Source organism: Salvelinus fontinalis, chromosome 6, assembly GCF_029448725.1.
Source record: "Salvelinus fontinalis isolate EN_2023a chromosome 6, ASM2944872v1, whole genome shotgun sequence".
Classification (NCBI taxonomy): domain Eukaryota; kingdom Metazoa; phylum Chordata; class Actinopteri; order Salmoniformes; family Salmonidae; genus Salvelinus; species Salvelinus fontinalis.
The window spans coordinates 45,796,401-45,854,568 of record NC_074670.1 but is presented as its reverse complement, the minus strand read 5'-3'; the positions used below and the strand labels follow the sequence as shown (position 1 = coordinate 45,854,568).

The 58,168-nt window shown below is 42.6% G+C and overlaps 1 protein-coding gene across 1 annotated transcript; it reads left to right on the top strand.

Annotated features, from left to right (window-relative positions):
• The first annotated feature begins 15,537 nt into the window (after positions 1-15,537).
• Positions 15,538-56,986, top strand: LOC129857903 (glutamine--fructose-6-phosphate aminotransferase [isomerizing] 2-like). The gene is made up of 18 exons (XM_055926589.1): positions 15,538-15,709; positions 17,586-17,693; positions 25,218-25,328; positions 25,768-25,893; positions 27,791-27,849; positions 32,772-32,906; positions 34,752-34,813; positions 43,062-43,141; positions 45,375-45,492; positions 45,644-45,807; positions 46,206-46,301; positions 50,156-50,253; positions 50,352-50,472; positions 50,697-50,969; positions 51,190-51,317; positions 51,562-51,729; positions 53,590-53,751; positions 54,003-56,986. The coding sequence occupies exons 1-18, from the start codon at positions 15,703-15,705 to the stop codon at positions 54,045-54,047; spliced, it is 2,061 nt and encodes a 686-aa protein (XP_055782564.1). The 5' UTR covers positions 15,538-15,702; the 3' UTR covers positions 54,048-56,986.
• Positions 56,987-58,168: the final 1,182 nt, after the last annotated feature.

The window sequence follows — 58,168 nt, the reverse complement described above, 5'->3', positions numbered from 1 at the left end:
ACAAGTGTGCCGTGAAAAGGCCCAACCCCATTTCCAAGGCTGCCCGATTCACCGAAATATCCCTGGTGAACCCAGGCATTTCACGCAAATACATCCATGATTTCTTTCTCAAAGCAGGTGGCGGTTCGTGTGCAAAGTATATGGTTACTGTAGGTGATAGTAATTTCTGAATGTTGCAATGCTAAGTGTCTCTGTCTCTGTCTCTCTCTCTCTCCCTCTCCATCTCTTTTTTATCAAGCATCCATGTTGTTATCATTCCGCTAGGGACCTGTTTTCAGCGTATTAATTCTCCAGTCAATAACCGGTGAAGTGTGCATGTTTTCCTGTGTTCCCATTTAATTAGCTAGTAAATAAATAATTAAACCAATTTGTGTAGTACTGAATCATAAGTAAGGCTTGGGTTTTTGCAGATGCAAGGAGGTTACAACTGTTCAGAATGATGATATGATACGAGGTTACGATTAATAAGTTGGCTGTTTATAGATGTGATAGGTAAAGAACTTTTACAGTTTTCTTCAGGAGATAGTAACTCTTTAAAGAACTGCTCTCGTAGTGCCCCAGATCCCAATGAGTTAATTGTTACATAATTAATTTAATCGGGTAACAATTAAACATAGTTTGTTAATTAGATACATAAGTCTTCAAATTAATGTTAAAGTCAAGTCACGACAATTACATTTATTTCAATATGATTGAAATAGCTATATGAGGCGGTGTCAGAGAAAGGCCCAGAGGAATGCCTTAAAATTGTCAAAGACTCCAGCCATCCAAGTTGTAGACTGTTCTAACTGCTACCTTATGGCAAGCGATACCGGAGTGCCACGTCTGGGTCCAAAAGGTTACTTAAAAGCTTCTACCCCCAAGGGTTGAAAAAGCATTCCAGGTGAAGGTGGTTGAGAGAATGCCAAGAGTGTGCAAAGCTGTCATCAAGGCAAAGGATTGCTACTTTGAAGAATCTCAAATAGAAAATATATTTATTCACAGTGGCCTATGTGTTTTTCCAACTTGAGACCCTAGGGAGGATGAATGATCTGTCAAACTACAGCAACCGTGTACTTGTTTGAGACTAAAACACACAGACACAGACACAACAACTCGGAAAAAAAGTGGTCAGATGAAGCAGATGCTAAACTACAGGATTGTTTTTCTAGCACAGACTGGAATATGTTCAGGGATTCTTCTGATGGCATTGGGGAGTACACCACATCAGTCACTGGCTTCATCAATAAGTGCATCGATGATGTCACCCCCACAGTGACTGTACGTACATACCCCAACCAGAAGCCATGGATTACCGGCAATATCCACACTGAGCTAAAGGGTAGAGCTGCCGCTTTCAAGGACAGCACTCTAACCCGGAAGCCAAAAACAAATCCCGCTATGCCCTCCGACAAACCATCAAACAGGCAAAGTGTCAATACAGGACTAAGATTGAGTCGTACTACACCGGCTCTAACGTTCGTCGGACGTGGCAGGGCTTGCAAACTATTATAAACTACAAAGGGAAGCACAGCTGCGAGCTGCCCAGTGACACGAGCCTACCAGACAAGCTAAATTACTTCTATGCTCGCTTCGAGGCAAGTAACACTGAAACATGCATGAGAGCATCAGCTGTTCCGGACAACTGTGTGATCATGCTTTTCGTAGACAATGTGAGTAAGACCTTTAAACAGGTCAACATTCACAAGGCCGCAGGGCCAGACGGATTACCAGGATGTGTACTCCGAGCATGCGCTGACCAACTGGCAAGTGTCTTCACTGACATGTCCAACCTCTCCCTGTCTGAGTCTGTAATACCAACATGTTTCAAGCAGACCACCATAGTCCCTGTGCCCAAGAACACTAAGGTAACCTACCTAAATGACTACCAACCCATAGCACTCACCTCTGTAGCCATGAAGTGCAATGAAAGGCTGTCATGGCTCACATCAACACCATTATCCCAGAAACCCTAGACTCAATCGAATTTGCATTCCGCCCCAATAGATCCACAGATGATGCAATCTCTATTGCACTCCACACTGCCCTTTCACACCTAGACAAAAGGAACACCTATGTGAGAATGCTATTCATTGATTACACCTCCCTCTGCAACTGGATCCTGGACTACCTGACGGGCCGCCTCCAGGTGGTAAGGGTAGTTTACAACAAATCCGCCACGCTGATCCTCAACACGGGGGCCCCTCATGGGTGCCTGCTCAGTCCCCTCCTGTACTTCCTGTTCACTCATCACTGCATGGCCAGGCACGACTCCAACACGATCCTTAAGTTTACCGATGACACAACAGTGGTAGGCCTGATCACCGAAAATGATGAGACAACCTATAGGGAGGGGATCAGAGACCTAGCCGTGTGGTGCCAGGACAACAACCTCTCCCTCAATGTGATCAAGACAAAGGAGATGATTGTGGACTACAGGAAAAGGAGGACCGAGCACGCCCCCATTCTCATAGACGATGCTGTAGTTGAGCAGGTTGAGAGTTTCAAGATCCTTGGTGTCCACATCATCAACACACTAACATGGTCCAAACACACCAAGACAGTCATGTAGAGGGCACGACAAAACCTATTCCCCCGCAGGAGACTGAAAAGATTTTGCATGGGTCCTCAGATTCTCAAAAGGTTCTACAGCTACACCATCAAGAGCATCCTGACTGGTTGCATCACTGCCTGGTATGGCAACTGCTCGACCTCCGACCGCAAGCCATCCAGGACCTCTATAGCAGCCGGTGTCAGAGGAAGGCCCTAAAAACTGTCAAAGACTCCAGCCACCCTAGTCATAGATTTTTCTCTCTGCTACCGCATGGCAAGCGGTACCGAGCACCAAGTCTAGGTCCAAGAGGCTTCTAAACAGCTTCTACCCCCAAGCCATAAGACTCCTGAACATCTCATCAAATGGCTACCCAGAATATTTGCATTGCCCCCCCCCCCCCTTTTTATTCTGTTGCTCCTCTCTGTTCATTATCTATGCACAGTCACTTTAATAACTCTACCTACATGTACATATTACCTCAATTACCTCGACTAAACGGTGCCCCCGCACACTGACTCTGTACCGGTACCCCCTGTAAATTGCCTCGCTAATATTATTTTACTGCTGCTCTTTAATAATTATTTGTTACTTTTATTTCATTTTTTTGTAGGTATTTTTCTTAAAATTGCATTGTTGCTTAAGGGCTTGTAAGTATGCATTTCAATGTAAGGTCTACACTTGTTGTATTCGGCGCATGTGACAAATACAATTTGATTTGAACAACTGCAATTGGACAAAAGAACAAATAGGGCTGAGCTTGCTTTATGCAGGGTGCATTGTCTAGTATGCACCTGTAATTCAAAAGTTATTCACACAGTGTATGTCATCAATATGTTGATAGGTTAATTTCAGTCAATAATTTATGATGAAAATAGGTAGCCTAGCCAGGCAGGTTATTTGAGACACACCTCGTATGTCAGTGGCGGACCGCTGGCTTGGTCCTCTGAGCTTTTCCTTTCATCCACAACACCCTCTTGCAGGTACTACCTTCTTCATCTTCTTTTCGTCTCTCTCTCTCTCTGGCACTAAGAAGGTATCCTTTATCAACAGTATAATTTGTTGGCATTGAGAAATTATACAAAATGGCGATGGCCCCTGGTAAAGGATGCAGTCGACATGGGCTATAATCTATAGTGTAAGTGATGCCTTCCGGGTATGGCTCCTCGTGTTTAACTCTCTCTGTCACTCAAATAATGTTGTCTGATACTACTTTTGAACATCATATGCTCATATATAGTTATCTCATATTCTTTCACCAAAGAACGCAGTTCTCCAAGCTTTAAAAAAAAAAAAGTTCTCATTTGCAACTGCGACCTGGCCAAGATAAAGCAAAGCAGTGTGACACAGACAACAACACAGAGTTACACATGGAGTAAACAACAACCAGGCCAATACCACACTAAACAAGTCAATGACACAGTAGAAAAAAGAAAGTCTATATACAGTGTGTGCAAAAGGCATGAGGAGGTAGGCAATAAATAGGCAATAAATGTTGCTTTCTGAAACTCTCCCGAAAGGCAGGTTTTCATTTTGAGCTCTGACCCCTACAGATAGATACTGTTGTTGAGTGCTGACTGTGAAAAAAAGTAGGCTATAGATTCTCAATTCACACCCTCATTCAGAATAAATGTATAATTGGTAACAATATAAAGATATTGTAGCACATTTGATTACTATACTAATGAATGAATGAATTACATTTTATTTTCGTGTCAAATCGCAAGTTGGCAACCCGCCCCTTACGGGATTAATTGACACATAAACAAACATTACAATAATTCACTGTGATAATTCAGTGATAATTCTTCTTCCGGTGTTCTCTGCAGTGCACATCTCATAAAGAGTGAAAAATATATACAAAACCAACAACAAAATAAAAAATCTATACATAATAGTAAATAAGGATATCCACAATAATTATATCCCTAGAGCAGTAAAAAATATACATACATACAGTCGTGGCCAAACGTTTTGAGAATGACACAAATATTAATTTACACAAAGTCTGCTGCTTCAGTGTCTTTAGATATTTTTGTCAGATGTTACTATGGAATACTGAAGTATAATTACAAGCATTTCATAAGTGTCAAAGGCTTTTATTGACTATTACATGAAGTTGATGCAAATATTTGCAGTGTTGATCCTTCTTTTTCAAGACCTCTGCAATCCGCCCTAGCATGCTGTCAATTAACTTCTGGGCCACATCTTGACTCTTGCATAATCAATAATTGGAGTTTTTCAGAATTTGTGGGGTTTTGTTTGTCCACCCGCCACTTGAGGATTGACCACAAGTTCTCAATGGGATTAAGATCTAGGGAGTTTCCTGGCCATGGACCCAAAATATCGATGTTTTGTTCCCCGAGCCACTTAGTCATCACTTTGCCTCATGGCAAGGTGCTCCATTATGCTGGAAAAGGCATTGCTCGTCACCAAACTGTTCCTGGATGGTTGGAAGAAGTTGCTCTCGGAGGATGTGTTGGTACCATTCTTTATTCATGGCTGTGTTCTTAGGCAAAATTGTGAGTGAGCCCACTCCCTTGGCTGAGAAGCAACCCCACACATGAATGGTCTCAGGATGCTTTACTGTTGGCATGACACATGGAAGCGCTGACCTTGTCTTCTCCAGACAGGCTTTTTTCCGGATGGCCCAAACAATCGGAAAGGGGATTCATCAGAGAAAATGACTTTACCACAGTCCTCAGCATTCCAATCCCTGTACCTTTTGCAGAATATCAGTCTGTCCCTGATGTTTTTCCTGGAGAGAAGTGGCTTCTTTGCTGCCCTTCTTGACACCAGGCCATCCTCCAAAAGTCTTCGCCTCACTGTGCGTGCATATGCACTCACACCTGCCTGCTGCCATTCCTGAGCAAGCTCTGTACTGGTGGTGCCTTGATCGAAAGAATGAATCAACTTTAGGCGGCGGTCCTGGTGCTTGCTGGACTTTCTTGGGCGCCCTGAAGTCTTCTTCACATCAATTGAACCACTCTCCTTGAAGTTCTTGATGATCCGATAAATGGTTGATTTAGGTGCAATCTTACTGGCAGCAATATCCTTGCCTGTGAAGCCCTTTTTGTGCGAAGCAATGATGACGGCACATTATTTCCTTGCAGGTAACCATGATTGACAGAGGAAGAACAATGATTCCAAGCACCACCTTTCTTTTGAAGCTTCCAGTCTGTTATTTGAACTCAATCAGCATGACAGAGTGATCTTCAGGATTGTCCTCGTCAACACTCACACCTGTGTTAACGAGAGAATCACTGACATGATGTCAGCTGGTCCTTTTGTGGCAGGGCTGAAATGCAGTGGAAATGTTTTGGGGGGATTCAGTTCATTTGCATGGCAAAGAGGGACTTTGCAATTAATTGCAATTCATCTGATCACTCTTCATAACATTCTGGAGTATATGCAAATTGCCATCATACAAATTGAGGCAGCAGATTTGTGAAAATTAATATTTGTGTCATTCTCAAAACTTTTGGCCACAACTGTACATACATGTACAGACAAATAAATACAGAAATATGTAACAGAAGGCATTTGAACCCAGTCTGGCACAAAGAGAAGATTCAAGAAGGAGACAGGCCTACACACAATCTATATACATACGTGCCATTTGCTATATAGAAGCTAAATATTTGTATAATTTAATTATAGGTATATTTTATTTTATTCCAGGCTTTATCGAAATATTCCATAAACGGAAATACGCAATGGACAGAAAAACATTTCAGTTTCTCCTCATCGCTAGTAGTTCTTACATAAGAAAATGTTATGTGGGGGGTTCATACAGTTTAATCCAATAAAAGTACTTTCTGTAGTACCTCATTCATTATGCTGCATTTCAATCACTTTAATTAGACTATTCCATGGCTAAAAGGCCTATCATGCAAACATTTCAGGCAAACAAACACTTCTTACTCATTAAGTTTGTACAAATACAAAACTTTCAATCAATCATTCACTGGTGTTTCATCACTATCATTTCCATTCCGACATTACATGTATCCATCTCAGTGCCATTCTATACCATCTAAGTACAGTTGTAAGTCATTGTACATACTGTACCATTTGTAGGTCATGTGGACTTAATCAACAACAATTCTGACAATTCCCAAACCAGCTCTTCCCAAACCAGCTCTCCGGACTTCCGAAGACAAGGTTGCATGCACACGCCCATATAGTGTTCTTGTCTTCCTCCACAACCATCGCTCTGAGACCCAGGGCTGTTGCCTTGTGGATTTGGTCGTCCGTCCACCACAGTCTTTAGCGGGGACACGACTGTCAGAATTTGAGGCTGTTTTCCTAGCTTCTTAGAACTAGCTAGCTAACAGATATATTAGGTTTTTCTCCAAAGCCCATTGGCAAGACCGCCAATACCCTCACACAAAGGCTTGAAAAGCTTCAAGTTGCTACTATTTTAATTTTATCCCTAAGTTGGTCGTTACTATGTGGCAGTGTTGTTGCTTTATCTCCTTTTCAGAGTTTTTCTCCCCACAGTTTTAGGCAGCTAACCTAACTTTAGCTTGGTTCGATGAGGAAGCGAGTGGGGCGTTGCGCATGCAAATAGCATGCATATAACAACGAATCAAAAAGTCGCTCAAAGTCGCTCAGAATTTACAAGCCGGAGTTTCCAGACCAGTGAGTCACAGCTTGTTGTGTAGTCATGTGGGTCGCGCATCATCCAGGCTAATTATACCCTTCCACCTATCTGTTTCATGTTTCAGGTAGCCCGCAAAAGTCAGCATGGATAGAATGCAAGAATTGACAGATTTTGCCTAAATTCTAATCATTATCATGTGCCAACGTATGGCCACGGTCCATGCCATGGTGAGACTTGCACTCCTGTAGATCTGAAATAATTGGATGGTAAAATTTGCATCCAGCCAACCAGAAAAGCGAGGTGAAGCAATTCAGGCATTCTTTAAATTCAAGACAATCCTTGTACTGCAATTAAACATTATTTTTATTTTATAATTTTTTACCCCTTTTTCTTCCCAATTCATGGTACCCAATTGGTAGTTACAGCCTTGTCCGATCGCTGCAAATCCCGTACGGACTCGGTAGAGGCGAAGGTCGAGAGCCGTGCGTCCTCCGAAACACAACCCAGCCAAGCCGCACTGCTTCTTGACACACTGCTCCCTTAACCTTGAAGCCAGCCGCACCAATGTGTTGGAAAAAACACAGTACGCCTGGCGACCGTGTCAGCATGCATTGTGCCCGGCCTGCCACAGGAGTCGCTAGTGCACGATGGGACAAGAACATCTCTGCCGGCTAAACTCTCCCCTAACCAGGACGACGCTGGGCCAATTGAGCACCGCCCCATGGGTCTCCCGGTCGCAGCCGGCTGCGACAGAGCCTGGACTAGAACCAGGATCTCTATGAAACACTTTCATAGTTAAAAAATATATTTAGTAAGCAGAAGGAATTTAGAATTAAATGTGGAGTGGTGCTTTATAGTTATGTGATAACATCTCGTGGCCTGCGTAAATTATTCAGCAATCATTATTTATTGTAAAAAACAGTGTTTCCATTCTCATTTGTCACAATAAAGTTCGACAAAAGAAAAATCCACCAATGTCGAACGGATAAAAACATTGTCAATCTTTAGAAAATGTATCCTATTCAGTGGCTTGCGAAAGTATTCACCCCCCTTGGAATTTTTCCTATTTTGTTGCCTTAAAACATGGAATTAAAATGTATTTTTGGGGGGTTTGTATCATTTAATTTACACAATTTATTTTTGTGAAACGAACAAGAAATAAGACAAAAAAACGGAAAACTTGAGCGTGCATAACTATTCACCCCCCCCCCCCCCCCCCCCCTTTGACTAGGCCATTCCAATATATTTAAATGTTTCCCCTTAAACCACTCAAGTGTTGCTTTAGCAGTATACTTAGGGTCATTGTCCTGCTGGAAGGTGAACCTCCGTCCCAGTCTCAAATCTCTGGAAGACTGAAACAGGTTTCCCTCAAAAATGTCCCTGTATTTGGCGCCATCCATCGTTCCTTCAATTCTGACCAGTTTCCCAGTCCCTGCCGATTAAAAACATCCCCACAGCATGATGCTGCCTCCACCATGCTTCACTGTAGGGATGGTGTTCTCGGGGTGATGAGAGGTGTTGGGTTTGCGCCAGACATAGGGTTTTCCTTGATGGCCAAAAAGCACAGTTTTAGTCTCATCTGACCAGAGTACCTTCTTCCATATGTTTGGGGAGTCTCCCACATGCCTTTTGGCGAACACCAAACGTGTTTGCTTAACTTTTCTGGACACTCTTCTGTAAAGTCCAGCTCTGTGGAGTGTACGGCATAAAGTGGTCCTATGGACAGATACTCCAATTTCCGCTGTGGAGCTTTGCATCTCCTTCAGGGTTATCTTTGGTCTCTTTGTTGCCTCTCTCATTAACGCCCTCAATGCCTGGTCCGTGAGTTTTGGTGGGCGGCCCTCTCTTGGCAGGTTTGTTGTGGTGCCGTATTCTTCCCATTTTTCAATAATGGATTTAATGGTGCTCCGTGGGATGTTCAAAGTTTCTGATATTTTTTTTATAACCCAAACCTGATCTGTACTTCTCTACAACTTTGTCCCTGACCTGTTTGGAGTGATCCTTCGTCTTTATAGTGCCGCTTGCTTGGTGGTGCCCATTGCTTAGTGGTGTTTCAGAACAGGTGTATATATACTGAGATCATGTGACAGATCATGTGACACTTAGATTGCACACAGGTAGACTTTTTTAAACTAATTATGTATCTTCTGAAGGTAATTGGTTGCACCAGATCTTATTTAGGGTCTTCATAGCAAAGGGGGTGAATACATATGCACGCACCGCTTTTCCGTTTTTTATTTGATTTTTTTCCCCGTTTTTTATTTTTTTCATTTCACTTCACCAATTTGGACTATTTTGTGTATGTCCAATACATGAAATCCAAATAAAAATCAATTTTAATTACAGGTTGTAATGCAACAAAATAGGAAAAACGCCAAGGTGGGTGAATATTTTTCCAAAGCACTGTAGATGCCGTTTCCATTACACATGACGCAATGTTTTTTTTTGTTTTATGTATTCTACTTTTCTAAGTCTCAACAATAAGTTGAGAACATGACTGAGTTCCTAGGGGGGGGGGGGGTCAGGGGCCCTCTAGCGGCCGAGGGCCCTAAGCTACTGATTTTGTCACTTATGCCTGGAGCCGGCCCTGGTTTTATGGAAAGTCTTTAAAAATGACTGTTTCGCATCGCTAACTTGCTACACAAAGTGGTAGACTCATGAATTACCATGCAGTTACGTCTTCAGAAAGTTGAAAGAAATACAAATCGCTGATGCATTCACTAACATTCTTTACATGTAGGCTTTGGATTGAACTAATCTGCGCTCACTTTCTTCACAAGGTCATTCGGAAACAACTGCACAGTGAAGCCTATCAATACAATGATTTATTTCCCTGGTCACACTGGTGCTCCCAAAATAAAATATCAGGTCCCACAGCAAAATATCTAGGAGCATATGTGACCAAAATTGTCACACTTTAGAGCCTTGGTCAGACTGCCCTGCCTGGACCTCTGATTATGTGGTCTGTCTTTAGGGGAGGAGTGCAGTTGAGTAGCTCTCCCACTGAGAAGCAGAGTCCACCAGGCCAGGTCCTCCAGCCCCCAGCCTACAGGCCTAACACGAAGCAGATGGTGAGGAGAGATCTCCAGCAGTAAAGGACGGGCTGAGGCCTCTGCTGGAGGTACAACAAGAACTAGAACCTCATTTGGAAGTGGAATCATAACATAGGCACAATGGACCTGGAGCTATTGAAGTGTAGAGCTGTAGAAGTGGAGTTAAGATATGTCACTATCTATGGGACCTATGAGATAAGAGAGAGAGAGTTAGAAGAGGATGAGAGGAAAAGAACGATGGAAGAGTGAGGAACAAATTATGGTCAGAAAGACAAACCTACTTTGTCGAGGCGAGTTGAGTTTTGATTATAACTGACAATCTCATCCTGATTAATAATTTGTTCATCCATATTTACAATGCTAACATAGAGTTATCAATGTTTGAGGAACTACAAAATAGGTTCAGAGTTCAAGTTAATGGCTCATCCATGCACACACAAACAAACAAACAAACAAACACACACACACAGACAGACACACACCATCCCTAATATAAAAGCGAAATATGTTCTCGACAAAAGGCTTCAAAATTAAGATGAGGAAGAATGTTTAAGCGAACCCTCCCAGTCTCATATGGTTGAGTGCACAACAGACACCCATTATTTCATATCACCATAGCGATTAGGAAACCTTTGATCTTTGTGGTGAATGTGATAGGATGATGAGGTAACAAGCTCTCACAGTCTCAATGCAGAATTTGACGTTCATCCACGTTCTCCAAAGGTAACATTTCGAAGTTGCTCCAAATGTCAAATTTCTAAGTGATTCTGTTGCTCCTGCTGCTCTGTATCGTCCCATTTCTCCAACATCACATTTCAAAGTTAAGGGTTAAGTTTAGGCACTCATTCCGAATAGTTAAGGTAAGGGTTAAGGTTTACGTTTAGGCACTCAGTCCAAATGGTTAAAGTTTGGGATAGTGTTAAAACCCAAAATAAAAAAACTGTGTCCACGAATGGAATTGAACACACAACCTCCAGAGTCATAGGATTACTTTAGAGCCCTGCCATGGACCTCTGATTCTGTGGTCTGTCTTTAGAGGAGGGTTGCAGTTGAGAGGCTCTCCCACTGAGAAGCAGAGTCCATCAGGTCTGGTCCTCCAGCCCCCAGCCTCCAGGCCTAACATGAAGCAGATGGTGAGGGGAGATCCCCAGCAGTAAAGGACGGGCTGAGGCCTCTGCTGGAGGTACAACAAGAACTAGAACCTAATTTGGAAGTGGAATCATAACATAGGAACAATGGACCTGCACATTGATATGCATAAAATGTTTGTGTGAATTTCCGGCAGACTAGACGCTGTGCTGCGTATTGCTGCCTTTCGCAAGGTCAATTGCAAATTTGTCACAAAAAAAAGTGAAAATGAGAAGGTCATTTTTTAGATTGCACAACCATCTATAACCCTGCACCTTAAACACTATCCCCCAAAATCCACCACCCTATCCCACAACTTTGTCCCTAAACAATCCTACACCATGCCGTCTGCCAACTTGCGTCTTCATCTTCCAACAACGATAACCCCTCTAAACTGGAGTGGGAGGGACCAGAGTCCAAATGCCCATTTGGGCACACTTATTGGCTGACAGGAAGGACCTTTTGTTACAGTCTCTCTCATTCTTACACTCTCTGCCCACTTTCTCTGTCTCTCTTTGTCTCTCTAAATCAGCGGTCCTCAAACTTTTCTGAGTCGAGATCACTTTCTGAGTCAAAAGACGGGCTCTGGCAGTGCACCTCCTTACACAAAGGCGGAGGTAGCGGTCCTGCTGCTGGGTTGTTGCCCTCCTACGGCCTCCTCCACGTCTCCTGATGTACTGGCCTGTCTCCTGGTAGCGCCTCCATGCTCTGGACACTACGCTGACAGACACAGCAAACCTTTTTGCCACAACTCGCATTGATGTGCCATCCTGGATGAGCTGCACTACCTGAGCCACTTGTGTGGGTTGTAGACTCCGTCTCATGCTACCACTAGAGTGAGAGCACCGCCAGCATTCAAAAGTGACCAAAACATCAGCCAGGAAGCATAGGAACTGAGAAGTGGTCTGTGGTCACCACCTGCAGAATCACTCCTTTTTTGGGGGTGTCTTGCTAATTGCCTATAATTTCCACCTTTTGTCTATTCCATTTGCACAACAGCATGTGAAATTTATTGTCAATCAGTGTTGCTTCCTAAGTGGACAGTGTGATTTCACAGAAGTGTGATTGACTTGGAGTTACATTGTGTTGTTTAAGTGTTCCCTTTATTTTTTTGAGCAGTGTATATTACAACCTATGTGTTGTGATAATTACGTTGTTTGCTCTATAACCTTTTAGTTCATATCCCTTGAAACCGTGATATATAGACCGAAGGCAGAAACTCTAAGAAGACAGAGTAGCAGAAATACATTTAACCACACTTTTGTATCATCACATAACCGGAGAGCAACAGCTGCCTCCACTAACCCAGCAACATTTCAACTTCAACGTTTCAACATCATCTAATCACCTATGCTTAGTCTAGTACAGTGACAACTAAAGTCCAATCAACGTAAACTAAATATGATGTGGCTGTCCATGGTACTGATTTGTGTGTGTGTGTGTGTGTGTGTGTGTGTGTGTGTGTGTGTGTGTGTGTGTGTGTGTGTGTGTGTGTGTGTGTGTGTGTGTGTGTGTGTGTGTGTGTGTGTGTGTGTGTGTGTGTGTGTGTGTGTGTGTGTGTGTGAGCGTGCATGCATGCGTGCGTGCAAGTAGAAAAAACCTGTTGACTCACCCTACTTGTAGAGACACGCCAATGCTATCTTCCTCTTTCATGTTAAATGGCCTAAATGGTCTATGGCTGTCATATCTCCATCCATGGCTAATTTAGGACAGGGCTGATTTTAGCTAGCTATCTAGCCACCGGAGGACAACAACAACGAGATGCAACAATTCAAGTTTTTTTGTTGTCAATAATGACGTTTGTGATGTGATTGTTCGGAAGTCAAATCCAAACTGTCTTCCCTTGACACTTTTTTGGGGTGCGTCAGGACTCAGCTCACTCAGTTTAGCACAATGCTAATTGGCTATTATTATTATGCTCGCTGGCTTCCCTTGCATTCACTGCTACAGGCGACAACAATGTCATACTCTTTCTGACCATCAGATAGATACACTACACATGCTGAGACAGAGGGGGCTGTTCGTTCGCTCAGATACTTTCTCCGGTGAGATACATTCAGCCTCTTGGAAATTTATGAAACACATACAGACAAAAGATAAATTATTTTGTATCTTTTTTTTCTTGGTCAATTTTTTGGGGGAATCCATGAATACATGCCACTGCCAAAAAAAGGACTCCGTCTTCAAGCTGATGGCAAAACTCAAGTCAGACTGCATTATTTCTGCCCCATGCAAAATTCATGTTGTTACTCCTATGACCAGTGCTGGTTGCAGTGTGAGTGGAGAAGTGCATTTCGTGGCTTATAAAAGTGTTGAATAAAAAGGTGTTGACAGTAATGAATAAAATTTAAATATGAACTCACTCGTAAAAACAGCAGCTCTTTGCTGTATTCGTTGACAGTCTCTCTTTAGTCATGGTTTTAGATGTTTTGAAATTACAGTATTGTCTTACTTTGCTGTGCGCTCAAGGAAGCTGCAGTTAGACAAGGGGATCTGAGGCTGTGTCTATTCTTGAGAGTTCATGCAGCTTTAGTATTCTGATCATAGAGTTGTAATCATGGAATTCAGAGCGCACCATCCATCTACACCTACATTTAAATGTGTCTACCATGTCCACAGTGTTTCCCGGAATCCCATTTCCCACATTATATTCAAATGCCAGTATGCATTCCACAAACGATGTAATAGGCAAAATATGATAATAACACAACAACAACTGATGGCAGTAGCTAACTACTGTAGCTAACTAGCCAGCTAACCTCTGTAGCTAGCCAGCAAGCTAGCAATCAACGCTAGAGGAATTGCAAACGGGTTAGCAGAACTCCAACCAAACAACTTATTCTTCTCCTAAATATTGCTAGCGGGCTAGCATTTTATGAGGCCAGTAAACACTTCCTCCAACATTATAATGAAAAGGTGCCTGTCAGTCCCAAAAACACACGTTTTCTGGAGACTTGTGGGAGGAGTGCTGATGACGTCGCACACTGTATGCGCTTTCGGTAGCCTGATTGCGTCCAGACTGAGGAACAATCCGCACATAATGCACCCCTGACCACAGCCTGAAGTGGTCTGCCAGGTCTGAACACAATTAGACCACAAAGCGACTTTTGTGCGTTTCAATGCAATCTTCATAGTCTGATAGCAGAAGTCACAGGTAGGTGTCAAGTGTAGACACAACCTTGAAGATCAACCAGTCGATCACAATCGACCATTTGGTGACCATCGATGGTTTTGTGAGCATCAACTGTTTGGTGATCCACTATCATAGAATTAAGGTGGGTCTTGCCTAGGCAAACTCTACAAAGTTATATGCTGGCCATGTCAAGATTGTAAACTTACAGGAAATGGACGACATCAGTGCCCCATTGACAGTAATTTACAGTAATTGGACGATTTCAGTGCCCCATTGATACGGACTGAACTCTACTACAAACACGAGTCGCTAAGGTTCATGCGATGAGGTAACCTAGTCTGCAAACTTCAAGATTTGTGTCTGCCCTCACCCAACATAACATTTCCTCTTGGTCTAATGGTCTAAGATGTGGGTTTCTCCAGTGGGAGACTCGGGCTCATATCCTACGTGTTACATATAAACTCCATTGGCTAGGCAGATTGGCATGCTTGGGCTAGTTGCTCATGCTATCTGTATCTCTGTGTACAAGTGGTTCAGTAAACTATGCTCGCATGGTGAGTGATCTGACCTGAGACCCGAGCCTTTAGCTCCATGGACTAACATGGTCTTGAGGTGTATTGACAACCCAGGTTTGACTCCCAGGTGGTCATCCAGACTGCTAGGGTTGCCAAGTAAAACAGGCAGTTGAGCTAAACCAGTCTATATGCAAGGTCATTGAATAATGATAATGCTGCTGATGAAGATGAGGGTGATAAGGATGTTTAAAGACTTTCCATATCAAATTCATTTCACAGTTCATCACAAGTTACATTTCCTGATTCTTCATAACCATCACTGATGATGGAAAATATGCTTCCTGGAAACATGCCTTTGGCTCTTTTTGATAATTATTATTAGTTCCATACAATGCACATTAATGTCCTAATTATGGGGATGGAAGTCTCTGGAATATGTAAGGACAGGTTAACAGTAAAACTAGAGTTCAAGGAAGTAGTTTCACATCAACAATAGACTATAAAGTTGGTGTAGGTTAAAGACAGTGAAGGCGTGGTTTCTTTAGTTGCCTTGGAGACGGGGGTGGGGCCGCCGCTCGCGGAAACTGCCTTTAAATATGTCGTTGGAGTGCGAGGATTTACACAGTCTCATTTGGATTTTACACTGAACTAGGCTACATAGTATAGTACCAGGGAAAACAACCAGGTACCGACCGTCGCCCTGAACACTATCCAGTTAGGACAAGACAATCAGAACCATGTGTGGTAAGAACGGATAGCCTAAATTACATCTAATCTAGATAATCGGGAGACAAATTACGCATTACGCATAACAAGCAATAGCCTACAATAGGCTCGTCTAGTAGAGACTATTGGAATAGTACAATAGTATTAGCTATGTTGTTATTGTAATTTAAAACCAGTCCGTTGGGAGCCGTACCAAGGCAAACAGTTTTTGTGTGTGTGTGTCTCTGACACTGTATCAATGAGGTGCCATCCTTGTAGGCAATTTACATGTCAGCGTAGGCCAGTTACTAAAGTATAAACCTAGATTATATATAAATATAACTTGTATTACTTCTAGTAATAACAAAATAGGTGATCAGTGTTCTGCAGCGGTCCATATCTTGGTTGGACGACAATCCTTCCGCTTTAGACAATTAACATGCCAGTCTCATGGCATGTTCTGAGCTGCTACGTGTCAATGTAGCTCCTTGGGGTATTAATGACAGGTCTGGCAACATTGTAGGCTATGACAGGTCGGGCAACATTGTACTATGATCAGATTATGATGATAGGCTACATCAATAGGATACCATCAGCCCTGTAACGTCATTCTCAAATATTCAATTTAACGAAACTTAGGCTATGCTTAAAGATATGTACTCTCATCCGAGTCGTTGGACTCTAGGCCTATGCACTATGCACATTTATGTTGCTTAAATATGATTTTGCATTATCAAAAAATATATGATTGTATGCTATTTAAATGCTTTAGGGTTTTAATAGTAACTATTTGCCCCGAAGTGAAGCAATCCAAGCAAAGTTTTACAGCCAACTGTAAATGTAAGTCGGCCAGTTTCTTCCTGGCATCTCCGACTGTAAATCTAGGTCTGTTAGTTTCCTCCCGGGATCTCCCCCGGGCCCCGGCCTAAAGTTAGCCTACCTGGTCGAGGCGAACACTGCGCGCAATGTGCTCCTCTCAATGGCCACCTGTGTTGCTCTGAATCCAAACGCCCTCCAGCGTCGTGCACACACTGGTACCTTTAATTGCAGACGTCACGACCATTTGAGGCGCTCTCCAGAGCATTATGTGTCATTAGCTTTTGATCAGAAACCTATGTAGGCTACACTGTAATGGATATTGAATTAACTCGTCGGTAAGGTTGCTCATTGAGACAGGTCCTTTATATCCCAGTCAGACAGACCCAACTGTTCTGTAAACAACAGCGGGAGATGCTGGTAGGAAATCAAAACAAAAAGACAGTGACTTTGTCAGCTGCTACAGAGTCAGTGTTCACAGAATGTCCTTCATACAATACAACAGTGAATAATCAGTGTGTCCTTTGACTGGCATCAATCGCTATCATTTGATGTGAGAATAATTAATTACAAGTGTATTGACCATCAACCCACACGTTGAGTGCCACAAAAACTTAAATATGCTAAACATTGTGTCGATCACACTGAATCTATTTTCATCATTACACTCATGCATCGTCAACACTGATGATTAATTGCACCACTATGAGTCTCCCATGAAGTGGCTTTTTTATTTCCAAAGCTGTGATTATATGATTCCATTATTTCTCTAGTCCTCCATGTTCACAACACATTAGGGTTAGGGTTAGGATCATATTCCCAAAAACAGAAATAGAGAATTATGAACAAAAGCTGTTGGGATACTGACTGCAGTACAGTACTTGCCTCTTCAACTGTTTTCTATACCATAGTCTAGTACTGGATGGATAGTCTACATTACAACTACAGACTGCCCAAGTCTTTCAGTGAAAGTACTCATAAAACAGCTTAAGTTGACTGTAAAGATAGACCGAAAGAGAGGGTGAAATAAGTAAATAGTCTTTTTCTCGTTCTTTCTCCCCTCCCTCCCTTTTCCCCCTTTTTTTTGACCTCATTGCAGGGATCTTTGCCTACCTCAATTACTGTGTGCCTCGCACCAGAAAGGAAATATTTGAGACATTGGTGAAGGGACTGCAGAGGTTGGAGTACAGAGGCTACGATTCAGCAGGTAAGGCCCTGGTATCACCCTGAACACACACACACACAACAGGTCCTTCACACTAAAGCCCACAGAGCACCACTCCCGCAACTGCATCTCACTATGTTTTACCCTGTCTTACTTTGGTACTGCACAGGCAGTATACGGCTTCAAGCACAGTTATGACAAACATTAGTAAAACCACTGTCATTACACTGTAAAACCCCCAAAACTAGTTATTCCTTCACTATGTGCTTCAGGGCGGTTAAGCAGTGAGAATATTGATACAGAGACCCTGTGTGGTGGTACTGAAGGTATGATATCTAATCACTTACAGTTGAGTGCTGCCGGTTACTGTCAGTTATCATGCCGATGAGTGCATTGCCCTGCTGTGTTGACATGCAGGGTACTGTTGAAGCAGGTGTACACGTGTTATCACATGGTCCATTTGAAACTGGGAGTGGACATGTCATCTAGCTGGCGTACCAGTGGGTAAAGGGTAGCTCTAATACCTTATTACTTCCACCCATCTGATCCATTGGGTAGTAGGATATCGGCTATAGTTACAGTGGTTCCTCCTTTAAAAGTTGCGAGCTTACACCGCGGGTCTCAGAGGTACCCAGCGTCATGGCTTCATTGCGCCGGACCAGCGCAAGGGGGAGTTAGAGCACTCATTATGCATTTGGGTCCCAAGGTTTTTATATGACCAATCATATTGCGTGGTTCCAATGACGAATTTGACACGAGCCACCTGTCTCTGATGACTTTCTTCAGCTGACAAAACATTACGGTGGAAGCCAATATAAGTAATTATAACGTCATAACGAGTTAAGTAAAACATGTACAATTGAGAGGAATATGTTAGTGAATGTAGAGACAAACGATTGTGCATATTCTTTTGTCATAAAGTTAATTTACGAAAATCGCTATTTAGCAAGTTTTTTTTCAGTCATATCCCATACCAGGTGTATCAAACTCCATTCTTTGAATGATGCTGTGTCTGCATGTGTGTATTACAATTATACACTTCAACAGTGTTTACCACTCCTGGGGTTAGGAGTGGTAAACTAGTGGTCAGTTAGGATCACCACTTTATTTTAAGAATGTGAAATGTCAGAATAATAGTAGAGAAAATGATTTATCTCAGCTTTTATTTCTTTCATCACATTCCCAGTGGGTCAGAAGTTTACATACACTCAATTAGTATTTGGTAGTATTGCCTTTAAATTGTTTAACTTGGGTCAAAAGTTTTGGGTAGCCTTCCACAAGCTTCCCACAATAAGTTGGGTGAATTTTGGCCCATTCCTCCTGACAGAGCTGGTGTAACCGAGTCAGGTTTGTAAGCCTCCTTGCTCGCACACTCTTTTTCAGTTCTGCCCACACATTTTCTATAGGATTGAGTTCAGGGTTTGTGATAGCCACTCAATACCTTGACTTTGTTGTCCTTAAGCCATTTTGCTACAACTTTGGAAGTATGCTTGGGGTCATTGTCCATTTGGAAAACCCATTTGCGACCAAGCTTTAACTTCCTGACTGATGTCTTGAGATGTTGCTTCAATATATCCACATAATTTCCTCCCTCATGATGCCATCTATTTTGTGAAGTGCACCAGTCCCTCCTGCAGCAAAGCACCCCCACAACATGATGCTGCCACCCCTGTGCTTCAAGGTTGGGATGGTGGTCTTTGGCTTGCAAGCCTCCCCCTTTTTCCTCCAAACATAATGATGGTCAAACAGTTCTATTTTTGTTTCATCAGACCAGAGGACATTTCTCCAAAATTACGATATTTGTTCCCAAATGCAGTTGCCAACCGTAGTCTAGCTTTTTTATGGCGGATTTGGAGCAGTGGCTTCTTCCTTGCTGAGCGGCCTTTCAGGTTATGTCGATGTAGGACTCGTTTTACTGTGGATATAGATATTTTGTATCCTCCAGCATCTTCACAAGGTCCTTTGCTGTTGTTCTGGTATTGATTTGCACTTTTTGCACTGAAATACATTAATCTCTAGGAGACAGAACGCGTCTCCTTCCTGAGCGGTATGACGGCTGCATGGCACCATGGTGTTTATACTTCCGTACTATTGTTTGTACAGATGAATGTGGTACCTTCATGCATTTGGAAATTGCTCCCAAGGATGAACCAGACTTGTGGAGGTCCACAATTTTTTTCTGAGGTCTTGGCTGATTTCTTTTGATTTTCCCATGATGTCAAGCAAAGAGGCACTGAGTTTGAAGGTAGGCCTTGAAATACATCCACAGGTGCACCTCCAATTGACCCAAATGATGTCAATTAGCCTATCAGAAGCTTCTAAAGCCAAGACATAATTTTCTGGAATTTTCCAGGCTGTTTAAAGGCACAGTCAACTTAGTGTATGTAAACTTCTGACCCAATGGAATTGTGATACAGTGAATTATAAGTGAAATAATCTGACTGTAAACAATTGTTGGAAAATGACCTGGGTCATGCAAAAAGTAACTGACTTGCCAAAACTATAGTTTGTTAACAAGAAATTTGTGGAGTGGTTGAAAAACAAGTTTTAAGTCTGTGTATATATACAGTTGTGTATTTCAGTTTTTTATTTTGAATAATTTCCAAAAATGTCTAAAAAGCTGTTTTTGCTTTTTCATTCTGGGGTATTGTGTGTCGATTGATGAGAGGGAAAAAAAGCAATTTAATCCATTTTAGAATAAGACCACTAAAGTGGTCTGAATACTTTCAGAATGAACTGTATACAGTTGAAGTCAGAAGTTTACATACACTTAGGTTGGAGTCATTAAAGCACGCACTTTTCTTCAACTGTCTTCTGAATGTAATTAGAGTGATGTTGATGTCGTGCAGTGATGCCAGCAGATTACAGATTGCCTCTGCCGATTGCTCATCATCTTCATGAATATAAGCAAGTTTCACCAGAAATAAATCATTTGAAATAACACATGGGCTTTGTTTACAAATTGGTGATAATGTCTCACCGCATGTTCAAGAATTGGCTTTTTCTCGCTCACTCTAGGTTATATGAAAACGAAATCTCCAAAATATTGTTACTTTTTAAACAAAGTGTATAAGTATATAAAAGCCCCTTAGATAAATATATAAAAGCCCCTTAGATATTCTCAGATATTCTCACAGATCCTAACGGAAAATTTAGAGTCCTCCAATCCTCTAAATGTAATTATTGGTGGAGAGTCACGTCATTGCAAAAAATATGTTTTGATATACTGTAGGCCTGCCATAGGCAAAATTAGTCTCACTAGTGTTGAGTAATGTGTTGTTAAAAATGGTGTAGGTCTTATTTATTTAGAGAGCATATTGAAGTTAGAAGCAAAAGCCTACAACTATTTTAGCATCGTTTCTCGCTACTCTGAGGCAAGCATGTGGACTGGTCTTGATAAATCAATTATATTATTATAATTCACTGAATCTCCGTTTGAGTATTGGTTAGACAAGATTTAGAAAATTAGGGTGTTGAAATGTTATGATCTTAGTGTAACCTTTATTTAACTAGGCAAGTCAGTTAAGAACAAATTCTTATTTACAATGACAGCCTACTCCTTCCTCCCGTTGTACAGCGCCATATTTTCCATTCCATCCTAACGGAAACCCTGAGGGTTTCATTTTTCTCTGAATAGAAACACCATAATATTAATCAAATTAATTAAGCCAAATTTCTTAAAATCAATCCATATACTATGTTATTACAAAAAGGGTTTAGATTCTCTGGTAATGCTAATACGGAAGACTATCAAATGCTTCTCAAAGATGCCCTCTGGTGGTCAAACTAGCAATAACTTGCACTAACAGAAAAAGTGGCTGACAAATAAACTCAGCAAAAAAAGAAACGTCCTCTCACTGCGTTTATTTTCAGCAAACTTAACATGTGTAAATATTTGTATGAACATAACAAGATTCAACAACTGAGACATAAACTGAACAAGTTCCACAGACATGTGACTAACAAAAATGGAATAATGTGTCCCTGAACAAAGGGGGCAGCCAAAATTAAAAGTAACAGTCATTATCTGGTGTGGCCACCAGCTGCATTAAGTACTGCAGTGCATCTCCTCCTCATGGACTGCACCAGATTTGCCAGTTCTTGCTGTGAGATGTTACCCCACTCTTCCACCAAGGCACCTGCAAGTTCCCAGACATTTATGGGGGGAATGACCCTAGCCCTCACCCTCCGATCCAACAGGTCCCAGACGTGCTCAATGGGATTGAGATCCGGGCTCTTCGCTGGCCATGGCAGAACACTGACATTCTTTTCTTGCAGTAAATCACACACAAAACGAGCAGTATGGCTGGTGGCATTGTCATGCTGGAGGGTCATGTCAGGATGAGCCTGCAGGAAGGGTACCACATGAGGGAGGAGGAGGTCTTCCCTGTAACGCACAGCGTTGAGATTGCCTGCAATGACAACAAACTCTGTCCGATGATGCTGTGACACACTGCCCCAGACCATGACGGACCATCCACCTTCAAATTGATCCTCGCTCCAGAGTACAGGCCTCGGTTTAACGCTCATTCCTTCGACGATAAACGTGAATCCGACCATCACCCCTGGTCAGACAAAACCGTGACTCGTCAGTGAAGAGCACTTTTTGCCAGTCCTGTCTGGTCCAGCGACGGTGGGTTTGTGCCCATAGGCGACGTTGTTGCCGGTGATGTTTGGTGAGGATCTGCCTTAGAACAGGCCTACAAGCCCTCAGTCCAGCCTCTCTCAGCCTATTGCAGACAGTCTGAGCACTGACGAAGGGATTGTACGTTCCTGGTGTAACTTGGGCAGTTGCTGTTGCCATCCTGTACCTGCCCATACTGTGATGTTCGGATGTACCGATCCTGTGCAGGTGTTGTTTCACATGGTCTGCCACTGCGAGGATGATCAGCTGTCCATACCGTCTCCCTGTAGTGCTGTCTTAGGCATCTCACAGTACAGACATTGCAATTTATTGCCCTGGCCACATCTGCAGTCCTCATGCCTCCTTGCAGCATAACTAAGGCATGTTTCCGCAGATGAGGACGGACCGTGGGCATCTTTCTTTTGGTGTTTTTCAGAGTCAGTAGAAAGGCCTCTTTAGTGTCCTAAGTTTTCAGAACTGTGACCTTAATTGCCTACCGTCTATAAGCTGTTAGTGTCTTAACGACTGTGCCACAGGTGTATGTTCATGAATTATTTATGGTTCATTGAACAAGCATGGGAAACAGTGTTTAAACCCTTTACAATGAAGATCTGTGAAGTTATTTGGATTTTTATTAAATATCTTTGAAAGACAGGGTCCTGAAAAAGGGAAGTTTTTTGTTGTTGCTGAGTTTAGATAACGTGCCACAGAATGCTGCAGCAGCCCGCAAGGTGTGCCACAGTATGACACAACTTTTAAAGCAGGAACCACTGTAGGGGTTGATTTTGGAACAGGGCATCGGTTCAGATGTTCAGATAAATGAGATGAGGTGAACCCAGAAAGCAAAGAATGCAGTGGTAGATAGTGGCGGTTCTAGACCGTTTCAACTGGGGGGGCCAAGCTGGGGCTAGTTGTACTGTTAGAGGGGCCAGTTACATTAGACGCTATTGTTGTCATATCGTTTTCATCACTGCATTGCAGGCATAGCAGGCAAAAGACCATGTTCATAATCATTAGTGTTCCGCGTTGCCACTGTCTAATAACGGATGTAAAAAAAAGAACGATAGCAAAAATGAGTTATGTAAAAAATTATTTAATACTCCACATTTAGGGGGGCCACAAGGGGGTCCAAAATTTTTGTCACAGGGGCACTGGCCCCCCCTGCCCCCCCTCCCCCCAGAACCGCTCCTGGTGGTAGAGAGTCCTGAACATGTGAGGAGAGAATCTGTTGCCCCTATTCCTGTTCTGAGCCTCACCATACACCAATGATATCTGCCTCACTGATATTTACTATTGCTTTGGCACATGTTTAACATGATTTTTAAATGACTACCGCATCTCTGTACCCCACACAAACAATTTTCTGTAAGGTCCCTAAGTCGAGCATAGAATTTCAAGCACAGATCCAACCACAAAGATCAGGGAGGTTTTCTTATGTTAATGGAACCTATTGGTAGAAGGGTAACAAAAAAAAGCTGACATTTAATATCCTTTGAGCATTGTGCAGTTATACATTTTACACTGTGGATGGTGTATCAATACACCCAGTCATGACAAAGGTACAGGTGCCCTTCCTGAATCAGTTGCCGGCGAGGAAGGAAACCGCACAGGGATTTGAGCACGAGGCCAATGGGGATTTTAAAACAGTTACAGAGTTTAAAGGCTGTGATACGAGATAACTGAGGATGGTTCAACAACATTGTAGCTCCTCCACAATACTAGCATAAATTACAGAATGAAAAGAAGGAAGCCTCGACATATAAAAATAAGGTACTAAAGGAATATTTGGCAAAGAAAGTCACTTTCTGAATACAAAGCTTTATGTTTGGTGCAAATCCAACACAACACATCACTGAGTACCAGTCTTCATATCTTCATAGTTTGTCATCTGCAAGGACTAGGGACTTTTCTTTAGGATAAAAAGAAACGGAATAGAGCTAAGCACAGGCAAAATCCTAGAGGATAACCTGGTTCTGTCTGCTTTCCAACACTGGGAGACAAATTCACCTTTCAGCAGGACAATAACCTAAAACACAAGGTCATATATACACTGGAGTTGCTTACCAGTACGACATTGAATGTTCCTCGTTACAGTTGTCCTAGTTACTACAGTTTTGACTTAAATCGGCTTGGAAAATGTATGGCAAAACTTGTAAATGGCTGTCTAGCAATGCTCAACAACCAACTTGACAGAGCTTGACATTTTTTTAAAGAATGGGCAAATATTGTACAGTCCAGGTGTGCAAAGCTCTTAGAGACTTACCGAGAAAGACTCACAACTGTAATCGCTGCCAAAGGTGATTCTAACATGTGTTGACTCAGGGGATTGATTACTTATCTAATCAAGATACATTACTGTTTTTTTCCCATTAATAAAAAATAAAAATAAATGTAGATTGTTGACACACACACACACACACACACACACACACACACACACACACACACACACACACACACGACCTACGTGAGCTGGTTGATATTCACAAGAGATTCCACAGTAATCAGCTCTTTCCTCAGAAAGGTCCATTATTAAGGTTTTGTATTATTTCAGGCAGTAGTTTTGAAAGTAGTGCTAACGAGCCACAACAGGTCCCCGGAAATTGGTGTACTATGACATCCATTTTGTATGATATGTGACATCCTGCAAAAAAAAAAAATATATATATATATATATATTTGTACAATATGTTATGAATTTGTTGTTCTTCAGATCTTGTTCAATCTTTTTAATTGAGTGTTTCATATGAAGTAGGATGGATTTGGAGTCTTTCAAACAAGTTCTCAAATTGGACATTAATACTGCCTCAGTTGATGTTGAACTGACTCATTGACTAGCCTTGCAGCCTGCCAGCCAGCAAGTTTAGCCTTCATTGACCATGATTGGTTTAGGGTTGGTATTGCTATACATTTGCCTCAGTAGTTTTTCTCCCTGGTCTCAGGCATCGCTGTGGATGGTGACAAAAACACGACGACAGATGGCGTCAACAACAACAACATCGTTCTCATTAAGAAGAAAGGCAAAGTCAAGGCCCTGGATGAAGAGCTCTACAGTAGGTCTTATGGATACATTTCTCTCGTTCCCTCCATCACATTCCTCTCCTCCAGCGTCAGATATATGATTCCAAAGACTCCTATGGCCTGTACCTCTTTCTTCTTGGTAACTCCTTTTTTTTCTGCCTCAAGACCCTTCTAGTGCACTTCTCTCCCTCTTCTATCTCTCCTCAAGCTTTCTCTTTCTGCTCTGTCCTAACCAAATACCTCTTTAATGAAAGAGGGTACAGTGTAGGGTTATGGTACGGGTGTAAGGGTTATGGTAAGACATTGAGCTCGGTTGAATTACCAGAGTAATGTAGTCAGTCCTCTGTCAACTTTACCCTATCACTGTAGGCATTATTGAATGAGGTTAAGAGGTATCATGGCACTGTTCAATAATTGATAGAATACCTTTGTTCGTATTGTTGATCAGTGCTTGATGTGTTTTGTGATCAGAGAAAGACTGCATGGATCTGGAGGTGGAGTTGGACACACACTTTGGCATGGCTCACACACGCTGGGCTACACACGGAGAACCCAGCGCCCTCAACAGCCATCCCCAACGCTCCGACAAGAACAATGGTAACACACTCACCTGTGTACACACTCACTCACACACACACACACACACTCACCTGTGTACACACACACACACACACACACACACAGTTCATACCTACACACAACATACAGTGCAGACATACACACCAACCAACTGCTCTGTCATGGCTTTGACAAAGTTCTCTGGAATGGCGGTGTCAGTCAGTGAGGTGAGTTAATTTTGTTCTGGTTACTGATTGGCCAGAGATATCAATGTGTAAAACACACCTAACATTCTGTGATCAGCCCTTGCCTCCCCGCAGCTCTCTCTTATAGGGAGAGTTCCAGGGGAGTGTGGGAGGCCTCAGTGAAAGGAGTATTTACACACGTCCAAACGTAGAACATGCGATGGACAGAGAGAATCAGCCTTTCACAGAGGCCAGACAGACAGACAGACCCGGGTCTTGTTCAGTTGACTTTAAACATAGCCATGTCCTTCCTCAGGCACACCTTTTCATATGTGTTCTTTGTGCTAAAGATAACTATGTTCAGAGTCATTTTCACATGCATAAATTCCTAGTTCTGACCGCCACATGCAAAGGTGTGTGCATGTCTCAGCACTCAGGATACACTCCTTAACTATGCAGTCAGGCAGGACTTACAGGAATTGCTGTTATGATACACTACATGACCAAAGGTATGTGGACACCTGCTCGTCGAACATCTCATTCCAAAATCATGGGCATTAATATGGAGTTGGTCCCCCATTTGCTTCTATAACAGCTTCCACTCTTCTGGGAAGGCTTTCCACTAGATGTTGGTACATTGCTGCGGGGACTTGCTTCCATTCAGCCACGAGAGCATTAGTGATGTCAGGCGCTGATGTTGGGCGATTTGGCCTGGCTCGCAGTCGGCGTTCCAATTCATCCCAAAGGTGTCCGATGGGGTTGAGGTCAGGGCTCTGTGCAGGCCAGTCAAGTCCTTCCTCGCCGATCTCGTCAAACCATTTGTGTACGTACCTCTCTTTGTGCACAGGAGCATTGTCATGCTGAAACAGGAAAGGGTCTTCCCCAAACTGTTGCCACAAAGTTGGAACCACAGAATCATCTAGAATGTCATTGTATGCTGTAGCGTTAATATTTCCCTTTACTGGAACTAAGGGGCCTAGCCCGAACCATGAAAAACATGCCCAGACCATTATTCCTCCTCCACCAAACTTTACGGTTGACACTATGCATTTGGGCAGGTAGGGTACTCCTAGGATCCGCCAAACCCGGATTCATCTGTTGGACTGCCAGATGGTGAGGCATGATTCATCACTCCAGAGAAGGCATTTCCACTGCTGCAGAGTCCAATGGCGGCGAGCTTTACACCACTCCAGCCGACGCCTGGCATTGTGCATGGTGATCTTAGGCTTGTGTGCGTGCGGCTGCTCGGCCATGAAAACCCATTTCATGAAGCTCCCGACTAACAGTTCTTGTGCTGGCGTTGCTTCCAGAGGCAGTTTGGAACTCGGTAGTGAGTGTTTCAACCGAGGACAGGCTTCAGCTGGGCTGTTGTTGCTCTTAAACATTTTGCTTTTAAACATTTCCACTTCACAATATCAGCACTTACAGTTGACCGGGGGCAGCACTAGCAGGGCAGAAATTTGACTAACTGACTTGTTGTAAAGGTGGCATCCTATGACGGTCCCACGTTGAAAGTCACTGAGCTCTTCAGTAAGGCCATTCTACTGCCAATGTTTCTATGGAGATTGCATGGCTGTGTGCTCGGTTTTATACACCTATCAGCAATGGGTGTGGCTGAAATCGCTGATTCCACTCATTTGAAGGGGTGTCCACATGCTTTTGCCCATGTAGTGTATGTTAAGAGGTTCCTAACCGATTTCTCACTGTCTCTATTTCCTGACTGATTTCTTGCTGTCTCTATTTTCCCTCAGAGTTTGTTGTCGTCCACAATGGCATCATTACCAACTACAAAGAGTTAAAGAAGTACCTGGTAAGAACAAGTCCTACTCTACCCCTCCACTCCGCTGTCTGTATTTCTATAGTTCTACTCTATTTCAGTATAAATTACTCCACCGTAAAGTTCATCTTATTTTGGGTCACACCCTTGGTAATGGACCGAGATATGATCAGAAGGGTTATAGGATTTCAAGTCCTCTGTCATCCATTGCCTTTGACGATCTTAGTCCTGGGTCCTTTGTTTTGGACTTTTGGACCGATGACTCTTGCACTGTTCTACACAAATGCAAGTGAATTGAAATGGCATTGACAAAGTAGCAATGGGCAATGTTTGCTTAGGCCAACGTGGAAACCATACAGCGTATCTTTTATCTTCTGAGTCAGCTTGCCTTTTGTCCGTCTTGTTTTGTTAGTCCAGTTTTGCTGGTTCTGCCCAGCTAGCACATATTGAATAATGTTCTGAGAACCATATGTTTCTTAGAGCTTGGTGAGAGTGTGGTTGTCCTATGGTTATTTTGCATACAACCTTCCCACAACTTTCTGGGAATGGTGCATGACAGTTGCTTGGCTTTGGAACATTCTATTTTCTTGGTATTTCATTACTTTAATAGAAGATTCTCTAAAAGTTCAAACATTGTTTGCATTTAATTTCAACTTTGGTAATGTTTTAGGAATGTTCTCCAACTGGTTTGACATTAGGAATGATCTCAACTATTTCAGAGAATGTTAAGAAACAACATTATTCTGTGGGAATTTCAGTACTTCAGCATAATGTTTCCTACACATTTCCTCATGTGCTATTTAAAATCATGTTCACAAATTGTCCGAGAACGTTAAGAAACAACGTTTAAAGCAAGATGGCGCCGACAGACATGGCAGCTCTGCTTCTAGCTCCTAAGCAAATTTGCATTATTTTGTTTTTTTGTGTGTTATTTCTAACACTATTAGCCCAGAACGTTTTTTAGTGTTACTGCATTCAGCCATAAATAACTTTTGGATATCAGAGCAGCGTTAACTCACCAGCACTATGACCAGGAATACGACTTTCCCGAATTGGATCCTTTGTTCGCACCCCCCAAGGCAATTGAACTTATCCCAGAGGCTGCTTCAAGATGCTGCCGGCGAAGAAAAGGTATTCGGAGTGGATTTCTAGTCCGACTCAGGAGGCGGGCACACCATCCACCGCTTCCGAGTATATTACTCGCTAATGTTCAGTCTCTGGACAATAAAGTAGACGAGCTCAAGGCGAGGATCTCCTTCCAGAGAGAAATCGGGGGCTGTAACATACTCTGTTTCACGGAATCATGGCTCTCTCCGGATATACTGTCCCCATCCATACAGCCAGTTGGGTTCCCAGTACATCGCACAGACAGGAATAAAGAACTCTCCGTGAAGAAGAAGGGCAGTGGGGTTGGTTTCATGGTTAACCACTCATGGTGTGATTGTGATAACGTACAGAAACTCAAGTCCTTTTGTTCACCTAACCTAGAATACCTCACAATCAAATGCCGACCATATTACCTCCCAAGAGAATTCTCTTCAGATATAGTCACAGTCGTGTATATTCCCCCTCAAGCCAATACCACGACGGCCCTCAAGGAACTACCCCAGCCTTTATGCAAACTAGAAACAACATATCCTGAGGCCGCATTTATTGTAGCTGGGGATTTTAACAAAGCAAATTTGAGGAAAATGCTACCGAAGTTTGATCAACACAGTGATGACTGTAGTACTCGTGCAGGGAAAACACTCGACTACTGCTATTCTCTCTTCCGTGATACCTATAAGGCCCTCCCCCTCCCCCCTTTGGCAAATCAGATCACGACTGCGTTTTGCTCCTCCCTTTCTACAGGCAGAAACTCAAACAGGAAGTAACCATGCTAAGGTCTATTAAACGCTGGTCTGACCAATCGGAATCCATGCTTCAAGATTGTTTTTGATCATGCGGACTGGGATATGTTCCAGGTAGTCTCGCATAATAGCATTGATGTATACACGGACACGGTGGCTGAGTTCATCAGGAAGTGTATAGGGGATTTTGTTCCCAAGGTGAATACTAAAACCTACCCAAACCAGAAACCATGGATAGATGGCAGCATTCGTGCTAAGCTGAAATCGCGAACCACCGCATTTAACCATGGAAAGGTGACTGGAAATATGGTTGAATACAAACAGTGAAAACGTCAGTACAGAGACAAAGTGGAGTCCCAGGCAGGGTCTACAGAGAATCACGGATTACAAAGCGAAAACCAGCATTGTCGCGGACACCTACGTCTTGCACCCAGACAAGCTGAACACCTTCTTCGCCCGCTTTGAGGATAACACAGTGCCATCGACACGGCCCGCTCCCAAGGACTGTGGGCTCTTCTTCTCTGTGGCTGATGTGAGTAAGACATTTAAACGTGTTAACACTCACAAGGCTGCCGGCCCAGACGGCATCCCTAGCCGCGTCCACAGAATATGCGCAGACCAGCTGGCTGGTATGTTTACGGACATATTCAATCTCTCCCTATCCCACTCTGCTGTCCCCACATGCTTCAAGATGGCCACCATTGTTCCTGTACCCAAGAAAGCAATGGTAACTGAACTAAATGACTATCGCCCCGTAGCACTCACTTCTGTCATCATGAAGTGCTTTGAGACGCTCGTTAAGGATCATATCACCTCTCCCTTACCTGACACTCTAGACCCATTTAAATTTGCTTACCGCCCCAATAGATCCACAGACGATGCAATCGCCATTGCACTGCACACTGCCCTAACCCACCTGGACAAGAGGAATACCTACAGTTGAACTCAGAAGTTTACATACACCTTAGCCAAATACTTTTAAACTCAGTTGTTCACAATTCCTGACATTTAATCCTAGTAAAAATTGGATCCTAGTAAAAACTGTCTTAGGGCAGTTAGGGTCACCACTGTATTTTAAGAATGTGAAATGTCAGATTTATAGTTGAGAGAAGTATTTATTTCAGCTGTTATTTCTTTCATCACATTCCCAGTGGGTCAGAAGTTTACATACACTCAATTAGTATTTGGTAGCATTGCCTATAAATTGTTTCACTTGGGTCAAACGTTTTGGGTAGCCTTCGACAAGCTTCCCACAATAATTTGGGTGAATTTTGGCCCATTCCTCCTGACAGAGCCGGTGTAACTGAGTCAGGTTTGTAGGCCTCCTTGCTCGCACACACTTTTTCAGTTCTGCCCACATATTTTCTATAGGATTGAGGTCAGGGCTTTGTGATGGCCACTCCAATACCTATACCTTTGTTGTCCTTAAGCCACTTTGTTTCTGGCATTTTGAGCCTGTAATCGAACCCACAAATGCTGATGCTCCAGATACTCAACTAGTCTAAAGAAGGCCAGTTTTATTGCTTCTTTAATCAGAACAACAGTTCAGCTGTGCTAACATAATTGCAAAAGGGTTTTCTAATAATCAATTAGCCTTTTAAAATGATAAACTAGGATAAGCTAACATTTTGTGCCATTGGAACACAGGAGTGATGGTTGCTGATAATGGGCCTCTGTATGCCTATGCAGATATCCCATAAAAAAATCTGCCGTTTCCAGCTACAATAGTCATTTACAACATTAACAATGTCTTCACTGTATTTCTGATCAATTCGATGTTATTTTACTGGACAATAAAATAGCTTTTCTTTCAAAAACAAGGACATTTCTAAGTGACCCAAAACTTTTGAATGGTAGTGTATATACTGTATTCTATTCTACTGTATTTTAGTCAATGCTATTCTGACATTGCTCATCCTAATATTTATATATTTCTTCATTCCATTTTTTTACTTTTAGATTTGTGTGTATTGTTGTGAATTGTTAGATATTACTGCACTGTTGGAGCTAGGAACACAAGCTTTTAACTACACCTGCAATAACATCTGCTAAATGTGTGTATGTGACCAATACAATTTGATTTGATTTGATTTCTGTGTGAATTTCAGTTCTTTCACAGAACATTTCACACAAGTTCCCGTGTGGTTCTATTTCATGTCATATTTGACTATATTTACTATAAAAATGGTGTGACTTTAGCGATGTTCTTAGAACGTTCAGATAACGTATGGTTCTCTTTTGGCAATATTCTGGGAATGTAAAATAAAAAGAAGGAAATTGTACACATTAACATCAATAAACTCTGCATTATTTTCTCAGAACATTAAGAAGACTTTCCATAAAAACCACAAGAAAAATGTTGTAACATTCAGAGAACGTTTTAAAAATGTTATTTAAAAACATATACATTTGGTTCTCAGCATCAAACAAAATCTCTCTATCCTCAATCATCTTACGTGTGTTTAGGTGTGTCGGCGCACCAACTATTTGGTCACATCTGATCTTAATGAGTTCTTGTTTCCTTTGAAAAGGGATCTTTTTGAGTAGACAAAAATAAACAGCTTCCTATGCGTAAAAGAACATGGCATGCTATCTCCATCCTGGTGGTGCAGTGGACTTCCATGGGTAGAGAACAGAAGATCATAGGTTTGAATCTTACTGATGCCGTGCCACAATAAAAAATAAATGTGTTCACATGATTAATGCCTAAGGAAATGAATGTATCCTATCTGTGCTTGGTACAAAAAGTTTACTCCAAATAAGCTAGCAGTGTTAGTAAAAGACTTAAGTTTTTCAAAACCTTACAAATAACCTATAATTTCCATTCTCAAAGCATTAATAAATCCTCCCAGGAAAACTTTGAAAGGAACCAGAGTAAAATGTTCTCAGAACCTGCCTGCAACTTAAAAATAAACTTTCCCAGAGCCGGCAAAATGTTCACTTCTGTTCTTAGAACGTTTAAAAAACGTTCTGTTTTACTGGTCAGGAAACTTATGGCTTCGATCCCACAACCAATGTGAAACCAAAAACATTAGTTCGCACAACTTCCAAGGAACCAAATGTGCTAAGCTTGTGACATTTATTCTGATCCCCACCCTCTTTCAGAACTCCAAGGGCTATGAGTTTGAGTCAGAGACGGATACAGAGGTCATCCCTAAACTGATCAAATACATTTACGACAACCGAGAGAGAGAAGACCTGTCCTTCTCTACCCTGGTGGAGAGGGTCATTCAACAGCTGGTGAGTACCGGGACACCTCAATCAGTCAATACAATTTCTTTATAAAGCCCTTTTTACATCAGCAGATGTCACAAAGTGATTATTCAGAAACCAAGCCTAAAACTCCAAACAGCAAGCAATGCAGGTCAGGATTCCATTGCCACATGCAAAACAGCAAAAACTGGATCAGCAGGACGACCAGGTGGACTAGGGACGGGGAGAGCGGGAGTCATCAGGCCAGGTAGTCCTGAGGCATTGTCCTAGGGCTCAGGTTCTCCGGGAGTAGAGAGATAGAGAGAGAGATACGAGAATTAGAGGGAGCATACTTAAGTTCACAAAGGACACCAGATAAGACACGAGAAATACACCAGATAGGACAGTCTGACCCTAGCCCCCCGGCACATAGACTATTGCAGCATAGATACTGGAAGCTGAGATGGGGGGGTATGGGCTCACTGCGGCCCCGCCCAATGATACCACTGGACAGGGCCAACCAGGCAGGATATAACCCCACCCACTTTGCCAACACCTACTGTTGTACTATGTTATTACTATAGTACTACTGCTGCTACTACTACTTGATTTTAGTTATTTAGCAGAAACTCTTATCCAGAGCGACTTACAATTAGTGCATTAATCTTAAGATAGCTAGGCGAGACAACATATCACAATTGTTTCAAGTACATTTTCCCTCAACAAAGTATTTATCAGCAAAGTCAGTGCTTGTGGGAAAATAAGTGTTTATGTTTTTTATTTTATGCTTGGGGGAGGGGTGTCGGAGGCGCCGTGAGATTTATTTTATTTAAAGTACTCTTCAAGAACTACTATGACGACGGCGACTACTACTGCGGCTGCTTCAACTACTACTACGAAACAAGAAGGAATTGCTTCACAAAAATGACAAAACATCCCCTCAGATCCCATCTGGCCCTATGATAAATTCCATCTCTGAAACAGCATTGTAAGGGAGTGTTTTCAACAACAGAGCAACAATCTCCCCCAGTTCCCCTTGATGATGTCATCATCGCACTGTCCAGTCTGGCCTCAAATTTGGCCGTCCCATTAATAGTGTTACGTCATCACCGAAACTGTCACCATGGCAACCACCCCAACACCATCTTTAGTGACATCGCAATTTTTATCTGGTGAACAGGAGCGAGACACTTTTTCAATCCCTTTTGCACCAACTAGACTGCTCAGTCATTTTCTCTCTCTTTCGCTCTGTCTCGCTCAGTTCTTCACACACTCTTGTTGTTGAGTTTGGTCTTATTGGAGCCAGTCCTGTCTCAGCCACATCTCCCCTCTCCTTGGCTCACTGTAAAAGGTCTGAGAAGAACACAGAGGATAAAATGTACAGCTTCAGTGGGTTTGGGCTAATAGGAACCAGACCAGAACAGACCCCTTACATCCTAATGACCACTGCTCCTCCCCCTCCTCTCCCCCATCTCTCCTCCATCTCTCCTCCATCTCTCTCCCATCTCTCTCCCACCCTTGGTGAGAGTGCTGGCAGTATGTTGGAAACAGAGCTGGTTTTATACAATAGAGGTCTTATTCCTCCTAACTTCCCTGAACATTGACCCCCCCCCCATCCCTTCCACACATTCCCACTACTACGCCCCACGAGGGGAAACAGATGAAAAGACTGTCTTCAAAAAGAAATAGGAAATTTGAATGTGGTTTTGTAAGGTCACTGTCGGTCTGTTCGACTGAAACTGTCCTCTACATTTTCCTTCGCTGTATTTTTTTCTTTTTACAATTCCTTCTCATTTTCAACCTTCTCCTCTTCCTCGTCATCTTTGTCATCATCATCATCATGGACCCTAACAGACATGTTTGTATACTCTCCTCTTTGTCATCCTGTCTTAGGAGGGGGCCTTCGCTCTGATGTTTAAAAGCAGTTATTTCCCCGGAGAGGCGGTAGCCACCAGGTCAGTATCCATGTCCGCTCACATGTCTCTGTCTGTCTGGCCTATGCCATGACCTCACATAAGTCTGTCTATATATACACTGCTCAAAAAAATAAAGGGAACACTTAAACAACACAATGTAACTCCAAGTCAATCACACTTCTGTGAAATCAAACTGTCCACTTAGGAAGCAACACTGATTGACAATAAATTTCACATGCTGTTGTGCAAATGGAATAGACAAAAGGTGGAAATTATAGGCAATTAGCAAGACACCCCCCCAAAACAGGAGTGATTCTGCAGGTGGTGACCACAGACCACTTCTCAGTTCCTATGCTTCCTGGCTGATGTTTTAGTCACTTTTGAATGCTGGCGGTGTTCTCACTCTAGTGGTAGCATGAGACAGAGTCTACAACCCACACAAGTGGCTCAGGTAGTGCAGTTCATCCAGGATGGCACATCAATGCGAACTGTGGCAAAAAGGTTTGCTGTGTCTGTCAGCGTAGTGTCCAGAGCATGCAGGCACTACCAGGAGACAGGCCAGTACATCAGGAGACGTGGAGGAGGCCGTAGGAGGGCAACAACCCAGCAGCAGGACCGCTACCTCCGCCTTTGTGCAAGGAGGTGCACTGCCAGCGCCCTGCAAAATGACCTCCAGCAGGCCACAAATGTGCATGTGTCAGCATATGGTCTCACAAGGGGTCTGAGGATCTCATCTCGGTACCTAATGGCAGTCGGGCTACCTCTGGCGAGCACATGGAGGGCTGTGCGCCCCCACAAAGAAATGCCACCCCACACCATGACTGACCCATCGCCAAACCGGTCATGCTGGAGGATGTTGCAGGCAGCAGAACGTTCTCCACGGCGTCTCCAGACTCTGTCACGTCTGTCACATGTGCTCATGTGCTCAGTGTGAACCTGCTTTCATCTGTGAAGAGCACAGGGCGCCAGTGGCGAATTTGCCAATCTTGGTGTTCTCTGGCAAATGCCAAACGTCCTGCACGGTGTTGGGCTGTAAGCACAACCCCCACCTGTGAACGTCGGGCCCTCATACCACCCTCATGGAATCTGTTTCTGACCGTTTGAGCAGACACATGCACATTTGTGGCCTGCTGGAGGTCATTTTGCAGGGCGCTGGTTTAACGGATGTGAAATGGCTAGCTAGTTAGCGGGTACGCGCTAGTAGCGTTTCAATCAGTTACGTCACTTGCTCTGAGACTTAAGTAGGGTTTCCCCTTGCTCTGCAAGGGCCGTGGCCTTTTTGGAGCGATGGGTAGCGATGCTTCGTGGGCGACTGTTGTTGATGTGTGCAGAGGGTCCCTGGTTCGCGCCCGTGTCGGGGCGAGGGGACGGTTTAAAGTTATACTGTTACATTGATGCTGTTGACCCGGATCACTGGTTGCTGCGGAAAGGGAGGAGGTTGAAAGGGGGGTGAGTGTAACGGATGTGAAATGGCTAGCTAGTTAGCGGGTACGTGCTAGTAGCGTTTCAATCAGTTACGTCACTTGCTCTGAGACTTAAGTAGGGTTTCCCCTTGCTCTGCAAAGTTATACTGTTACACTGGCAGTGCACCTCCTTGCACAAAGGCGGAGGTAGCGGTCCTGCTGCTGGGTTGTTGCCCTCCTACGGCCTCCTCCACGTCTCCTGATGTACTGGCCTGTCTCCTGGTAGCGCCTGCATGCTCTGGACACTACGCTGACAGACACAGCAAACCTTTTTGCCACAGTTCGCATTGATTTGCCATCCTGGATGAACTGCACTACCTGAGCCACTTGTGTGGGTTGTAGACTCCGTCTCATGCTACCACTAGAGTGAGAACACCGCCAGCATTCAAAAGTGATCAAAACATCAGCCAGGAAGCATAGGAACTGAGAAGTGGTCTGTGGTCACCACCTGCAGAATCACTCCTGTTTTGGGGGGTGTCTTGCTAATTGCCTATAATTTCCACCTTTTGTCTATTCCATTTGCACAACAGCATGTGAAATTTATTGTCAATCAGTGTTGCTTCCTAAGTGGACAGTTTGATTTCACAGAAGTGTGATTGACTTGGAGTTACATTGTGTTGTTTAGGTGTTCCCTTTATTTTTTGGAGCAGTGTATATATATATATATATATATATACATCCAGTATATATTTATATTGCCCATTCTAATATTTCTTAATTCATTTATTTGTATTGGTTTTGCGTGTATTGTGCGGTATTAATGCACTGTTGGGAACATAAGCATTTGCTACACCCGCGATAACATCTGCGAAGTTTGTGTGCAAAATTTGATTCGAAAGGATCAACAGCCATTGGCATTGACTCGTCGTCTCAGCTATTGCCACAATAAAGCAATAACAGCGTGACTCTATACAGCCCTATATTGATCTTCAGACTGTGTCTCTGCCAAGCTTCTATTCCATTTAATTAATGTGTCATGTATGATGACATCACTCTTCCCTAGCTACAGCTCCCTGTGCAACGTAAATAACTGTCAGAGAAGAGAAGGATACAGTAAACAGAGGGAAGAGAAAAGAGCGTAAATGAGAAACGTGCCTATTTTCTTTAAGCCTCGGGTGGGAATTACCCCAGCCAGGTGGAAGCTGTCAAGCACAGTGACTTAGAGATTTATGATTGTCATTTTTTTTGATGGGAGTGTTATGTATGTCTGAGTATTTTTATCAGGTGCTTTGTGTACACACCCGTCATAGGTCCTATTTGACACTATAGGAATAAAGGCTTGAGCTATATTTAGGTTATTTTTACCACACCCTCTCACCTCACCTGTTGCTGTCACACCCATCTGCACCTGCATCAGCCAATCAGAGAAGCACACATAGCGTAATGGAGATGAGAAGGCTAGAAACATGAGCAGGAACTGAACTCATCCAACTGTAGGGGAGAGGGTGGAAAAGGAGCAAGAAAGTGCTAGAAAAGAAGAGAGACAGCAAAGCTGTGTTCGAATACCCATACTAACATACTATTAGGTCATTTTAGTATACTGTAAACGAACGGTACAATTTCAGTTGAGCATACTAGAGCTACGTGGGTCTACCGGAAATTGATGCTCTTGCTAGCTTGTTAGCGTAACAAATTACTAGCTAGACATTTTATGACAAGTGTGTTATTAAATTTAATCTGGAGGGCCAGAGTACGACCTAGGTTAACCAGATCATTGTCATATCGTCAGTTCATAAATCAGAGCGTTTTGCTCACAGCGTGCACACTGGACGCTAGTGATGGGCATTCTGGCTCTTTTCAGTGAACTGGCTCCTTCGGCTCAGCTCACCAAAAAGAGACGGCTCTTTTGGCTCCCAAGCGGCTCTTTTGAAAAAATACAATACATATTTTTTTAGTCAAACAGTTTGCGATAGTTTGACTATGATTGGTGTTAAATCAAATCTATTTAAATAATTAAATAAAATCATACTCTACCTTAACCACAATGTATTTAAAAATGCATTGGTTTGTTATGAAAAATAATCCTATTGAACATTTCCATTTAAAGTATAACTTTTTAATGTATATAAACAAAGTGCTTTGAATTAGTTAATTCTATACATTTAAATCTTTTGATTATTCATATCTTATTTTTAAAATATTTTTATAAATAGATTCGGCTCTTCTGATATGCGAGCCGGGTCTTAGAGCCGACTCTGTAAAGAATGACGCTGGAGAATAGAAGCTGGTACGTGGAGTTGACATTTAATTAGGAACGGACATGCAACAGGACAGGAACAGCGTCAGAACTGGGAAACACAAAGACAGACGACAAACAATGCAGCAGCAGGGAACAGAGCTGGGGAACTGATAAATATAGGGGCGGTAATAAACAGATGATTGAGTGAGTCCAGGTGAGTCCAATATCGCTGAAGCGCGTGACGAGGGAAGGCAGGTGCGTAAATGATGGTGGCAGGAGTGCGTAATGCAGTGCAGCCCGGGAAAGAGTGGAAGCAGGTGTGACAGACTCGTTCGCGAACGACCCATCACTACTTAATTAGCCAAAATACGAAGTATACATGCAGTGGACACTATTTCCCTACTTTCAAGGCCCATAATGCAATTCTTCAGAAAGTGTGCGTGCTTCACAACGTTTTTAGAGTTTAAGAAAATGGCGGAAATATGCGGCCGAAGTCCAACGAGAGCGGATACAAATTAATTTCTTAAACTAATTTTGACAAATGTTAAGAAAATATTGAGCAAAGTATAAAGTAATGCATTTTCAAATAAGTTACACGCTATGTTGGCTGACAATTTGTTAGCTACGCTATCCTTACGAACCGCATAGCATTACAGCAGTATGTACCGGTATTTTAGCTAGTTACCTAACTTAACGTAGTCGGCTACTAATACATCTAACTTTCCAGGCAGTATATTAACTATCTGCTATCTAATTAACTACCCAGCGTTTATTGACTTGATTATTCATATCATGCTTAGCTAAGTGGTGTAGTCGTGTGCGTTTCAATGGTTAATAGCACTCTCATCGGAGTGGCAGAGCGCCGAAAAACTGATGAATTTACTAACGCTCAACACCCGTTGAATATGGCCAGTGTCGGTAAACGTCGGCACAAAAAGCGTAATTAAATTGTTGCCAGCAGCACAATTACATTCACCAATGCTCTGGATCACATTAAAACAGCCTAACCAGCTATGCTAGGTCGAGAGAAATGGTCAGAGTGAGGTGTTCTCTTATTTGTGTCTGGAAGTAGCTAGCCAACGTTAGCCAGTTTGCTTGTGTGCTTGACTGCCGTTGAACGCTGGGATCACCTCTACTCCTCCGCCAGAGCGTCCAGTAGTGATGGGTCGTTCGCGAACGAGTCAGAGCCGGCTCACATATCAGAGGAGCCGAATCTATTTATAAAAAATATTTTTAAATTAAGATATGAATATTCAAAAGATGGCTAGCATTTGTTGCCCAAAGCTAACGTCATAAGGCTGCCGAGTGGCGCATCGGTCTAAGGCATTGCATTCAGTGTTAGAAGTGTCACTACAGACCCTGGTTCAATTCCAGGCTGTATCACAAACGGCCGTAATTGGGAGTCCCATAGGGCGGTGCACAATTGGCCCAGCGTCATCCGGGTTATGGTTTGGCTGGGGTAGGCAGTCATTGTACAGCTAAACGACTACCGCCCCGTTCTGAGCCCTCTCGTGTACTCCCTGTTCACCCACGACTGCGTGGCCATGCACGCCTTCAATTCAATCATCAAGTTTGCGGACGACACTACAGTGGTAGGCTTGATTACCAACAACGACGAGACGGCCTACAGGGACGAGGTGAGGGCCCTCGGAGTGTGGTGTCAGGAAAATAACCTCACACTCAAAGTCAACAAAACAAAGGAGATGATTGTTGACTTCAGGAAACAGCAGGGGGAGCACCCCCCTATCCACATCGACGGGACAGTAGTGGAGAGGGTAGTAAGTTTTAAGTTCCTCGGCATACACATCACAGACAAACTGAATTGGTCCACCCACACAGACAGCGTTGTGAAGAAGGCGCAGCAGCGCCTCTTCAACCTCAGGAGGCTGAAGAAATTCGTCTTGACACCAAAAGCACTCACAAACTTCTACAGATGCACAATCGAGAGCATCCTGTCGGGCTGTATCACCGCCTGGTACGGCAACTGCTCCGCCCACAACCGTAAGGCTCTCCAGAGGGTAGTGAAGTCTGCACAACACATCACTGGGGGCAAACTACCTGCCAGGACACCTACACCACCCGATGTCACAGGAAGGCCATAAAGATCATGAAGGACAACAACCACCCGAGCCACTGCCTGTTCACCGCACTATCATCCAGAAGGCGAGGTCAGTACAGGTGCATCAAAGCAGGAACCGAGAGACTGAAAAACAGCATATATCTCAAGGCCATCAGGCTGTTAAACAGCCACCACTAACATCGAGTGGCTGCTGCCAACATACTGACTCAACTCCAGCTCACTTTAATGATGGAAATTGATCAAAAATGTATCACTAGCCACTTTAAACAATGCCACTTAATATAATGTATATGTATATACTGTACTCTATATCATCTACTGCATCTTTTTTTTTCTTTCTTTCTTTTTTTTATTTTTTATTTATTTATTTTTTATCCCATTTTCTCCCCAATTTTCGTGGTATCCAAACGCTAGTAATTACTACCTTGTCTCATCGCTACAACTCCCGTACGGGCACGGGAGAGACAAAGGTCGAAAGCCATGCGTCCTCCGAAGCACAACCCAACCAGCCGTACTGCTTCTTAACACAGCGCGCCTCCAACCCGGAAGCCAGCCGCACCAATGTGTCGGAGGAAACACCGTGTACCTGGCCCCCCTTGGTTGGCGCGCACTGCGCCCGGCCCGCCACAGGAGTCGCTGGAGCGCGATGAGACAAGGATATCCCTACCGGCCAAACCCTCCCTACCCCGGACGACGCTATGCCAATTGTGCGTAGCCCCACAGACCTCCCGGTCGCGGCCGGCTGCGACAGAGCCTGGGCGCGAACCCAGAGACTCTGGTGGCGCAGTTAGCACTGCGATGCAGTGCCCTAGACCACTGCGCCACCCGGGAGGCCCGTACCATCTACTGCATCTTGCCATCTTTATGTAATACATGTATCACTAGCCACTTTAAACTATGCACTTTTATGTTTATATACCCTACATTACTCATCTCATATGTATATACTGTACTCGATACCATCTACTGCATCTTGCCTATGCCGTTCTGTACCATCACTCATTCATATCTTTATGTACATATTCTTTATCTCTTTACACTTGTGTGTATAAGGTAGTAGTTGTGGAATTGTTAGGTTAGATTACTCGTTGTGTATTACTGCATTGTCGAAACTAGAAGCACAAGCATTTCGCTACACTCGCATTAACATCTGCTAACCATGTGTATGTGACAAATAAAATTTGATTTGATATTGTGTGTACTGACAATCATATTCCAGTGTACAGCCTTACTTAAGGATTGGGGATTAATTAAATGGTCTATCAGTCTACTCAGTACCCTAGTGCTTTTTTCCCAACGTCCTCAGAGTTCTCAGACTCCAAATCATCCACGTTGTATTGTTTTTCCTCTGGAGTAGTGTTCAATACACATAGTAAGTTGACTTATACTATAAATGTGACTCAATTCAGTGGTTTCAGAGTCCCGCAATAAGAGCTATGATGCTAAGTTCTCTGGGTGTCACTGAGTGGACTGATACCCCAAGTCATTGATCCACAATCCATATGCAATTCTAAAGTCTAATACATCCATTGTGATTACAACAGATTTTTGTCAAATTATTGTCTTTTGTTGAATTTCTTTAACATTCCAACCTAGTTTGGCATGATCTATTCAATTATGGCATAATTCCACTATGCGTATTCATTTGCATCACTGTCAATGACAGACTTTTATTTTGATGGCGAACCGCACGTTCCACTATTGTGGCTACTCCTTATTGTGGCCAGCTTCACATAGGTGGGTCCGCCCATTAATCAAATAAGATCTGTCTTATAAATTAGAGGTATTTTAGATGATGACACCTAGCTAGATAGTTAGCTAGCTAACTGTAGCTACTGAAACAGATTATGTTGTTTTGTTATATTTTTGGGGAAGAACATTGTTTGCATCCATCAGCTAGCTAGCTTTTTTTTATGACCAGCACTGTCCAGAGCTTGGGGAATTGTCAGCGCTCGTACGGTTGGGGCAAGTGCGCGAGACAAAACTTTACCAGCATCATAGCATACCAATCGGTGAATCGTTGTGTCAAATGAAATACGAGTGATAGTGTATTCAATGTGTAATAACTACGTAAAAAATGTATGAACGTGTTAAATTATTATGTGACGTGCAGTCATATTCAGGTCCTTCTTGGTCAACAAGCTTATTTCACGAGTCAAATAGTGTTATTTAATTTTTTTTTAACTAGGCAAGTCAGTTAAGAACAAATTCTTATTTACAATGATGGCCTACTCAAGCACAGACGGATGTGATACAGCCTGGATTCGAATCAGGTACTGTAGTGACATCTCTTGCACTGAGATGCAGTGCCTTAGACCACTGCGCCACTCGGGAGCATGTATTTAACATGTATCTTTTTTGACACATAAAGACCTAAACTGTGTTCCACAGTGTGTGTGTGTGTGTGTGTGTGTGTGTGTGTGTGTGTGCACGTGCATTTGTGTTTGTTCTCTCACACAAATCTAACTATCTCCGAACCCCTCTGTCTTTCTCATGCTCGCCCTCTCTTTCCCCCTTTCTCCCTATCCCTCTATCCATCCCCCTTTCTCTGTCAATATCCTTCAGGAGAGGAAGTCCTCTGCTCATTGGTGTGCGGAGCAAGTATGAGCTGTCTGCAGAGCACATTCCAATCCAGTACAACACTGGTGAGCTCTGTTCCCCTCTATGATCACTTTACAGTGTTCTTAAACCTCTCAGTCACTGTTCCCACAGAAATTTGACTGTGTTATCAACCTTAAACGCATCGTATTTCAATCAAACCACATCTCAACACATTCGGTTACATTATCTTCACGCACCGATCTCTTAATTTGAGATACGAGGGCGTAACTCGAACTGACGCATAAAGATGCGTGAGATTTGCATGAAAAGTTCAGTTATATGTCTGTAGTTCAATTCCCGGTTCAGGTCAATATGAAACACCCATAAATTAACTAATTAACTAACCAACGCATAAGCTAACCAACCAACCAGTCAGCTAATGTAATGGAGTTGTTCCAAGCTAACGCCCGTCAGAGCTATCTGTGTTTGTGAGCAGTATTTGTATCTGTGTCCTAACACTAACAGTTGCAGTACTTACCATCTGATCCAGACTAATGGTTATGAAAGCCTGTTCTCCTGTGTGTGATAACATGTCATAATCTAAGGCTAATCCCGTCTTGTCCGTAGCTCCATACTACTCTGTCACGTGGGACTGTGCAGTTAATCCAGTCTGAGCCCATATGTGCGCCAACTACCCAATAAACACTTGGGTGTTGTGGCTTGATCTCTGATTTGGTGTTCAGATTACTGCACTGTTGGAGCTCAAAACATGAGCATTTCGCTGCACCTGATAACATCTGCAAAATATGTGTACTTTACTAATAACATTTGATTGAACCACCTATTAAGAATTGCATGACTCACAACAATCAGATACCCTTAAATCAGACTAGTGTCTCCGATGAATCAACTGTTGCCTGATTGCATGAAACGACTCTCCAAAGAGTCCAGTGCAAAAATGACAAGACTCATATTTAAAAAAATATATACAGTACCAGTCAAAGGTTTGGACACACGTACTCATTCGGGTTTTTTTTCTTTGTTTTTACTATTTTCTACATTGTAGATTAATTGTGAAGACATCAAAACTATTACATAACACATATGGAATCATGTAGTAACCAAAAAAGTGTTAAACATATATTTTAGATTCTTCAAAGTAGCCACCCTTTGCGTTGATGATATAACATATATTTTGCTTTGTTTAACACTTTTTTGGTTACTACATTATTCCATATGTGTTATTTCATAGTTTTGATGTCTTCACTATTATTCTACAATGTAAAAAACAGTAAAAATAAACAAAAAACCCTGGAATGAGTAGGTGTGTCCAAACCTTTGACTGGTACTGTATGTGTTTGAGAAATCACTCTTGCTCCTTGTGGAAATGCCAATACTATGTTGAACCTCTATGGGATATCATAGCCTTTTCCAAATTATACATTTAAAATATGTTTCTTGACGTGTGTCACAATAAATCTGCCCCTTACCTAGCCATTCAGTTAATAACAGTCATGGGTTTGGTGTGTTATGTTCTCTTTGTGTGTATCAACAATCTGGAGACAGAACACCCTGTAGGTATGTTGACTGGGTCTTCATCTGTTTACTTAACTACGCTCAGATTTATTATTGCAGTTTCTAGATGGAGACTGGGGTCAGGTCGAAAGTCCAATGAGAAAGGAATGAGGAAGAGAAGTAGATAATGGGTTGCTTTTCTCAATACTATAAAGTGGCTTCCTTTTATCTGCTCCTTTCCCCTCATCTCTTTTAAAACACAGGATAGGTGAAAGCAACATAGTGGGATGCCTACTGTAAATTCACCTGTGGAGTACAGATGAAGGGAAAGAGACGAGGAGAGAACAAGGTCATTTATCGCTATTGGGGGCTAATAGTGGCCCCATCATGACTGCAGTGCTCTACTGTAACTGTGCAAAAGGGCAAACGTCCCTCGACTCCGTTCAGTCACCTTATAAATAATATGTGTCAAATCAATACGGATGGCAGTTTGAACCTCCACCTGATTATTAATTCCAGAATCTTCTGAAGCAATGTAACCAGATGATTAGCATGTCAACCTATGGTCAAAGGACCCTTGGCTCAGATGGCTCCTCTCGAGCTCTGTTGTTTGTCAATCACAATCATGAACTTGTTCTGGTTTGCAATCATTGGGTTAAAACAGCTGTTACCAGTTTATGAAAAATTACAAAATATTTTAGGTGGAGAGTTCAAGTAAAGCAGAAGTGTTGATTTCAGTGACCCATCTCTGGTTGTTCCAGTGCTCAGTTTGAACCATGAACCCTAACCCCTGCCCTATACCCGTTGCCCGTTGTCGAGTAGCTATGTTCAAAGAGGGGATCCAGGAAAAGAACAGCCATAACCGGCCAGATATCTCCAATGCTGTGAATTCCGCTGAAGACGGCAAGGCTGTGGAGTACTACTTTGCTTCTGACGCTAGGTGAGCTGAAAGCCCTAGGTGTGTGTGTGTGTGTGTGTGTGTGTGTGTGTGTGTGTGTGTGTGTGAATACGTGCACGGTGTGTGTGTGGCGCATGCATCTGTGCTTGTCTCGTGATCCTTTTTTCTTCCTCCTCTCGCTCTCCCTGCCCAGTGCCATCATAGAGCACACCAACAAGGTGATCTACCTAGAGGATGATGATATAGCAGCGGTTGTAGGGGGGAAGCTGTCCCTCCATAGGCTGAACCGCCAGGCAGGGGAGGTTCCTGTCCGGGCCATCCAGACCCTCCAGATGGAATTGCAGGAGATCATGAAAGGTCAGAGGTTAGCGGTCATAGGGCTCGTCACCATGGAAACCTAAATGTTAATTAGGAGTAGGTTAGAGGGTCCCAGGCCCTACACACTGACATAGGGTCAGTTCTGTGCAAGGTCAAGGTGCAATATTTAGGATTTGAGGAGGGAAAGCTGATTCTCGGTATGTACCTAAGGGGACCTTAAACCTAGAGCCGGTCAGTATCGATACCTTCCCATTCACAAACGCAAATGTAGTCTGATTTTACACAGAGAACACATACTCATTTGGCCACATATACTGTATTGAAGCTGCTTTAACTCTAAGAACACTAGAATAAGATCTCCCTCTGCTGACGTTAGTGAGTAACTACACCTGTGACTCAACCACTGTCCCTATTGTGTCCTTATCTTTTGTGTGCAGGTAACTTTGAGGCGTTCATGCAAAAAGAGATCTTTGAACAGCCAGAGTCCGTGTTCAACACCATGAGGGGGCGGATCTGCTTCGACACCAACAAAGGTAGCTTACCATGACAATGTCACATCCTGATCCGGTCCCTCTATTCTTCCAGGATGTTGATGGCACAGTGCCCTAGGCTCAATCAATATTAGCACAGCAATTCACGGAGGCATACGTTATTTAAAACAACAACTATGTTCTATGTGAGAAGTAGGCATTGGTCTGAAGCCAAAAAAGAAAGGAAATTCACATGAGCACCACAATGCCTACTTCAACGTCTACCAAGGTTTTCCAGCACGTAGCTTTGACCTACTACTGTAGCTATGTTGGTCTATTGTACTTCAAACAATGTGTAGGCAGGCTGCTTAGGATTCAAACCTTCTCAAACAGCCGCATTCACAGTCTTAAGATGAGGTGCACCCACAGTAATGTGACTTGTACTGCATACAAGGTAAATGATTCGATTCTTCACACACCACACTAAGACATTATCCCATTCCACTACCTTTTCAAGGTTTATTTGTTTATATGACAGCAAGCTTTTATACTTACAAGATCATCAGGCTTGATAGAGTGAGCTGATTTGTGTTGTAGTAATGTGGTGCCTACTGGGATTTAATGAAATGTTCTTTTTTTTAGCAAAATATTTCATATTTTTTTGGTCAGTAGGTGTCCTACATAACAACATGTCACTCATATACTGTAGATATAGAGGTCTATAGAGCCTGTCTCCATTCTTGATTTCTGTAACCGTTTACCTGTGTACTATTGTCATATGCTCACAACCACTTGTTTTGCATACATGGTCCTGTTTTACCAATTGCTGTGCTGATCAATGGGCAGTGAATATGTAGTCCAAAGTATTTGTATTTATTTTTGCATTGTATTTATATATATATATATATATATATATATATATATATAGATATATATATATATATATATATATATCTATATATATATATATATATATATATCTATATATATATATATATATATATATATATATCTATCTATATATATATATATATCTATATATATATCTATATATATCTATATATATATATATATATATATATATATATATATATATATATATATATATATATATATATATATATATATATATACACACAGTACATGCAGTACCAGTCAACAGTTTGGACACACCTACTCATTCAACCCTCTCATTCAACAACTTTTGACTGGTACTGTATACAGTGTCTTTGGAAAGTACTCAGACCCCTTGACTTTTCCACATTTTGTTACATTACAGCCTTATTCTAAAATGGATTCATAGTTTTTTTCCGACATCTGCACACAATATGACAAAGAAAAAACTAGTTTTTAGAAATGTTTCCAAATTTATTCCAAATAATAAATCGGAAATATGACATTTACAAAAGTATTCAGACCCTTTACTCAGTACTTTGTTGAAACACCTTTGGCAGCGATTACAGCATTGAGTCTTCTTGGGTATGACGCTACAAGCTTGGCACACCTGTGTTTGGGGAATTTTTCCCGTTCTTCTCTGCAGATCCTCTCAAGGTCTGTCAAGTTGGATGGGGAGGGTTGCTGCACAGCTATTTTCAGGTCTCCAGAGATGTTCGATCTGGTTCAAGTCTGGGCCACTCAAGTACATTCAGAGACTTGGCATGAAGCCACTCCTGCGTTGTCTTGGCTGTGTGCTTTTGGTCGTTGTCCTGTTGGAAGGTGAACCTTCGCCCCAATCTGAGATCCTGAGCACTCTGGAGCAGGTTTTCATCAAGGATCTCTCCGTTCATCTTTCCCTCGATCCTGACTAGTCTTCCAGTCCCTGCTGCTGAAAAACATCCCACAGCATGATGCTGCCACCACCGTGCTTCACTGTAGGGATGGTGCCAGGTTTCCTCCAGACGTGATGCTTGGCATTCAGGCCAAAGAGGTCAATCTTGGTTTCATCAGACCAGAGAATCTTGTTTCTCATAGTCTGAGAGTCTTTAGGCTCCTTTTGGAAAACTACAAGCGGGCTGTCATGTGCCTTTTACTGAGGAGTGGCTTCCGTCTGGCCACTCTTCCATAAAGGCCTGATTGGTGGAGTGCTGCAGAGATGGTTGTCCTTTTGGAAGGTTCTCCCATCTCCACAGAGGAACTCTGTTGCTCTGTCAGAGTGACCATCGGGGTTTGGTCACCTCCCTGACCAAGGCCCTTCTCCACCGATTGTTCAGTTTGGCCGGGCGGCCAGCTCTACAAAGAGAATTGGTGGTTCAAAACTTCTTCCATGTAAGAATGATGAAGGCCACTGTGTTCTTGTGGACATTCAATGATGCAGACATTTTTTGGTACCCTTACCCACATCTGTGCCTCGACCAAATCTTGTCTCGGAGGTCTACTGACAATTCTTTCGACCTCATGGCTTGGTTTTTGCTCTGACACGGCATTCTCAACTGTGGGACCTTATATAGATTAGGCTGTTTGAGAAGGTTTGAATCCCAAGCAACATGCCTACATATTGTTTTAAGTACAATTACCAGAATAGTTACTGTAGTAGGTCAAAGCTGTGTGCTGGAAAATCTTAGTAGAGCATGGTTTAAGTAGGCATTGTGGTGCTCCGACATTTCCACTATTTTTCGGCTTCAGACCAATTTCAACTTCTCACTTAAAACATTGTTTTTTTACACTGGAAGGTGATTTTATGGGGAAATATACAACATTTCCACACACAAATGCAGATTTTTTTAGCAACCAAAAGGCTGTCATTGGCAATGCTGTTCTAACCTGTAATGCGGCCCCTGACAAAACGTCTGGACCTTAGTGGCATAGGTGGTGTGCTTCCATAACTGCAAGGGTTGCTGGTTTAAACGCTGGTCCGCTGGTTGCCCTCTAAAATTAGTTTTGAACTAACTAGATTGGGACAGTCTTACATTGTAAAATGACTTCCCATTCAAAGCAACGTTTCAACTCCGATTGACTTTTGAAGGTCTTAGCTCAGCCAAAAAGGTAGCGCCTCGTTGGTTCTCTTTTGGCACGTGAGAGCGATAACTTATAAATGTAATCAAAACTGTTGCCCGTACAAACGTATTCAGTCAGAAAGGTAGCAAGTGTAATAGTCCCGTTGTGCACCTGTGGTCTTGTTCTTATCCGACGCCTAGACATTGAGCTAGGTCGGGGCAGCAAATCATTTTTTCCCCCTAATGCTAACGACCCTGTTCAAAATCCGGTATGCGGTTCTCGGTAACGGCCTGACGGTTCATGACGAGAGGCAGGGAATGTGTTGTGTGCCTCCAATCAAGGTGATTTGCACATTCAAGGTGGTTTGCACTCTCCCCTTCACCATTTTCATCGACATTAGTATCATATTGGATTAGATATGATGATGACAGGGAATTTAACATTGAGCTTCAACCAAAGCCTACGCGACAATAATTAACAGTTACTATGTGGACGTATAGGCCTACTGTGCTGTAAGACTGGAGACGTGCCACAACTGCAAAACATTTATAAACCAATACCAACACCCACTTACTATGTGACCCCCTGTTAGAGCCAATTTGGACATGTTTGTATAAAAGACTGAACATACCGAACTCCATGTACATTTGTGTAAATATATTAAATATGAATGTAAATGATTAAATATTAGGTACGTACCTTTGTGATTTATATTTACCTGATTGAGATTAATTCATTTGTTGTTAGTGTAACTTATTCCCAAGCCTCAGATATTTATTTTTTATAATCTTTTTAAAATTATTATTATTATATGTTAAAGCAAAAAGGTGGAATAAACAGCTTTGGACAAATAAAAACATTGTCAACGCAATTCCAACATATTCACCTAAAACCCCTAAATATCTGAACAATATCCCTCTCACCTCTTGGCTCTATATGCTAATGCTTATGGTCTCCTCTCTTTTGTCCTGTCTTGTCCTCAGTGATCCTGGGGGGATTGAAGGACCACCTGAAGGAGATCAAACGCTGCAGACGCCTCATCATGATTGGCTGTGGAACCAGCTTCCATGCTGCCGTGGCTGTAAGTGAACCAACCAGAAGTGCGATTGAGAAGGAGAAAGGAAAGATGATGATGATGGTGATGACTTCTTTTCTTCCCCTCTCCCCTTCACCTCTCAGACCAGACAAGTTCTGGAGGAGCTGACAGAGCTTCCTGTCATGGTGGAGCTGGCTAGCGACTTCCTAGACCGCAACACGCCCGTCTTCAGAGACGACGTCTGCTTCTACATCAGCCAATCAGGTAATGCCATACTGCGTTGGTGGGTAGACTGCTATTTATAGTTTATTGCTAGTGTTTCATAAAACGCTAGTGTTTTTGTTATTTCACTCTCTACGGTGGAGACTGTGGATACTCTGATAAAAGAGAATGCTAGTACAGAGACTATAATCTGTTGGACAGGGGAGAATTCTAGTGTTTGTATGAATGCTAAGTTGTCTCTGTCCTCTGCTCCTTCCTCCCCTCAGGTGAGACGGCAGACACCCTGATGGCTCTGAGGTACTGTAAGGATAGAGGTGCTCTGACGGTGGGGGTCACCAACACAGTGGGCTCCTCCATCTCCAGGGACACAGACTGCGGGGTGCACATCAATGCTGGGCCAGAGATAGGCGTTGCCAGCACCAAGGCCTACACCAGCCAGTTTGTGGCTCTTATCATGTTTGGTCTGATGATGAGTGAGGACAGGATCTCCCTGCAGACAAGGAGGCTGGAGATCATCAATGGACTCAGGATACTCCCAGGTGAGTCTATAAACCACAACACCCACTATGATAATGTTTAACCCATTATAACCTTCTCACTGTAACCAACATGATATCACTATGACTAACACACTTTAACCAATATACTGCCTGATCTCACCAGCAAAAACACCACTTTGTTGTTTTTACTAAACCTTACTAAACTTTACTTTACTAAACTTTTTCACCCCCTATCGCTCTCCTCCCCTCCCCCTCTCAGAGTTGATCAAGAAGGTGTTGTCTCTGGATAAGAACATCAAGTCCATAGCAGATGAGCTATATGAACAGAGGTCTTTGCTGGTCATGGGCCGAGGCTTCAACTACGCTACCTGTCTAGAGGGGGCACTGGTGAGAACAGATCAAGCATTAGCTTACAACACCCCAAATACTAACCCACAACCGTTATAGGAACCATGAAAAACTGACCTTAGGTCAGCGTCCATCTAGGGGCAATGTTTGGCATTTTCTCCTCTTTTCCACTTCTTTATATACCATTAAACCTCTATATATATACACACACACAATATATGCACACTTTGACATGATAATACTGATTATTATGTCATTTAACTGATTGATTCTTCCCGTACAGAAAATCAAGGAAATCACCTACATGCATTCAGAGGGCATCCTGGCTGGGGAGCTGAAGCACGGTCCTCTGGCTCTGATTGACAAGCACATGCCGGTCATCATGATCATCATGAGAGACGCCTGCTACACCAAGTGTCAGAACGCACTGCAGCAAGTCACAGCCAGATCGGTACGTCACATTACTCACTCGCGTAGGCTGCATTTAGAAAGGCGGCCAAATGAATTGGTCTTTTGACCAATCACATCAGATCTTTTTGACATCAGATTTTTTTCAGCGCTGGAGACCAATTATCCGAATTTGGCTGCCTGTCTATCAACGCAACCTTATTCACATATACACACAACTAAACACACACACCCACTACTGAAACTTGCTCAGTAGGGGCATTTCGATGTTAAAAGTCACATGAGTACTAACATGTAAAGTTCATAGGAGCACATCACATTTGGTGTCAAATTTAAGCTAAGGGTCTATTTTTTTGATTCATGATTTTTTTATTTAACTAGGCAAGTACAAATTCTTATTTTCAATGACGGCCTAAGAACAGTGGGTTAACTGCCTTGCTCAGGGGCAGAACGACAGATTTTTACCCTTGTCAGCTCGGGGATTTGACCTAGCAACCTTTCAGTTACTGGCCCTGTACTGTCTAACCACCTGGCTACCTGCCACCCCCATTAATTAAGGCATATGTACATTTGTTTTCAACCATTTTCCATCATAAAAATGTGGGAAAGGCAAAGGCTTTGATTTCTGGTCAAACAGATGGAAAAGGGGCCTTAGAAAACGTCTTAAAAAGGTATCAGAAATACATCAAAACACAATAATGTTGAAGTAAAGACCCCAGCCAACTAATATCAACATTTATATTTAGTTTTGTTGAAATTATTTGCCTTCTGTAAGTTTAAGAAATATTGCCTAGTGTCTTATCATTCATTTTTAAAAACCCCACATATCTTGAAGATATTTTCAAATTTCTCTCATGAGGGAGGATAATGAAAGTTCACAGAAGTAACAAGTGAAGGTTAACCTGCCAATTAGTTATAGTGTTTTTACTGATAACAATTTGTTTAGGATTTATTAAGTGATTAAAACGCTTCATTCTGTTACCAAATCGGTAAAGAAAAGTAGATTAGATTGTAGGTCAGTACAATACAGTACTCTACTGTAGATTATAGTAAAGTTTAGTACAGTAAAGTACAGCAAAGTACAGCACACTAGCGTAGATGACAAATAATTGACTATATTGCACTGTATTTTACTGTACTGTATTGAACTATACTCTACTGTACTGTACTGTACTAAACTCTACTGTACTCTACTGTATTGAACTATACTGTACAGTACTGTATTCAACTTTGTTGTGCTTTGCTCTACTGTGATGTCCAAACTTGTGAAACATAGACATCTATGATTGGTACAGATTTGTTCCGGTCTGGACCAACCAAATGTGGTCTTGTTTGAGGATGGAGCTCATTCGAATAATTGCCAGTGTGTAGAAAAATACCCAAACATGCAAAGGAGGATAAGAAATGTTCTACATTTCTAGAAAAACATTGGGACATTCATTATTATGCATTTCTGTATAGAACAGATCAGGGACCCATGATGTCATTCTGTTACCATCATTCTGTTACCGAGTGTTAATCTTCTTCACTAACTGTAGTTCAACCACCAAAATGTATTTTTTTACAACACAAGGTTTTTGGAAAATGTGGTCACATAAAGAACTGAGGGAGATTTGACCTTCATTCTGTTACCAAACGTTACATCTGCACTGTTCTTCGAGTAAATGTGTTTTGTCAAATTTTCTGTGGGAATTGTTAAAAGTAGTCATTGTGCATAGAGTTGTATAGTTTGTTGAACTTCGCAATTAATGGTTTTTTGTTTATCGTACTTTTAAAGTGAAACATCTGAGTCTCAGCATCATTCTGTTACCATGGAATTGCACCAAGACAAACATACAAACAACCACAGGCGCACACACAGCCTAACTATCAAAAAGCCTTGAATAATCTCTTTCACCCTCAGGGGCGGCCGATTATCCTGTGTTGCCAGGATGACCCAGAGGTGTCTAAGAATGCGTATAAGACCATTGAGCTGCCTCAGACAGTGGACTGTCTCCAGGGCATCCTCAGTGTCATCCCTCTGCAACTCTTGTCCTTTCACCTGGCCGTGCTGCGAGGATACGACGTGAGTCTACCACTACAACTTACCGTGTCTTACTGCAATCTTTTCCTTTGCTCACAGACACCCATTACTGTACCTTTTCATTCCCAGTATTTACTCTCAATTTTATTTCGATTTCATTACAACAAGCATTAAAATCGACAGTTACTCACAAAATCAACTATGCTGTATGTTTATCTAGTCTTGTGTTGTTTCCTTTACTCCTCAGTTTTGAGCTGGTTTAATGGCCGTCTCTCTCTTTCCTCTGGTTGTAGGTGGACTGTCCCAGGAACCTGGCCAAGTCTGTCACAGTGGAGTAGAACCAGACAGACAGGCAGAAGGCAGTAGAGGCCACATCACTGCTCTGCTGAGGAGAGAGACAGAGGAGGCGAAGCCATCAAAGTGCAATTATGTGTGTAGAAGGTGTTTGTGTGTGCTTTTGGTTTGACCATCCTTGTGGGGGCTAGAAGTAAAACAAGGATAGTAAATAGTAAAACAAGGCAAATTGGGATAAGGGGGGACATTTTGCCGATCAACACAAGGAAAAAGGCTATTTTAGGCTTAGGGGTTAGGTGTAGGTTTAAGAGGGTTTATTTTTATATTGGTATCAAACCTTGGGTTGCACGGGCCTATTGCAACTTTCTACCCTGTTTCTGTGTTGCACCTTTTACCGGTCTGGAGAAAGTGGGAGGACATGAGATATCATTTTGAATGGAAATCAATTTTATGCTACCCACAAGGATATTAAAACAAACGTGCGTGCGTGCGTGTGTGTGAATAGAGGGACGTGACATTTTTAAAGCATAGAAATGTGAAGTCCTATTGACACACTGTTGAGGCGGTGCCATTGACCTTTTGGGCCTTGTCGAGAGAGAGAGCAAATCTCACACAACTTTGACCATCTGTCAAATCAGCATTATCTCCAATAATGCCTCCGAAGCAAGATCCTTTCACTATACAGTACTGTGCACACTGTGACTTATACCAAATATGTGCCTTGTTCACAAACAGTTGAGCCAAAAATACATATTGTAGGAGTAATGCATTTAGTTGGTGTATTGAAGTGCTTACAATTGTGCAATATGGGAGGGCATTGTGAATGTTTTCGATAATCGTTGTTAAATGGGTTCTCTGTCCCGTGGGAGTTTATTAGCTTTGCATCTTGGGGAGTGTAGGCTATTCCATAGCATTCTGTTATCCAGCGGAGCCAATAGCTAGCATATTGTAGGGAACTATTCTGAAAAGCTCTATGTAGGCTATTGGGACATAACACTTGTGATGTAGGGCCTACACACATTGCTTTGGTGTACTGTACACAAAAATGCATTCCTTGTGGTCCCATAATCAAGGGGCACTTTATTTATCACTCCTTTGTCAGAGTGAATCTAATATGATTTTACTCATGAGGGGATTACTGTTCATCGTCTACACTCCAATCTGTTGAAAAGGGCCGGATGACACTGCTACAGGCTTGTGAGATACTATAAGAATTATACTTCCTTTTATTTACTACCCTTTCATGAATCATTATTCTCTGTTTAGTCATTGTATGGCGTTCATCATTGCAATCATATTATGTTCTCTGTCATGCAGCGCTGTGAGAGACATCTCTGTCCTATTCTATGAAGACTGTTTGGGGGTCCATTGGCTTATTTATGTATGAAGACCAATTGGTTGCACTTACTTTTATAGTGGATTTAATCTCCCAGAGTGTTATCCACAATGGCAATATTGCCATGCCCTAACTCTTGTTCTCGAAAATGTGAGGCACTTCCCTTGACATCTCAAAATAAGACTGATATGCATAAAGTGATATGAATTGTAGTTTTGTACTGTATAGGGTAAAACATGTTATATTGAGATGTACTGTAGTTAATGTATTTATCTGTTTTTTTATGGGGGTTAAAGAAAGTTGGGCTGGTTTATCACAAACTATGATTGTATTTTATAATATACACTAATCAAATCAAATGTATTTATATAGCCCTTCTTACATCAGCTGATATATCAAAGTGCTGTACAGAAACCCAGCTTAAAACCACAAACAGCAAGCAATGCAGGTGTAGAAGCACGGTGGCTAGGAAAAACTCCCTAGAAAGGCCCTAACCTAGGAAGAAACCTAGAGAGGAACCAGGCTATGAGGGGTTGCCAGGCCTCTTCTGGCAGTGCCGGGTGGAGATTATAACAGAACATGGCCAAGATGTTCAAATGTTCATAAATGACCAGCATGATCAAATAATAGAAATCACAGTGAACAAGTCAGGGTTCCATAGCCGCAGGCAGAATAGTTGAAACTTTAGCAGCAGCACGGCCAGGTGGACTGGGGACAACCAGGAGTCATCATGCCAGGTAGTCCTGAGGTATGGTCCTGAGAGAGAGAAAGAAAGAAAGAAAGAGAGAATTAGAGAGAGCATACTTAAATTCACACAGGACACTGGATAAGACAGGGGAAATACTCCAGATATAACAGACTGACCCTAGCCCCCCGACACATAAACTACTGCAGCATAAATACTGGAGGCTGAGACAGGAGGGGTCAGGAGACACTGGCACCATCCGATGATACCCCCGGACAGGGCCAAACAGGCAGGATATAACCCCACCCACTTTGCCAAAGCACAACCCCCACACCACTAGAGGGATATCTTCAACCACCAACTTACCATCCTGAGACAAGGCCGAGTATAGCCCATAAAGATCTCCTTCACGGCAGAACCCAAAGGGGGGCGCCAACCCAGACAGGAAGACCACGTCAGTGACTCAACCCACTCAAGTGACGCACCCCTCCTAGGGACGGCATGGAAGAATACCAGTAAGCCAGTGACTCAGCCCCTGTAATAGGGTTAGAGGCAGAGAATCCCAGTGGAAAGAGGGGAACCGGCCAGGCAGAGACAGCAAGGGCGCTACAGTTCAAAGGTTTGGGGTCACTTAGAAATGTCCTTGTTTTTATAAGAAAAGCACATTTTTCTCCATTAAAATAACATCAAATTGATCAGAAATACAGTGTAGACATTGTTAATGTTGTAAATGACTAATGTAGCTGGAAAAGGCAGATTTTTTATGGAATATCGACATAGGCGTACAGAGGCCCATTATCAGCAACCATCACTCCTCTGTCCCAATGGCACATAGTGTTAGCTAATCCAAGTTAATCATTTTAAAAGGCTAATTGATAATTAGAAAACCCTTTTGCAATTATGTTAGCACAGCTGAAAACTGTTTCCTGATTAAAAAAGCAATAAAACTGTCCCTTAGACTAGTTGAGTATCTGGAGCATCATTATTTATGAGTTCGATTACAGGCTCAAAATGGCCAGAAACAAAGACCTTTCTTCTTCTGAAACTTGTCAGACTATTCTTGTTCTGAGAAATGAAGGCTATTCCAATGCGAGAAATTGCCAAGAAACTGAAGATCTCGTACAACGCTGTGTACTACTCCCTTCACAGAACAGCGCAAGTTGGCTCTATAACCAGAGTAGAAAGAGGAGTGGGAGGCCCCGGTGCACAACTGAACAAGAGGACAAGTACATTAGAGTGTCTAGTTTGAGAAACAGACGCTTCACAGGTCCTCAACTGGCAGCTTCATTAAATAGTACCCGCAAAACATCAGTCTCAACGTCAATAGAGAAGAGGTGACTATGGGATGCTGGCTTTTGAGGCAGAGTTCCTCTGTCCAGTGTCTGTGCTCTTTTGACCATCTTAATCTTTTATTTTTATTAGTCAGTCTAAGACATGGCTTTTTCTTTGCGACTCTGCCTAGAAGGCCAGCATTTCTCAGCCAGTTGAAATCATGAATCAGCTGGCATCATTTTTATGGATATAGTGGCTTGCGAAAGTATTCACCCCCTTGGCATTTTTCCTATTTTGTTGCCTTACAACCTGTAATTCAAATGGATTTTTGGGGGGGTTGTATCATTTGATTTACACAATATGCCTACGGCTTTGTAGATGCAAAATATTTTTTATTATGAAACAAACAAGAAATAAGACAAAAAAACTGAAAACTTGAGCGTGCATAACTATTCACCCCCCCAAAGTCAATACTTTGTAGAGACACCTTTTACAGCAATTACAGCTGCAAGTCTCTTGGGGTATGTCTCTCGAAGCTTGGCACATCTAGCCACTGGGAATTTTGCCCATTCTTCAAGGCAAAACTGCTCCAGCTCCTTCAAGTTGGATGGGCTCTGCTGGTGTACAGCAATCTTTAAGTCATACCACAGATTCTCAATTGGATTGAGGTCTGGGCTTTGACTAGGCCATTCCAAGACATTTAAATGTTTCCCCTTAAACCACTCAAGTGTTGCTTTAGCTGTATGCTTAGGGTCATTGTCCTGCTGGAAGGTGAACCTCCGTCCCAGTCTCAAATCTCTGAAGACTGAAACAGGTTTCCCTCAAGAATTTCCCTGTATTTAGCGCCATCCATCATTCCTTATATTCTGACC

Coding starts and splice junctions, on each gene's coding strand:
- LOC129857903 (XM_055926589.1), top strand. Junction 50,473..50,696: donor CTTCTACATCAGCCAATCAG/GTAATGCCATAC, acceptor TCCTCCCCTCAG/GTGAGACGGCAGACACCCTG. Junction 51,318..51,561: donor CCTGTCTAGAGGGGGCACTG/GTGAGAACAGAT, acceptor CTTCCCGTACAG/AAAATCAAGGAAATCACCTA.